Source organism: Sorex fumeus, unplaced genomic scaffold (assembly GCF_029834395.1).
Source record: "Sorex fumeus unplaced genomic scaffold, SorFum_2.1 ptg000019l, whole genome shotgun sequence".
In the NCBI taxonomy this organism is placed as follows: Eukaryota; Metazoa; Chordata; class Mammalia; order Eulipotyphla; family Soricidae; genus Sorex; species Sorex fumeus.
The window spans coordinates 2,299,071-2,371,159 of NW_026606076.1; positions in this window are offsets into that span (position 1 = coordinate 2,299,071).

Consider the following 72,089-nt stretch of genomic DNA (forward strand, 5'->3'; position numbering starts at 1 on the left):
TGGCGAAAACGCAACAGCAGACTATTCTTTTTCGATTGCTGGTTAAAATAACATATGATTTTTGGAATTCTGAAATTTTAACAACTAAATCTGAAGGGATTTCTGCCAAAACCTGCTGGGTTCCGAGATTTGTTCCTGAGTCTCTGGGACTATGGCCATTAAACAGCTTTACCACAAGCCAGAGAGGCGGTTCGTGGGAATGACATAGGCTCATGTTGGGGTGGGGAGGAATTGGGAGTCTCCACCCCATCCTGAGAGGCCCCATGTATCTTCCTGAGTGTGGGCCCAAACCTGACTTTCCAAAGGCCTTTGGAGGATGGAGGCCACCGAGCCACCAAGTCGGAGCAGTTGGGGGTATAGCACCAATTCCTCCTGGGGTGGACCGGGGACAGTAACCTACTGCAGGGTCCAGATGCATTTCTGCTAAAATGCGCTGGGTTTCGAGATTTGTCTCTGAATCTCTGGGATGAGAGCCATTAGGCACCTTGATCATGAGTCACAGAGGTCAATCATAGGTGCCAGACAACTCGGGTTTTCGTTGGGGTGGGGAGAAAAGTGCCGGCTCCACCACCATCCAGTTAGGCCCTGCATATCTCCTCACAAAAGTCCCAAACCTAACCGTCCAGGAGCAATAAGAGATGGCAGCCACTGAGCCGCCAGGCACGAAACCTATTGCCACCTGAAATACCCAGCTTTGGTAACCTACTGTGGGGACCAGACACATTTCTGCTGCAAGCCGCTGGGTTCCGATATTTGTTACTGAGACTCTGGGATCATGGCCAAGTGATAAAGAGCCAGAGTCCGTACATGGGCAGAGACTCGGTGTCTCATTGAGGTGGAGAGGAAAGGGCAGAGTCCACCCCAATCCCATGAGGCCCTGCATGTCTTGTCACTGCAGGCCCAAACCTGTCTCTCCAATGGCCTCTGGAAGATGGTGGCCACCGAGCCACCAAGTGGGATCAGGTGGAGATTCAAACTCTTTCCCCCTTGTGGTGATCTGTCACTGGTAGCTCATTGCGGGAACCGGGAGCATCTCTGCAAAAAGCTTCTGGGTTCCGAGATTTGTCTCTGACTCTCGGGGATCATAGCCTTTAAGCAGTTTGATCAGGAACCAGAGAGACCTGGCCTCCAATTATATAGCTGAGCCGGAAATGGTTTGTTGGTGTGTCACGCACATACCTACCTTTTGGCCATTTACTGTCTTGGAAAACTTTTGCCCAAAGTTTTTGTTGTCTGGCAAAAGGCACAGCATCAATTTCGGAGTATCTGGAAGTCTGACGGTGCCATCAGGCTGCTGATGCACTCGCCTTACAGGCACAGACTGACCTGGTGGTGGTACCATACACGCAGAAAGTAGAAATTCTATTTATGGAAAAATACTCCAATAGTGGGGTTGAACTCACTGTAAAGTGAGTAGGATGCTTGCCTTGCTGGTAAAGGTAAAGGTAAAGGCCCTCTCGTTGTTCGTCAATTTCCTTGAGCGTGCCTTGCTGATCCATGTCAAACCTCCCCATCCCATAGGAACCCAGAAAAACCACAGAATAATTTCTGAGCTGCAGAACCAGAAGTAACCTTGAGCATCAAAGAATACCTTCCAACTCCCCTGAATAAAAAAGCTATTAAAATTAATCCAAAGAGGGGCTGAAGTGATAGCAGAGCGGGTAGGACATTTGACTTGCACATGACCTATCCGGGTTCGAATCCCAGCAACAATATGGTCCCCTGAGCTTTACCAGGAGTAATTCCTGAGTGCATAAGCCGGGAGTAACCCCATATGCAACGCTGGGTGTGACCCAAAAAGCAAAAAAAAAAAAAATTAATCCAAAGAATAAATTTTCAGAGGCAAATACCTCTCACTTGTCCAAACCCCAGCACAGAAACCAATGAAACTGACCGAAGGCAAAAGTGTCCCTTTCCTTTGTGGGCTGCCCATGAATATATCTGGAGTTTCGATAAGTGTTATGGCTAGTCCAAAGGCTCCAAACAGGGTCCTGTAGAGTCTCGAGTAGGGAGGAATGAGATGACCAAGACCCCCAATCTCTTCAGCTCCTCACACCAACACCAAGGCCTGAAATCCATATGCCCACCCTCCAGTGCCATCTTGGAACTGGATGCAATCATGGCTGCACGGGCCCTCAGGATAACGCACCCTCATCCATGACACCTAAGCCACAGAACAGCATCCAATGCACCCCTCAAAAGCTCCACATCCACTAAATCCTGGATATCCAGAACAAGTAAGAAACAAGCGTGAATGCACCATAGAAGCTGGCGTGACCTGGCGCTCAAGTTCCCAAACCAGGATTTTCAGGGGGCTCAAGCATTCCAAATCCTAACACAGGAAAGACTGAAGAATGGAGGCTTTCCTGTTTTTCCATTTTCAATGTATTGAATGCTGCATCTTGCTTGATTTCTGCCATAATTCCTGCTAACCAGCCCCTCTGGGCCAAACCAGAAGCATAGCAAACAATAACAGAGTAGTGAGCCATGACAGCTCTGAGCAGGGGGGGTGTTTCTGTACCAGTTTATTCAGTCACCTTCCTCCTTATTTTCATCACCAGGACCCATAATTTACAAGTTAACACACAAGAAATTCCAAGCACAAGAATACTGGAATAGGTGCAGCCCGGGTGAAAATCAGCAGGCTTCAGCAAAGGACTTCCCATATTCCTTACATATACACGGTTTCTCTCCACTGTGAATTCTCCTATGTACAGTCAATTGTGAGGATGAAGTAAAGGCCTTTCCGCATTCCTTACATATATATGGTTTCTCTCCAGCGTGAATTCTCCTATGTACAGTAAGTTTTGAGGATGTAGCAAAGGCCTTCCCACATTCCTTAGATATATTACGGTTTCTCTCCAGTGTGAATTCTCCTATGTATACTGAGGCCTGAGGATCGAGTAAAGGACTTTCCACATTTCTTACATATACATGGTTTCTGTCTAGTGTGAAAACTTCTATGGGTACTGAGGCCTGAGGATCGAGTAAAGGCCTTTCCACATTACTTACATATATATGATTTCTGTAGAGTGTGAATACTTCTATGGATACTGAGGCCTGAGGACTGAGTAAAGGCCTTTCCACATTCCTTACATATATACGGTTTATCTCCAGTGTGAATTCTGCTATGTACACTAAGTGCTGAGGCTACAGCAAAGGCCTTTCCACATTCCTTACATATATACGGTTTCTCTCCAGTGTGAATTCTCCTATGTACACGAAGTCTTGAGGATTCAGCAAAGGCCTTCCCACATTCCTTACAAATATACGGTTTCTCTCCAGTGTGAATTCTCCTATGTACACTAAAGTTTGAGGATTCAGCAAAGGACTTCCCACATTCCTTACATATATACGGTTTCTCTCCAGTGTGAATTCTCCTATGTACAGTAAGTCTTGAAGCTCTAGCAAAGGCCTTTACACATTCCTTACATATATACGGTTTCTCTCCAGTGTGAATTCTCCTATGTACACGAAGTCTTGAGGATTCAGCAAAGGACTTCCCACATTCCTTACATATATACGGTTTCTCTCCAGTGTGAATTCTCCTATGTACAGTAAGTCTTAAAGCTCTAGCAAAGGCCTTTCCGCATTCCTTACATATATACGGTTTCTCTCCAGTGTGAATTCTCCTATGTATATTGAGGTCTGAGGATTGAGTAAAGGCCTTTCCACATTCCTTACATATATACGGTTTCTTTCCAGTGTGAATTCTCCTATGTGCACTAAGACTTGAGGCTGCAGCACACGTCTTCCCACATTCCTTACATATATACGGTTTCTCTCCAGTGTGAATTCCCCTATGTACAGTAAGTCTTGAAGCTCTAGCAAAGGCCTTTCCACATTCCTTACATATATACGGTTTCTCTCCAGTGTGAATTCTCCTATGCATAATAAGATGTGATGATTGATCGAAGGCCTTCCCACATTCTTCACATGCAAAAGGTTTCACTCCTGAATTTATATTCATATGGTCATGATGGAGTAACCCTTGACTCACACTTTGTTCTCGGAGCTGACTTTTCTGGGGATTCTGTCCACTGTGGTTTTCTAAGGGAACACCACAGTGCTGAGAACATGGGGAGGCTCCCCCACATTCTTTACACTTAGATGGGTTCTGCTCACGGTGACTGTGGTTGAGGGTATGTTGCTGTGAGGGACTCACTATAAACAGTGCTCCTCTCCCTAGTAGGTTCTCCACTGGGGAATTTTCTGTCTGTGAACTGAGAATAACACACTCCAAGGAATTTTTTCCAGTAGAGGGCTTCTTCAGAGTGAGGTAGCTCTCGCCATTCTGATCACCCTCAGAAGACATCCCGCCTGTCTCGGAGTCCTCATGGGGCTGAGGGCAGGATTGCTCACACGAGACATTATCATACAGAGCAGGATCAGAGACATTCCACTCGGGGTGGAAGCTTTCCTGTAGAACAACAGAGGATTCTAATTATTGACTTATTCACTGAGTCTTCCTGTCAAAAAAAACTGAGCCTTTCAGATGTGGTTTCACACATATGCAACACAAAAATGCAATTACTGGCATATGAATTGTCTTACTATTAAATAACTTCATGTTATTCTAAGTTGGACACACAACATTGATGGATAGAGTGTCAGTAAATTCTGTGACTTCCCCCCTTTAAATTAATGAAGGAATACAACTAGAAATAATTCCTTCTATAGAAAACGGACACATCAATTTCAAGAGAAAATGAAATACATCCCCAGTGGGTTTGGTTAAAGCTCAGAGTGGACCTGTGATGCAGGGGTGAAGACTATGCTGCATCGTCACACAGCTGAGACAGACCATGTGGCCTTTGCAAAGCTCTCGCCACAAGTGATGCCTTTCAGGATCATTGAAGTTTTTTTTTTCTTTCTGTTTTGTAGTTTCTATTTATTGGGGGTTGGGTGGGTGGAAGGTCACACCATGCAGTGTCTATGATCAGTTCTGTGGGTCTATGGCGTCTATAAGGCGTGCTGGGTAAGGACCATCCATCCCTGTGCAAAGAAAGTATATTTCTCACTGCACCATCTCTCTAGGGTGCACAAATGAGCTTTCTAAACAACTACCACTGTCAAGCAAATCAAAACGCACAGTATATTTATACATAGTTAATTTCAGCACCTAGTGAAGCTAAGGGTCCTCTACTCCAAGCATCAGGCTTTGGAATTCCTCCCTGCCATTCCCAGTCCTCCACCTTAACCATCACTTATTTGGTCCACTCAGCGGTAGGGCGTTCGCCTTACAAGCGGCCAACAAGGCCGACCCAGGTTCGATTCCTCCGCCCCTCTCGGAGAGCCCGGCAAGCTACCGAGAGTATTCGATATGCCAGACACAGTAACAACCAAGTCTCCAATGGAGACGTTACTGGGCCCGCTCGAGCAAATCGACGATCAACGGGAGGGCCTTTACTTACTTACTTACCTGCTGGCATAATAATATTTACTCTGAATTACTGAATCTTACCAACTCCCTCGTACTTTCTGACCCCATTCCAAAATCTAAGTGCTGTAATGCCAAATCCTGAAGCCGCGGTTTCAGTTCTGAAAGTGAACAAAACATACAATTCAAGCACTTGTCCAAAAATGTAGCAAAATTATGCCATGTAGTTAAGAGTACATTTCTGTGATTCTCAGAGTCCAAAGAGTCCCACACTAAAGAAAAGATTCGATAGTGGAAAACTGTGAGGATCTTGGCAATTCTACACTAGATATTGTTTTTGTTTTTGAGCAGACCTGGAAATGTTCGGAGAACCAGGTTACTGAACACATTATTGAACAGATCACCTTCAGGCACTGCAAGGCACTCCCTGCTGTACTATCATTCAGATCCAAACTAGATCTGTTATGGTCTTACTTATTCGAAAGCCATGGAAGCAAATTACAGGAGCATTCTGTGACTGACATTCCAGGGGAATAAAGAGGAGTGTGAGTGCGGCACAGACCCAAAGATTCAGGAGACGAAGGCCCCGGTCTCAGCAGCGTGTTTCATACATGCTCAGGACACCCATACACTGCACAGGGCCTGAGCCAGGAAGGGTCCTCAGACACTCACCCGCACACATGTCTCTCCTCCTCGACCTCAGGGCTCCTTCTTCCAGCCAGGAGATCACCGCAGGCTTCATCCCTGAGTGACCTGCCCCGACAGAGACAGAGGCATGGATAAGTGACAGGGAAAAGGTGACAGGAAAATACCCATGTTTTCCTGATATAACTGGGAAAAGATCTGAAAGGCATGAACAGAATGTCCATTTCCAAAATGCCACAGATTTCTAGTTAATCGAGAGTTAAGACCCAAGAAAATATCACAAATATTCTAGACCTGGCCTTGTGTATGGCCGACAGGGGGTTGTTTAGCACAATATGTTGTTGGTTTTTGTCCTGTTTGGGATCTGACCTGGCGATGCTCAGGGGTGACTCCTGACTCTGTATTCAGAAATCACTGCTGCTGGTGCTCAGGAATGACATGAGTTGCCAGGGATTTAACCCACGTGCGCCGCTGGCAAGAAAATCACTTTCCTCCCTGTAATGTCTTTCTAGGCCCAGAAGCACATAGAGTTTCCTGAGCCCCTCATGAACTCATCAGGGATTTCAGTAAAACTAAGTGCATAATAAATCTGGAAATGACCAAGGGTGGGAAGAGACCCTTATTTTTTAAGCTAAAAAATGTATCCAGAAAGAGAGCACAGCAAGAGTTTCTCACGGAAATTCCAGTTGCGATACCAGATATCTCCTAGGGTCCCTCATGCCAGCCAGGAGTGATCCCTGAGTACAGAGTCCAGAAGAAAACCCTAAGTCCTGCTGAAGTCTCACAAGAACCATTAGAAGTAAATCCAAGCACTGAAATAGGGCAGCGTCTAATGAGTTGAGAGACGAAATATCAAATCCCCTGTGGTGGAAGAGAGATAGTACAGCACATAGGACAGAAGCGCTGCACACACAAGTGCCTTTGATCCCAGCCAGCCCATATGGTCTTGGAGCAAGGCCAGGTGTGGATCCTGAATACAGAGGCAGGAATAATCCATAGTCCCTAAGGAAAAAAGAAAATGCCAAAACGTTGAGTGGCTGGTCCAAAAGTATGGGGGTGAGTCACCAACATTTTAAGTTTCCAAGAGGTTTCAGTCCACGGTACCCCATGGCCCCTGAGCACTCTTAGGAGTCATCCTTTAGCACAGAGCCAGGAGAACTGTGAACTGTGCCCCAAAACAAAGGCAACAGCAAAACCAATTAAACATACAAAAGTTCATGTAGTATACAAAGTAAATTGATTCACCAATGGATGGATCTATTTCAAGGGACCTGAGCGATAACTGGGCAGAAAGGGATCTTCCCATGGACACAGTCGACACGGGATGATCTGAATCACCCCATAGGATCTGGCGACCCCACAAGAGTAATTCCTGAGGACAAGGCTGAGAGTAAGGCCTGAGTATCCACAGGTGAACCCTAAAACAAAACAAAAAACAAAACAAAACAAAACAAAACGAGGGAGGGAAGAGCTACTGCACGGCTGTCCAATATCCAAGCGCGTCGCAGAGCTACTGTTGGACACACAGCTGCCGCCCAACCCCAGGGACCGCACACGGGTCTCTTCAGACACGGTTGGCTCCACACTGCTCTCACCGACAGCCTGCAGATGCTGGTAGGTCTCCAGCATCACGTCCCTGTAGAGCTTCCGCTGAGAGGCCTCCAGGCATGACCATTCCTTCAGGGTGAAGTTCACAGCCACGTCATTGAAGGTCACTGCGTCCTGAGTCAGCACACGGAGAGGGTGGGAGTCAGAGTATATCTTAGCCTCATTCCCACTACTCTGAGGCCAGGACCCAGGGTCCTATAATGTCGCTGGGCCTCTACCCTCCGAATGAACCAGCCTCCATGCACACGCATGGCTGATGGGCCCCAGAAATCACATAAGGCAGCTGGATCTGCTAATGTGGGAGAACGTTATACAGAAGGTTCTTGGATGTATCTGCCTTTCCTGGTAACCCCAGGGCCAATTCGAGCACCAATGTACCAGTGAGCAATGTAGAGAGGATCACCTGAACACAGACTTGTACGATTCAAAAGACTATCCCTGGGTGTAGGAAAAAACACTGCATGCTCACCACTGCACCCCAACAGCACAGGACCACTAGGATTGAGAACTCGACAGTCCATATAGACAACTACTCAGAGCAGTGCATGGCATGTGTGCCTGTAGGAACTCACTGCTCAGGACCGCCCCAAATCCCGCTAAAAGAAGGTAGAACTTTCTTTACCCAAACATCTCTACTGGCCTCAGACATCCTTGGCTCTTTCTCCTTGGGATCGGTGCATGCCCAGAAATCCACACATAAGATTATGTGAATGTAAGAATCTATGACCGAGTAGGTAGTCTCTCCAAAGTAGGAAGGACAAAACAGGAGAAAAGCAAGTCTGGGGGCCTAAGTCACTGTAGCTGCCAGGGCCCAAACGGGGCCAACACACCCCAGGGTGCTCTGAGGCCCGTCACTTGTGAATCCAGAGCAGAGTTAACAGGACAGCTGATGACAAAAACAATGCAAAAGAAGCCAAAGAAGCAGGTTGGCATAACAGCACAGCTGTTCCGGGGACAGCATGTGGGACTGGCGATCCCCAACATCCCATATGGTCCCAGAAGCACTGCCAGGGGCAATGCCAGAGGGCAGCACAAGGAATGATTGTGAGAATCCTTGCTCTGCCACCCCAAATAAAACAAAAAACCCAAGATGAAACCTTTGGACCTCCAGCATCCCATTGGTCACCTAGACATGTCAGGAATGAGCACTGAGTACTGAGCTTTGAGTACTCCTCATGCACCACTGGGTCGGCTCCAAAGCCAAATAAAACAAAACAAATGTACACAAAAGAAGTTTCCAACAGCAGAATGGGATGGTCCTATCAGAAGTCTCATCTTGGAATTCGTCCAAAAGAAACTCAAAACTGAAGGGCCAGGAAGCCTGGGCATTCCTGGTACTACCTCATGTAATTCTATCTCTCTACGCCTAACTGGGAACGGTTTATCAGAATACGTGTAACCATCTTCTCCTGTCACTGTTGTTCTGAGGATCAGCAGGAAGCTCCAGGTGTTGTCTGCTCAGGGAGAGATGAAGAGTCACAGATGCTTTGCAGCTTGATGTGAGGGAGCTGAAATTCATGATCCGGAGAAAGAACACCGGTATTGTGGTTAGAAGACAATAATGTGAATTGGGTGCTTGACTAGATGAACCGATCAATCCTCTGCATCCCATATGGCCCCCAGCAGCTCCAGGAATAATACCTGAGCTTAGAGACTCGAGTTAGTCATGAGCATCTCCGGGTATGTGCCCTCTCTCCCCCCCAAAATCTAAAGAACCAAAAATAGCCCCCCAAATACAATTTCATTGGCAAACCTGAGCCACCTGCAAGTCCCCTTCCCCCCATCCTCCGCATGAACCAGGCTCTCACGGCAGACTATGAAGATGACCAGCAACAGGTCTCCTTTCATTAGGTGGAGGGGCTGAAGCTCTGCCTTTCAAATCTGGAGATTCTACAGAAGCGAGCTTAGGGCCAATGGTCCAAACATGGGACTGCTGGGAGGTTTGGGACGGCCAAACCCCTGGCTGAGTCCCACATTCACCCACTGTTGCCCCATCCTGATCTGGAGACGATCGTGGCCAAGAGGCCCCCCAAGGATCAAGCACTCACAACTGCGACCTCTGAACCCTCATACAGCCCCCACTGCACCTCTAAAGCTCTGCATTCCCCTACAGCCTCCACTGCACCTCAGAACCCACCGGATGTCAGGGAACAACTGAAAAACCAGCACAAAAATGCCCCCCAATCTGGCTCAGCCCCTCCGCTCACAGTGTGGAAATGGGAAGGTGTGGGGTGCTCATAGGAGGCTGCTTGAATCCTACCACAAAATACGCCTTCAGTGTTCCCCTTTCTGGATGGAGCGCAAATTTACTTGTCCTTTTCCAATTGAGCAAAAACCCCAGTGTCTGTGTCATGGATGGAAAATGAACCATGGCATACTTATGACATCACTTCCATTTCCATAAGGTGCCTTAAAGAGACAGAGTCTAGGCACTGAGAACCTTTTTGCCACGTAGGTGAATCTGTGCTGCAAGGGGGATGGATTTGAATAAAGGAGTGGAGAGGCAAATGCTGGACTGGTTGGTCACACACTGGGGGCCTGGGGTTAAGAAGTCCCCTGATCCTGCATTGTCACCTAACATCGAACCAATGATATCGAAACACAGAATGTTACCCTGAATCTTGTCAAATGATCCCTGAGCTCAGAGACAAGAGTAAACACTGAGCACTGTAGGCTGTGGTGAAAAATATAAAAAGAAAAAAGGCAAATTCTACTGAAGGGGGGGGAAATGATGTACAAAGAAAAATTTGACAGTGAACCATTAAAAGCGTCAAATTTCTGGTCCTTAAAAATTTCCTATTTTGGGGGATGGAGAGATAGTACAGCGGGTAGGGCGTTTCCCTTGCAAGCAGCTAGGCCGCGTTCAATTCCCAGCATCCCATATGGTCTCCTGAGCATTGACAGGAGTAACTCCTGAGTGCAAAGCCAGGAGTAATCCCTGTGCATCGCCAGGTGTGACCTAAAAAAGAAAAAAATCCCCTATTTTTGATCTATCCCTGCTACAGAAACTCACAGTTTCTCCTGAATCCCTATTGTTCTTTCAGCATTGTTTGTGCATATATATGTGTATATATAAGTGTGACTTTGTCTGATTTCTGTTTCGGGGCCACGACTGGCAGATTCAGGGCTTATTCCTAGCTCTACACGCAGGAATCAATCTGGGACAGACCATATGGGATGCCGGGGATAGAACCTGGGTCGACTGCTTGGATGGTTACGTCCTTACTCACTGTACTATGGCTCCGGCCCTAAGGAAATGTGCTCCTAGCACACCCAGTGGGATTCCTGAGCAAATGTCCTGACTCCTGAAAACCAAAACTTTCTTGCTTAAAAATACAAAACCCTCTACCCTGGTTGTATTCTAATTCTAAACAATTTAGGTTTAACATTGATTCATCATTTCTTCTCTGTTACAAGGAGCTTAGGATTACTGAGTAACACCCATCCCAATCACTCCCATTTCCTTAGTATTCATCTTTAACTTCCCTGTGCTCTGCTTCCCCTATATGTCAATCACCCATTTCCAGAACCACAACATGTGAATTGTAAAGTCAGATTCTTCAGAGATCTCTGCATTTTGTATTTGGAAGTGAAATGTTGACTTTCTCTTTCCTTTATATCCTCTGCAGTTTACTTTAGACAAATATCCCTTTTTGCTCCTGGACAAGGACCAGTGCAGTTCCAGGTTGGGAGGATTGTGCTGGAAGGATTGGGATGGCCATGCCCCCAGCCCTCAGCTTTGTATAGACAAAGGAAGGCAATATTATGCTTTTGCAACTTCAGAGTTAATTGACTGCAGATAGTATATACTCTTGGGCATTGTCATGTTTATGAGACTTAAGTCTCAGCTGCCCTTTGTTCTTAGCACCCTAAAAGCAAGAGACTGGATGGACCCAGGATAGCTGTTAGCTACTCTGGCATCAAAAAGGGACAGGTAAGCACCATAACATAGGAGTGACTGATCATTTAAGCAGATAAACATTTGGCAGAGGAAATTCTCATGGGGAGATTCACCCAAGGAGAAACTCTGTCTCCCAGGTTGCTTCTACCTTTTACTCTAGTTGTATAAGTTATCAACACTTGTAGTTGTTTGGATAAACACAGTAAGAGACAAAGATCCCAACACTTAGGTCTCTGGGCTTTGACAGCAAATAAGGCTTTTTTTGCTTTTTTGGTCACACCCAGTGATACAAGGGGTTATTCCTGGCTCTGCCCTCAGGAGTTACTCCCAGCATTGCTCAGGGGACCATATGGGATGCTGGGAAGCGAACCGCCTGCAAGGCAAACACCCTAACCACTGTGCTATCTCCCCAGCCCCCAGAGCAAATAAGGCTTTTAACACTTACTTCTCAGCAAGGCTTTTACTGTAAATCCCAGACTAAGTCTTCAGGCCAGTTCAGCTTGTCCTTCCCCATGGGGATCCTGTCTCTAGCGTTGTAACAGTTTGCTTCAAGACCATGCAAACGTGCTTTCTAGAATGTGCCATTTCGAAGCTGGGGTAGTTTTGCCACTTGTCCCAGGTCCATCCAAGTCCCACGGCAGAACCTCCCTCTTGGGGTGTTAGGAACTACAGCAACTGAAGCCGGAGTCAAGTAATGATCACCAAGCAATTATGCACTGGAGTAGATGATTTCAGATTCAATCAACTCCTAAATATTAGGAGCATAGCATTGATAGTCTTAATCTGTTTAACCAAAGAACATCCTCTATAGTAAAATTATAAATAATCTATAGGGGAAATAGAAAAGCAGGTATAAATACACAGCCTTCAACTGCAAACCAGTACAAATACAAAGTTGAAAATTACCAGAAAGTCATGGTTTATAAGTAATTAAGACTGACCTGGGGAACTGAGACAATGCGAGGTAAAACATAAAGGAAAGGTTAAAGATAAACATTAAATTAGGGATGTTAGCAAGGACATGATAAGCTTCTCTGGGAGGAGGAAAAGGGGCATTTCACAGATGAAGCCTAAAACACTTTGGGTTAATATCCAGCAGATCACCAAGAGCCTGGCCCCTGTTTCCTTCTTCGATTCTCTGTCACCCTTCACTGGTCAGGGTGGGGAGAACAATCATAGTCACCAAAGGCACACAGCGCATGTCCAGACATTATTTGAACTCAACTCTCAGTACTCAGTGTAATACCGAGTTTTGCTTGATTAGGGGGAGATGAAGAGTCGGGGTGCAATTTTCAAGTTGATTTTAGGACACAGAAATTCTTCGTTACGAAAAACAACAATGTGGAGTCAGAAGATAGTAAACTGGGAGGGGCGCTTCCCATGCTGACCCAGATCGATATTCGGCATCTCACATGACCCGGAAAGAACTTAAAAAAGAAAAAAAGAATTCCAGACTGATGCTCCCAAAGTAATTCCACATATGTGCCCGAAATACAACCAAAAATAGCCCCAAAGTAAATTTTCATTTGCAAACCGCAACCACCCCTAGAACCACGCCCAATGGACGGTCTGGAAATCAAGACTACAAATGAATAGTGACCGAGGGTTACAGTGTCATTTGCCATTAGGGAGCTGCCCCTCAAAAATGAACAGTCGTTTTAGTTTTGGAGGCACCACCGGCGATATGGACGAGAAACTTCTGACTCTGCGATCAGGCACCCGTCCTGGTGGAGCCCGAGATTAAACTTGGGTGGGCCAGATGCAAAGCAAACACCCTAACCGCTGTGCTATCTCTCCGGTCCTCTAAGAGAATCTGCAGCTTCTACAGCTGTGAGATCCGGGCCAAAGCGCCCTGGACAAGGCCCAGAGTAGTCCCATGCTGGGGGGGTCAGAACGGCCCAGCCCCGACGCTCAGCAGCCCCTGTGCTCACCCCGCACCCAACCACCACTGTCCCATGGTGGAGCTGAAGGCGACTGTGGCAGTAGGGGATCCCTAGAAACACACACTCACACAGAGACCCCCACGCCCTGGTACAGTCCCCACTGCACTCACCAAAGTTCTGCGTCCCCAGAAAAACCCTGGCGCGCCTCAGGAACCACCTGGATATCGGTTGAAAAAGGAGCTTAAAAGTGTCCTTAGAGCTGGCTTGGCCCCGCCCCTCACAGTGAGGAGACTGGGAGGTGCGGGACAGGGCGCTCACTGGAGGCCGCTAGTGTCCTGCCATGAAAATGGCCTTCACAGACCCCTTCCACGCGGGAGAGCCTCTTCTCCCTTCACCTGCTTAACAAATGAAGGCCTGATCCAGACTCTTGCACACAAACACCTAAATACCCTGCCATGACATCACTTCCACTTCTGCAAGCAGTCTTAAAGGGCCAGACTCCAGCTGCGCAGAGAAAAACTAGGAAAATGCAGGTAAATGTGTGAGGCTCCTTGGCTGCAGCGAAAGCACAGTGGATAGGGTGTTTGCCTAGTACGCAGCTGACCCAGGTTCAATCATCAGGATTCTATGTGGTCCCATTTTGGTGTATAATAGATTGTTAGGATTTTACTGCTTCCAAAGTGTAAGTCTCAAAACATTTACCCTCAATGTTTGTGTAAATCAAATCAAAAACTGAATACAATGAGTGCAGATATGCTACAGGGAGTGAAGTGCTTCCTGGCATGTGGCTGACCTGAACACAAATTATGGACAGCACAGCGGGATGTGATTCCCAGAACATAACACAGAAGGTCCTGAAGAATGGAGGTTTGGCTGTCTATCCAACCTCAAAAGGGCTCACCACAGCATCCTGGTTGATCTCTGCCATGATCCTCTGCAAACCAGCGCCTCTGAGCCAAGTGAGAGTCACAGCAAAGAATGAAACCATGGTGAGTCTTACCCAGCAAAATGCAATGTTTGTACCTATTTACTTCTTATTTAATTCCTTCCACCTTGCTTTATCACTAAGAACCATTACTTACCAGTTAGCATACTGGGAAGTCCACATGCCAGGACACTGTCATAACCATGGTGCAGGGGATAATCAGCAAGTACCTTTCAGTTATGGTACTAGTATCACAGGAAGCTTTCACACATAACAGGATTATCTCCATCCTTACTGTCCTTTTGTATCAATCCCCCACCCACTTGTTGAAACTAAAATTGTTTTACCTCAGGACCCTGTTCTGACGCCGGCCATTGTTATTATGGAAGTGACTGATCCAGCATAACTTTTATATTTACTAAAGCTTGAGGGAACATGAAGGCCTTCCTATATTCCTTACCGACAGGATTTTCTCCAGGATTCTCTTTAAAGTCACAGGTACGAATAATGCTCTTTCCACGTTCTTATATAAATAATTATATTCTTACATATATAAATATGTATATTTATATATAGCTTCTCTCCATTGTGAATTCACCTATGCATAAAGCCCGAGGATCCAGGAAAGTCCTTACCACACTCCTGTCAGATATAATGTTTCACTGCAAAATGACTTTTCACATGTGCAGTAACGGCTGAAGACAAACTGAACACCTTTCAACATTCCTTACAATTATGAGGTTTCTCTCCATTGTGAATTTTCCTGTTCAGAAAGCTATGCCAATTGCATCAAAATTTTCCTGCAGTCCTTTCATATATAAGGCCTCAATCCAGGATAAATTTCTCTCACACAGCAAAGCTTAAGGATTGAGTAAAAATCTTCCCACACCACTACATATGTTTTCTTCGAGTATGAATTTTCCTATGTTTAATAAGGAGTTAGGAGGAAGTGAAGGGTTTGCCAAAGTCTTTACAAACATAAGGTTTGTCTCCAGTATGAAAATTTCAGTGCCTCAAAAGGATTGCAAAATACGCAAATGCCTTCCACACTCCTAACATATATATATATATATATATATATATATATATGTATAGAGAGAGAGAGAGAGATATTTTCACTGCAATGTGTGTTTTCTTATGGACAGAAAAGTTTGAATAGTAAGTGAAGGCCCTCCCACAGTAGTGACACGAACAGTGTTTCATTCCCCTGTATGAACTTTCCCATGCTCAGAAAGACCTGAGAGGAAATGAAAGGCCTTTCCACCTACATCACGAAACAGAAATTATGAAACTAAGACTTCAGGAATAAGCAAAGGCCTTCCTACATTGCTCACAAGTTATCTCTCCAGTGTGAGTTTTTCTGTGTACTAAGGCTTGTGGAATAAGCAAAGACTTTCCACTCCGTATATGCATGTGGTTTCTTTCCAGTTTGACTTTTTCTGTGCATACTAAGATGTGCTGAGCGATAGCACAGTGGTAGGGCGTTTGCCTTGCACGCAGCCAACATGGCCGACCCGAGTTCGATTCCTCCGACCCGAGTTTGATTACTCTGCCCCTCTTGGAGAGCCCGGCAAGCTACAGAGAGACTCTCGACCCCATGGCAGAGCCTGACAAGCTTCCCGTGACATATTCGATATGACAAACACAGTAACAACAAAGTCTCCAATGGAGACATTACTGGGCCCGCTCGAGCAAACTGATGATCAACGGGAGGGCCTTTACTTTTACTTTCTTGCTAAGATGCATGAGTCAGAGAAAGGCTTCGACACATTGCTTACATGCATACAGACTCTCCAGTATGAAATCTCCTGTTTATAAGGTATGAGCATCCATTGAAGGCCTTCCCCCAGTCCTTACACTTAAACAGTTTCCCTCCTTATAGATAATATAAGAGTCTGGTTATGGACAAATTCTGTCATGAATCAAAAATAAATAGACTTGGACGTTCCTGGGATTAGGAGTGATTGATCCGGCCTAAGCACTGTAGTCTAATATGTCGTGGGAAGTCCCCAGGAGAGTCACCAACAAGCCTAAAAGTGTCTATTACTGTGTCCATACAGAATGGTAATCATTAGGAAATAAAACTAAACATGTCAATTAAGTTACTGGTCTAAGGAGAGGAGTAACACACCTTAAGGGTTGCTTTTCCTTCGTGGGCTGCAGGTGATGGGGAAGTCTGGAAAACCATTCTTCATTGCGCTTCCCGAGGGGAGGCTTGGATTGGGGTCGTGGTGAAAGAAGAAAAAGAGCATCTTCAGGGAGACAGGGCGAATGAAGGACACTGAGAAAAGGGATGGTCCTCCTCCACCCAGATCCCCTATCTTCTAGTATGTAGGCATTACACCCACCAGCTGCCCCCGGTGCTGTGTAACCCCATCAATGGCCAAGACCCAGAGACTATAAAACCCTGCTCCTGAAAGAAATACACGCAGTCTCCTGCCTCCGCGTCTGGCTGTCTTACTGGGGCGCTTTGGAGGAGGGTGTGTTGAGTTTCCCTCCCCACCCCGAGTAGAGCCCGGTAGCTGAAGACCTCTGGTTTGAGCCACAGCCCCACAAGTTTGCACGAGCCTCACACATGAAGGAACCGGCAGAGAAACCCAGGTGTGCAGGACTTGGGGCTAAGATCTCCAAGCTACTCGTATTGGGACTGGGCTTCCTCCACCCAGATCTCCCATCTTCCAGTATGTAGGCGTTACACCCACCAACTGTCCCTGGTGCCGTGTAATCCCATCAATGGCGAAGACCCAAAGACTATAACACCGTGCTCTGGGAAGTGCGCGGCCACACGAAATCCTGCCCACACCACAGAGTCTGGCAAATTCCCCATGGTGTATTCATTATGCCAAAAACCAGTAAAAGTGATGGATCTCATTCTCCTGAACCTGGAAGAGCCTCAAATGTGGCACTTCTTAAACTCTCAGGGACAGGACGAAAGAGACATTACTGGGGCCTACTTGAGTCAATCGATGAACAACAGGATGACAATGATACAGCGCGAGAAGAAGAGACACAGAGTTAGAGGACACGGCTGTGACTTAGAGAGAAGGCTGAGAGCTGAGAGCAAGAATGGCTGGGGAGATTGGAGAGGAGTCACAGAGAGCATTGGAGAGCGAGTTAGAGAGAGGGTTGGATAGAGCTGGGAGAGACAAGAGATTGAATAAAGGGCAACTAATCAGCAACCAGTCTGGTCCTCATTCTACTTTCATCGGTCCAAAGCAAAAGCTGTCCAGGGTGGAGAAGTGGCTAGAGAGCACCAAATGTGGACAGTGGGAGAGAGCCGCCAGGAGAGACCAGGAACATCTGTTAACGTGTAAATCAGGTTCAACCCCCCACTTCTCATAGCGTGCCCCAAGCCCCCCTGGATTGACTCCTGAGTGCAGAGTCAGGAGTAAGTCCAGAGCACTTCTGGCTGTGATCCGAACACAAAAACACAAAAAGTGAACTTTGGGGGGCTGGAGTGATAGCACAGCGGGTAGGGTGTTTACCTTGGACACGAACAACACAGGTTTTATTCCCAGCATTGCAAATGGTCCCCCAAGAACCGCCAGGAGTAATTCCTGAATGCATGAGCCAAGAATAACCCGTGTGCATCACTCGGGGTGACCCAAAAAGCAAAAAAAAAAGTGAATTGTGTAGTTAATCAGAAAAAAGAACACAACTTTCTCGACTTAGCACAGAAGCATTTTTATGATGGCTACAGAGACAGCACAGACCACGAGTTGCTTGTCTGGCAGGTAGCTGACCAGGGTTCAATCCCTATCACTTCACAGGGTCTCCAAACCTAGCATTATCAATGAGAACAAAGCCGGGGTAAACTCTAATCTCCTTTGGGTGAATCCAACCAAAAATAAATCCATAAATTTAGGTGCCAGAACTATAGTTTGGTAGAGTACAGGCCTTGTACACGGCTGACCTGTATACCCCGGCACCATACTGAGTACCGTTTGGTACCTTTTGGCAGCAACCACAGGTATGACCATATGAGCTGACAGTGAGTGGGAGGGCACTTGTCATGAACGCAAAGGACTTCACAACCTGAATTGCCAAGGAGTGATCCCGGAGCACTGCTGGGTTTGGCAAAATCCTGCATAGCCAATCCCCTTCCTGCTCAAATAAAGGCAATGAGGAGTTAACTGCCAACAGAAGAGGTATGAAATGTAGTAATATATTCTGAAAGGTCAGTCCTCTGGGTTTGTTGTTTTGTTTTGGGACCACATCCAGAAATGCTCAGAGCTTACAGGCCAGGTTTTCAGACAATGATTTTACTCCTATGGGTACTTGATCTTATAAAAGAAAAAGAGGATGAAAAATTATACTTAGATCCAGACTGATAATACAGTTGTCAGGGCATATGTTTGGTCCCTGGCATCACATATAGTCCCCCAAGCACTCCCAGGAGTGATTCCTGAGTGTCAAGCCAGAAAGAACACCTGAGCATTACCGCCCTCTCCAAAAAACAAAAAAGAAAAAAAAAGAAAAGTAAAATTAAATTTAGCCCAAACGAGATTTTAAAGTCCATAATTTTGCTCAGAGCCTCCAACTCCTTCATTTTCCCCTAACAGCCATCTGTTGAAAGGGCTCAAAAAATTTCACGTGTATGAACCTTCAATGAAGGTATAAAAAGGAGAGAGCACACCAGACTTAAGCAGATGTCAGCCACCTGGAAGCCCACAGGGCCTTCCCTGGTATCCACTGTCCACTAGTCCCCTGAGCACAGAGCAGGGCACAGACCTCAAGTACTACCAGGTGTGGCCCCAAATCTCACCTCCTCTGCTCCCCAAATACTGAAATACACACAAGGAGAGGATCACAGAGGGTTGAGCACCTGATTTACCTTTGAGGGACTTGGCATGGCTCCCACTGCATCTCAGACACACAGACACAAGAGGGGGAGAGTCTCCGACTATCTCCAAGTTTGTAGCAAATGTATTGGGGGGGAGGGAAAGACAGGAGAAACACTCCAACCCCAAAAAGATGCTCAAAGAATGCTCCTGTGTCAAGACAAATTCTGAAGTGGGAGGGTTGGAGTCATACCTAGTGATGCTCAGGGGACAATATCACCTAGTGATGTTGTGGCAGGGATAACTCTAGTCACCGTAAGAAAGACAAACGCCCTCCTAGCTGTACTACTGCACGAGCCCCTGGGAGTGAGACATATAGAACCTATTGCAGCTGGTCCCTGGAACACCCCTTTCTGCAAGTACTCACTTCAAAAGCAGGGAACACCCCTGGTCTTGGAGAGACGGACAGTGGAGAACCTTGGAATCGGGACAGGTGAGGCAGAAATATTTTTTTTCTGAGAAAATATAATCATATAGGCTTAGAAAAGCTAGTAAGTTGATAGGGTGCTTTTCTTTCAAGCAGCTAAGCCAGGGTAAATATGCAACAGGACATAGGCTCACCCACTCCAGCATTTCTAAAAATACATGAACTCAGAACCAAGAGTAACCCCTGAGCACTGAGTGCTGCTGTGGCCAAAAAAGGCAAAATAAATTAAGTAATGAAGACATTTCTGGGGCCGGGACGATGGTACAGCAGGTAGGAAGTTTGCCTTCCATGAGGCCAACCCGGGTTCGATTCCTGAAATTTGATATGGTGCCCCAGCACTGCAAGGAGTGATTCCTGAATGCCAAGCCTGAGTAAACCGTGAGCATCGCTGGATGTGACCCTAAAAAGCCAAGAAAAAAAGAAATTTATGTCTAAAGAGATTGGAGTGAGGTGCTTGTCTTGCACTCGGCCAAACCAAGTTTGAATCCTGGCACCCCATACGGTGCCCTGAGCCCAGTCAGGAGTGATCCCTGAGAGCAAAGGCAGGAGAAGTAACTGAGTTTTGCAGTTGTACTTCCTACAGACTGAATAATTAATTCATTTAAATTAATAAAGGTGTGGTGGCCAATAGTGATCCTCAATTGCATTATTATAGGGTTTAGGGCACACTCTGGAAGTGCCCAAGCCACTTCCTGCTAAGATTGTATATCTGGTTGCAAGACCCACTGTAGCACCACCCTAATGCACCCCTCCAGACCGCAACCTGATTGGCTTAAAGCTCCACACCTTGGGGCCTGAGTGACAGCATAGACAAATGAGCATTTCTTTTGAAGGTGGCCAACCTGGGTTTAATTCTGGGCATCCCTATGGGTCCTAGCACCACTAGGAGTGCTTGCTGGATTTAGAGCCAGGAGTAACCACAATGCCTCGCTGGGTGTGACCCCAAATGCAAAATAAATAAATCAAAAGGAAAGAGAAGCTCCCCACGTCCCTGAACTCCCAAAACCCACTGAATGCACAAGAACCAGTGAAAATCAACGGCTCTGCCAAATGCTTTTGATCCCCAAGCATATGAAGACTGTGCCCAGCCCCAACCCCCATCTAGCCCCGACACCCCCCAAGAACAACAGGACAGAGGGGAGGGTGTTTTTCCTTCATGCTGCTGACCCAGATATGGGGTAACTGAGCAACCACAGGAGTGACCTCTGAACACTTCCAGGTGGGGCTCAACACCCCCACGAGGAAAAAGAATGCGCCCCCAGATCCCTTTGATGAGGGAATCCCATGCTTTAGCTCTACTTCACAATCAGCCTAAGGAATGACAGGGGGCCAGTAACGGGATGTCCTGGGGACACTGCTGGGATGACCCACCACCCCTGTGACTGACCAGGTGCTGGTCGTCACCCCAAAACTAAGATAACGCTGAGCTGCCCTCACCCGCCCCATCAGATCTGGGGGAGACTGAGGCTCCCTCTAGCTCTGATACTTCCTGCTTTGTGAGGGGCCCGAGCCATGGGTCAGTAGGGAGGGCGCTGGCCCCGCATCCCGACACCTCGAAGGGTCCTCGGATCCCCAGGGAGGGAGTCCTGGGCGCCACTGGGTAAGGGTCTAAAACAAATAAAAAATTAAAAAAATATTTTTCTCTTGTTCTTTGGTTATTATCCTTGTTTCTGGAACTTTCGGAACGACCTTAGCGCTTCAAATTTGTTTTTCTCCCTGACCACATGCTTCCTCTGCGCACCACCTTTTTTGGGGGGCTGGGGGGCTTTGCCAAGGGGTTACTCCGGGCTCTGGGCTCACTCCAGGCCGTGATCGGATGCTGTGGGGGGCCGGGATCGAACCCGGGCGGCCGCGTTCCCCCCCTACGCATCTTTCTAAATAAATTCTCCTTAGTATCAACGACCCTGTTTCCCCCAAAATCAATTTATAAGCCTCTTGGCGGGAGCGCTCGGTGCGTCCCGGGTGAGGGGCCCCCACCCCTGGCCACCGCCACGGAGCGACCCCGCCGCCCCCAAGGCGGAGCCCGCGGAGGTTCTGGCGCTCAGAGCGACCACCCGGACGGGCAACGGTGAAACCGACCTCCCGGGACCCCCCTGCCTCCCCTGGGTGCCCCCTCTCCCGCTCCTCACCTTCTGCAACCACGAGACCCGCCGGCACTTCCGCCCTGAACGCCAAGGCCAGCGGATAAAGGTCGCGCATTTTGTGACGTCACCCGCACGTTCGCCCAGAGCCTTAAAGGGCCAGGCTTCAAATATTCCTGACCAGGTACTTGCCAGGCCAGGAAGGTTCATTTTTCTTCGTTTCCGGGGTAGGATCAGGTGGTCCAGACATCTGGGAGTCGCCAGGTTTGGGATAGATGGGAGAGAGATGAGCTGAACAAATAACATGTAGAGCAGAGGGTCTTTGTATTTAAGAAGGAAATAAAATTCACAAAAATTCATTGCAAACAGCCGCAAGACCTTCTCTCTGAGTCCCGACGTTCATTTATTTATTCATTTACAACCCTCAGCCACATGCTAGGACCAGGCCCCCAGGAGTCCTCCTGTCAGGTGCCAATGAAAAATACTGGCTTCAACAGGGTCCCTCACCATTGGGGGCTGATGAGCGGCCGCTCAAAGTGATCTGGCAGTTTGACATACACATGTCTACACAGAAAGCTGCAGGACAGGGTCCGGCACAACCCCTGGTTGAGAAGTTTGGGATGGTCAAGACTTCTGCCATCAGCAGGTGCGGCATCCTCAAGACCCACAGCCCCCCATGTTGACCTCCACCCCGGGCCATGTTGCCCCATCGCAGATCTGGAGGTGAAGATGCCCCAAGGATAATGCACTCACACTCCAGACCCCTTTGCCACGCTAAATCCCCCCAGTGCAACCAGCAATGCTCCATATCCTCCTAAAGCCTCTGGAGCAAGGCAGACCCCAGGAACCCACTGGATATGGATGGGGGGAGTTAAAAAACAACCACAAAAGTGCCCCCAGAGCTGGCTCAATCTCGATGGTCACATTATAGGCACTGGAGGTGCCTATAATGCCACTAATTGGCCTTCAGTGTCCCCCTTCGACTGAAGTATCACTTGTCCTTTAATCGTGTGCCCGGAGGAGGCCTGATCCACTTGACATCACTAGGAATAAAGGTGCACATGGAAGACTCCCATCTGTGACATCATCCTTTTCACCAAGGAGACTTAACGTGCCAAGTTCCAAGTCCAGACAGACCATTCTGGCAGCCCAGGTGAATCAGTGCAAGGGGGATGAGCTCGAATCAAAAAGAGGAGAGGCAAGTGCTGGAGGGGCTGGTCACAGAGTTCAGGGCAGCGAGTTAAGTTGGAGTCTCTTCACTGGTCAAACATAGAGTCAATGCTCCCCAATACATCCATCAGAAAAACTAAAGCAGGTTGATTCAAAGTAAAACAGACAAGTAGGTTGTGAATGGGTTCTGGGACAATGAGTTTCTCTGGGAAGTCATTAATCAAGATGGGTGCAGTGTCTCTGAAGCCATCCCTGAAGGTGCAGAGGAACTGGCCTAGCAGCAACACAGAGAGCTGGAGAGACACTGGACAGAAGTAAAGGCTGGGAAGAACATCAGAGAGCACTGTACAGTGAACACTCTACCCCTTGAAAACATGCTATATAAGATCCTACAAGGAAACCCCAGGACGCTGCTCTAGAAACACGTTTACAACCAAGAGTATGGGGAAAGAGGTTAGTACTGTGGCTTAATGCTTGTGTTAAGCATGGTTTTCCTGAGTTCCATTCCTGGCATCCAAAACAACACAGACTCCTAAGAACTGCCAAGTATGGCATGAATTACATGAAACATATTTCAATAAATAAATCCGTGTCTAGACCTACCCTAAGAACGGAGGCACATAGGAGTTAATGGGCACCAAAGTGTACTAGATCATTTTGTAGACTTCGTCTTTTGGACAGACCAAAAACAGTTTTAATCATTCTGGTGGCTAGTAGGGTTGAGATTTTACCACTTATAAACGCAACGTGCTGTCGTCTTTTCTCGTAATATAATTGAAATGAGAAGAGTAAAATCCAGGAATGTGACGACCCTTTATAGTTAGTCTTCACAGCTGATGTTATTGTCTGCTGAGATGGGAGTTTGGGCATTCTGCCAGGTTCCCACCATTTGTAAAATATTTTGATCAAGGGGCCTTTTCCACCCTTTCATGGAACCATCAGAAAACTTTCTGTTCACCGTGTAAGTTCATTTCAAGTATCTAATCGACCCCTTTACAGAATAATGACAGGGAAATTATCCTAAACTTTTCAGAAATATTTATCCTCAATGTTAAGGGAAATGTAATAAAAATCTGAATACAACAGTACAGTGCAGAGCTGATACAGTGGGAAGGTACTTGATTGCACAAGACTCATCCGGATTCTAAGTCCAGATCCCAATAAGGATATCTATGTCCTCCCTCGCAGGTATGGATGAGCTCAGACCCAAGAGTATGGCTTGAGAAAAATAGGTGTGAATCCTCAAAATATAACAGAGGAAGGCCTGAAGTGTGGAGGTTTGCATCTTTTTCCATTCAAAAGGATTCACTTCAACATCCTGGTTGATCTCTATCATAAACCCCGCCAACCGGGGTCTCTGCCTCAAACCAGAGTCCAAGCAAAACTGAGACACTGGGCTGGAGTGATAGCACAGCGGGTAGGGCGGTCTCATTGCATGCAGTCAACCCGGGTTCAATTTCCAGCATTCCATAGGGTCCCCCAAGAACAGACAGGAGTAGTACCTGAGTCCAGAGCTAGGAGTACCCCTGTGCATCTCTGGGTTTGACCACAAAAACAAAAGAAAACAATAAGAGTGACACTGATCATTGTGATCGATGGGTGGTGTTTGTACCCATTTACTTAGTTCCTATTTAATCAGTTTTCACCTGGATTCCATCAGCAAGACACATTATTTACAGGTGAGAGAGCAATAGCACAGCAAGTAGGGCGTTTTCCTTGCATGCGGCCGACCCAGGTTCAATACCCAGCATCCCATATGGTCCCCCGAGCACAGCCAGGAGTGATTACTGAGTGCAAAGCCAGGAATAACCACTGAGCATCTCCGGGTGTGACCCCCCCAAAAAAGAAGAATAAAAGGACCCATTATTTACAGGTTAACATACACATCAATTCCAAGTGCCTGGACACTGGCATAGGAAGTAGTAATCATTACTATTACTATTATGGTTTGCTATATAAGGTAACTAAGGAGGTTAATTCAGCTTCAACAGAAACTCAGGCCTTAGTAGGTGTATTAAAATACACAGTGGCAAGAACTCCTAAGAGTGTACAGAATGAGAAGATCTTTGTGTTTCCCTGAATTGCAATCATCAGCAATTCCCTTTCCCTCATAGTATTGAATTTACCATTTTAATTTGAACATGAGAACTGTAACATAAAGAATGAACTAGGAGTGTATATTTCAGACTTCAAAAAGCTGAAGCAGAGTGTTTGCCATAGGATCCCCCAAGCACCACACTCCCAGAGTAATTCCTGAGTACATATTCAGGAGAAACCCCTGAACATCACCCAGGTGGGACACAAAAATGAAAAAAAACATGGTCAAAGGGCAAGCCGTGAGGAACCCAGAGATAATGGAGGCCTTGTGTATTCCACAAGGGCTGGGGGAGACTGAATGATGCATTCAAGGTAAATTGAAATTCAGATTTTAGGGACTGCTGGGCATTTGCCTTGCAGGGGATGACCTGGATATGATCCCTTCCCCTCCCAGTCCCACCTGCAGTGATCCTGCCTGAGGAGCCAGAAGTAACTCCTGGGAATTTCCGATTGTGCCTTGTCCCCACCCCTACAAAATAGTACTTGTTTTGTGTATTGAACAGAAAGCGCTATGTTAGGGGGATCAGGTTTATGAATGACAGATGTGAGCGATTTCAGTGATCCCTGTGATCAAGGCTTTCTCTGCCTGTAGATGGTTTTTCTGGGCTCATCTCCAGTACCACATGGTCCCCCGGTACCACTGGGAGTAGTTACAACCTGGGCAGCACTGGAAGCCTTAGAATATGCATCTTTGGGGAGGGAGACACAGTCAACAGTGCTCAGGGCTTATTTATTCCTGCCTTTGAATTCAGGAATTATTCCTCTGTGGCTTGGGTTGAGGTCTCCTAACGTCCTAACGTCCAGCACCTCCTAATGGTTTGGAGGGAATTGCTGTAGGCATTCAGGCAGATAAGGAAGGTTTCCCCTCCCAAGGCAAAGGCAGTAAATTTCCTGGGAATAGCTCCGAAGTTGTGAAGGCAACCTTGCAGAAAACAGGAACTAAGTCCTGATCACACCCTCACCTATGGCCAGCAACAGACCCATAGAAGCTCTTGCAGAAACAAAAGGCCAGGAAAGGAATTTCAAAGAAGATCATCACCCCTCCCAAACTGCCTAGGCAACCTCCTTAGCAACGCGACTTTGACCTAGGTAGGTAAAGGTAAAGATAAAGGTAAAGGCCCTCCCGTTGATCGTCGATTTGCTCGTAACGTCTCCATTGGACATTTTGTTGTTACTGTGTTTGGCATATCGAATACTCTCGGTAGCTTGCTGGGCTCTCCAAGAGGGGCGGAGGAATCGAACTCGGGTCGGCCATGTTGGCCGAGTGTAAGGCGAACGCCCTTCCCGCTGTGCTATCGCTCCAGTAAAAGCCTAGATTGGATTCCCTTCTGTTCGAGGGAGACCGCTCATTGGCTTTCCCAGACATTTGCGGAAGCAGGGCAAGTGGTGGGTCCCCGAATGGGGGAACCAAAGTCGGACTCCATAAGGATGTGGGGACCCCTACCACTGCTTCCAAAACCCTTCCCCAAATTAAACAGTCAGATCAGGAGTTGTGGACCAGGTGTGGTGGGGTGGGGGTTGAGGGATGACCCCAGACCTCAATGGGGGAGCACCCCAATGGTGCTGCTTCATTCTCAAGAGGTCCGTGTGCCAAGAGGAGGTCGTCTCTCATGGATTCAACTCTCGTACAACCGCAAAGGGCTGGAGGGGATGAGATAGTCCAGCATCTTCCGGCCCTGCCTTCGTCCGACTGGGCCTTGGGTCAGAGAATAAATGGGGATCTGTGTCTGGGTGTCCCTGCTGCCTGGGGCTCACCCCAATCACTCTATGTGTGGAGGCACACCCAGTGGGCAGTGCTCCAGAGCCAGCTACCCGAAAACGAATAGGGTGACACAGGAGAGGCTTGCCTTCCCGCAGTACGACGCGTCCAACCAACTCAGTTCTAAACGTCTCCAGACCCCACATCCACATATCACAGCACTCCGCGTTGTTGAGGGTGCCATCTTTCATCCTGAGTTTTGAGGTTCCTACACACATGAGAATTCCCATGGCTTCTGTTCTCCGTGGAGGAGGGTGGCAGAAGCCAAATTCAACTCCAGCATCTACAGATATCTGGGGTGAAGGTAACAGTCATCAGAGGAGCTAGGGTGTGTTAAGAAAAATTTTAATTACACAGGAATAATGAGCTTAAGACTGGGCAATCTCCTTCCCTGGAAAATCTAAATACATCATTTCTTCAAAGGAATGTTTTTTTTTGCTTTTTGGGTAATACCCAGAAATGCTCATGTGTTACCCCAGGCTCTGCAGTCAGAAATTACTCCTGGTGGTACTTGGGAGACCATATGGGATGCTGGAGATTGGAAACAAGTTGGCTGTATGCAACACAAACATCCTACCAGCTATACTGTAGCTCTGGCTCCGAGGGTTTTTTTTGGGGGGGGATGTTTTGGTGTGTGCCCACAGGGTTCTGGGAAATATTGAGTACCTGGGATTGATCCTGGTCGGTTACAAGCAGGGTGAGATTATTTTGTCGTTGTTCTGTTCACTCTGAACAAGAAAAATATGAGCCCTCTTTGCTCTGTCAGTGGCCCAGCTCTTTGGAAAGGTTTCCAGTTATAGTCAACCCCACGTGCCACCATCCCACGTTCTGAGGATGCAACAACCCTCTTCTACAAAGAAAAGGGGTCAGGGATACAGCAAGATACAGCTCAGAACCCACAAAGTTAAGGTGGGGGAATCTACCAACATGGGACTGAGGCTGTTTTGGTTTAATTTGGTTTGTTCATGGTTTGGGGCCCCAACACCAGCAATGCTCAGGGTTACTCCTGGCTCTGCACTCAGGAATCACTTCGACATGATGGTGGGGCTGTATGGAGAGCCAAAGAAAGAATCTTCTTGGGGGTCGAGTGGGTTGCTCCCGCTTTGTCTCTGGACCATGAAGGGTGCAGAGTATTGAACTGATGTGGAAAGTCCAAGGCAAAGTCATTTATTTTCATTTTTGTTCTCTTCACTGAGCTAGAAACCTTCTGAAGCCACTTTGTTATGTATATGACCAAGCGATTGAGAAATATTTCCTGTTATGGGCAACCCACACCCCAGCATCCCACATTCTGAGGGAGCCCAAACCTCTACTACAAGGAAGAAACAGCATGGATACAGCAAGATACAGCTCAGAAACCCCCACGATGGGGTGAGGGAATCCCCCATTAAGGGACTGGGTCTGTTTTGGTTGTATTAGGTTTGTTCATGGTTTGGGGGACACAAATGCAGCAACAGCAGAGGTTCCCCTGATGTTGCATTCAGGAATCCGGCATGATGGTGGGGTTGTATGGAGAGCCAGAGAAAGAACCAGGGCCGGTGACTGCAAGCCAAGATCACTAACCGCTCTTCTCCCGCTGCAGCAACCCAAGTGGCTTGCTTGATCCTTAATGACCATATTCCTAACATTGAAGCAAAGAAATTGGCAGGAAATCTAAAGCATGGGAAAGGTGGGCCGCAGCAGTTCTGGCGATACACCACGAGATGGCGCTGTGGGCGTTTCTGTCCTTCTCTGGGATTGTTTCTTTGTTATTTATTTATTTATTTTTTATTAGTGAATCACCATGAGGTACAGTTGTAGACTTACAAATTTTTGTGCTTGGGTTTCAGTTATAGAATTATCGAGTACCCGTCCCTCCACCACCACTGATCCCAGTTAGTCCCTCTCCTTCCATCCCCCTCATCCCACCCTGCCTCTGTGGCAGGGAATTCCCTTTTGTTCTCTCTCTCCTTTGGGGGGCTCTGGTTTGCAAATGAGGCATTGAGTGGCAATCATGTTCAGTCTATAGTTAACTTTCAGCATGCATCTCCCATCCTGGGAGGATCCTCCCAGCACCCTTTATTTGGTGCTCCCTTCTCTATCTGAGCTGCCTTTTTCCCTAGCGTGTGTGGCTGGCCTCCATGCGATGGAGTAAACCTCCAGGCACTTCTCTCAGCTATTCTTGCGTGTTAGTCTGAAAGAAAGGGACAGACATAGAAAGATCGCTTTCGTCTGGGGAACATAAAGTAACAAAACGTGCTCGTTTCTCTAAGAATTTTCCACCCTTGGGTTTGCTTCAGTGTTCAGTATGGGGTAATAAAGGATCAAGCAAGCCTCTTCCACAGGTGCAGCAGGAGGAAGGAAAGCCTGTGGTGGCTTGTCTTTCACTTGAGTAATATGGGCTCGATTCCAGCCTTCAGATCTTTGTGGGGAGGATATCTGAATCGCCTTGGGGGTCGAGTGGGTTGCCCTAGCTTTGTCTCTAAACGTGGAGGGGTGCAGAGCATTGAACTGAACCTTTAATGAGCAAAGCAAGGTTATTTTCTCACATTGTTCTTTTCGCTCTGTACAAGAAAGGTTCTGAATGCACCTTGTGATGCCTGTGACCGAGCTCTTTGAATGATTCCTGTTATGGACAACCTACGTCCCATCGCCCCACATTATGAGGGTACTCTGTCTTCTACACCGTTGTGGGGAATGGAAGAATATACAGTTCTGACACCCTCAAGTTGGGCTGATGGAATTCGCCATCAAGGAACTGAAGCTCTCTGTTTTACATTTCTTTCTTGATTGTTCCTTTATGGTTGTGGCCACACCCCGATATACTCAGGTTGCAGTCAGTAATCCCTATGGACATGACTGAAGAACCGTAGGGGAAATCTATGAATATACCCGGGTCCTATGTATGCAAGGCAAAAGCCCTATCTACTCTGCTCCCGTTGCAGCGGCCCAAGCTGCGTGCTGGATCCTTAATGACCACATACATAACATTTAAGCAAAGGGCTGAAAATCTTAAACAAGGGAAAATTTAGACCATGGAAGTTATGCTGAAATGCCATGAGATAGAGGTGTGCGCAATTCTGTCCCTCTCCCGGCCCATTTCTCTAAGAATTTTGCAACCTTAGGTTTGCTTCTGTGTTAACTATGTGGTAATTAAAGATCAAGCACGGAGCATCAAAGGGGCAGTGGTCGGAGAGCCTTGAGGGTGCGAGCCTCTCACATGGGTGACCAACATTCGATTCCCGCCTTCAGATCTTGTGCGATACATGGCTGAACCACCTCGGGGTTTGAGTGGGTTGCTCCATCTTTGCCTCTAGACCAAGAGGGGTGCAGAGTATTGAACTTGACGTGGACAGAGCAAGGCAAAGATGTAAGGCTGGAGCCATAGCACAGCAGGTAGGGCGTTTGCCTTACATGCGGCCGACATGGCCACCTGTGTTCAATTTCTCCACCCTCTTGGCAAGCTATCAAAGTATCTTGCCCACACAGCAGAGCCTGGCAAGCTACCCGTGATGTATTCGATATGCCAAACTCAGTAACAAGTCTCACAATGTTACTGGGCCCCCTTCAGGAAATCGATGATCAATGGGAGGACACTGACTGTGACAATCTGAGCTAAAAAACATTAGAAGCCACTTCGTTATGTCTGTGACGAAACCATTTAGAAATATTTCCTGCTATGCGCAACCCACACCTCATCACCCTACATTCTTAGGGTACCCAACCCTCTTCTACAAGGAAGACGCAGCATGGATACAGCAAGATATGCTCAGAAACACCCACGTTGGGGTGAGCTAATCTTTCAATAAGGGACTGAGGCTGTTTTGGTTTCATTTGGTTTGTTCATGGTTTGGGGGCCACATATCCAGAACACGCAGAGGTTCTCCTGACTCTGCACTCAGGAAGCACTCAAGCATGATCGTGGGCTGTATGGAGAGCCAAAGAGTGTGAAAGCTTTCTTTCACTTGGGTAATCTGGGTTCTATTCCAGTCTTCATATCTTGTGTAGTACATAAATTGTACATAACTGGACTCACTATAAACAGCGCTCGTTTCCCACAGTCCAGGGTCTTCTCACCTGGGGCAGTTTGTGTCCATGAACTGAGCAGAACAGTCTCTGAGTAGCTTTTCCCAGGAGAGCGCTTCTTTGCAGTGTGGGCGCTCACTTCCTACTGGTAACCCACAGAAGACATCCCACCTGTCTTGGTATCCTCATGGGGCTGAAGGCATAACTGCTCACCCGAGATGTTCTCACAGTGTGCATGACCAGAAGAATTCCACTTGGGCTGCTGCTCCCCGAAGAAAAGCAGAGAAGGATTCCAATTACTGTGCTGCCTGATAGGCTTCTGGTCAAAAAAATAATAGACCTGGAGGTTGGTTTCTAACATTTACCCGACTTGGTTGCAATTTTGACACATGGATGAATTTTCCAGGCAACGGCCTGATGTTTCAGGAAGATGGACAAACAAAATAGACTGACGACAGGTCACATAGCTGTGTAATTTTTTTCCAACTCAAAGAACAGACACAGTAAGTGGAAATAACTCCCTCTGCAGAAAATTGAAGCACCAGTTTAGAGGGAAAATAAAAGGGGAAAGAGACTGGGTTTGGTACTAGCCTAGTGTGGAGTTTAGTGGGATAGCTTAGTGGAATACACGTGCGAATGCAATGATGCATCCCCACATAGCTGAGACAGACCTTTGAAAATATCTCACATGAAGCAGATTCCTCGCGAGGATCAATGAGTTTTCTGTTATCTTGTTCTATTTACTTAGGTGGGGAGAGGGTCACACCAGCATTGCTCAGGGATTCCTGCTGCTGGGACTCTCGTGGCTGAGAGAGATAACCACGAATAAAACAGCCTGTTTTCGAAAACTGTTGAACTTATTCGCCAACGTGGCTTGGTACATGCCTCAGGCATCCACAAGCGAATGACCGAGCTGCAAAGCAATGCAGAGAATTCATAAAGGATCACCTCAAAGACAGGAGAACAGTGACGCTGGTAGATGTGGCAGAAGCCGGGAAAAGCATTTGTAATGCCCGCCTTGCCTTCACCAACTACAAGACCAAGATTACTGCCGTCCGACATCCTGATGGATCTATCACATCTTCCAGAAGGGCAATGGAGAAGATTATTCATGACTTTTACTCAGATCTCTTTAATAGCTAAGTCCTTTTGCCCACATAACATATTCTGCATGATTGACATATCGTTCCCAATGTTCTCCCTTCTAAAATTCAACACGCCATCTCTTCGGTAAAGAAACAAAGAGCACCTGGTCCAGACAAGATCAGACCTGAACACCTGAAGAACTTACCGTCAATACTCATCAATACACTGGCTCGGCTCTTCACACGCTACCTACTCAATGCAAGTTTCCATCCCAATGGAAAAGCAGCAAGACTGTACTATTATACAAGAAGGGAGACATCCACGACATTGGCAAGTATCACCCAATCTGCTTATTGTCTGTCATCTACAAACTGTTCACTCGAGTCATCCTAAATAGGATTAGCAGAACACTCGATGAAGAACAACGATGCGAACAAGCCGGGTTCAGTACCATCTAACATATCCACACGATTACTAATCTCATTGAGGTTTCTCAGGAGTTCTAGATGCTGTTCTGTCTAACGTTCATTGATTTAAAGAAGGCCTTTGATTCTGTTGGGGCTGGAGCGATGGCACAGCAGTAGTGCGTTTGCCTTGCACACAGCCAACATGGCCGACCCGAGTTCGATTCCTCCGCCCCTCTCGGAGAGCCCGGCAAGCTACCGAGAGTATCTCGCCCGCACAGCAGAGCCTGGCAAGCTCCCCGTGACGTATTTGATATGCCAGACACAGTAACAACAAAGTCTACAATGGAGACGTTACTGGGCCCGCTCGAGCAAATCGATGATCAATGGGAGGGCCTTTACTTTACTTTTACTTTGATTCCGTTGAGATGGAAGAGGTCATAGAAGCCCAAGCCAATCAGGGTGTACAAACTCAATACATCAGGATCCTCCGTGAGCTCTATTAGGGATTCACTACCAGGATCTCACCATTCTACAAAGAAATAATCATCCATGTCAAGAGAGGGGTTCGGCAGGGTGATACCATTTCACGAAAACTCTTCAGTGTCACCCTCGAGAACATCATGCGACAACTGGAATGGGAAGGAATGGGAGTGATGATAGATGTTCGGCAACTACACCACCTCCGCTTTGCTGATGACATCATTCTAATAACACCAAATATCAGCCAAGTGACACAAATGCTGACCTACTTCGACCGTGAGTGTGGAAAGGTTGAACTACAGCTGAATCTATCGAAGACAATGTTTATGAGAAACAGCCTCGTTCCTGACGCTCCATTCGCTCTCAATGGAACCATCATCTCTGATTGCAACAGTTATATATACCGAGTTCGAGAAATCAACATGATGACTCTCCTGGAACCTCAGTTGTGCAGGAGGAAGAGAGCGGCTTGCAGTGCCTTCATGAGCATTGAAGAAATAACTAAGAGGACAAAGAACCTCCATCTATGAGCACATCTCTTCAATTCCACTGTTCTTCCTGCATTAACATATCAAGCAGAGACCTGGGCCCTACAAAAACAGGATGAGAACGCTACTCAGGTCTCTCAAAGAGGAATCCAAAGAGCTATGCTTGGAATATTACGCATAACTCAAATGAGAGATAGAATCCGGAGTTCTGATCTCCGCCAACGGTCAAGAATCTGGGACGCTGTCTCATCTGCAAAGGCATCAAAAATCAGATGGGCTGGACACGTAATGAGGTTTACAGACAACCACTGGCCTAGAGCATTATTGACTGGATTCCACGGGACATCAAAAGATCGTGTGGACGCCCACCTACAAGATGGTCAGACTTCTTCGTCAAGACCCTGAACAGATGCTATTGGGCTACACTAGCACACAGCAGGCATGCATGGAGATGTTACTGGCACCCACTCGAATAAATCGATGAATAAAGGGGGATCAAGTGATATATCTTTTTAGGTTTTAGAATTACTGCTTTTATGCAGCAACACGTTTGGAACTGTAACATACCGTCTTGAGTGAAGTTAGCCAGAAAAAGAAACAAAAACATGATGATGTTCACTCATCTGTGGAATACCGAACAGTGGATGTGGAAATGTACTATAAAGGGGCTGCTTCAATCATCCCTGATTCCAGTGGTTAGAGAGAAGCTGAACAAAGAAGTAAAGAAATTTGGGGCAGAAGAGAACCAGAAGTTTACAGGGATCAGGGATTCATTTATGCCAGTGACATTAGTGAGGGGTGTAGCCATTTACCCAAAACACAGATGCAACAGAACTGAAAACAAGAGATCTAAGCTGTAACCACTGAAACCGAGTCATGTGCTTGTCCAGATGACAGGCGGGGGTAGAGTGGGGACTGGGGTGGGGAGGGAATACGGGAACACGGGTAGAGGGAATCTGATGCAGGGATCTGTGTTCAATTATTGTACGCCTAAACACAACTATCAATAATTTTGAAAATCCTGGCACTTTAATGAAAACTTAAAAAACACTACAATAAAATAAATTTCCAGATTTCGGCACCCAGTGATGTTAAAGACCCTCTAGTCCCAGCATTAGGCTCCGATATTTTTCCTGTCATGCTGAGACCATAGATGTGGTTGCGGGGATGGAGCCGGACCCCACCTTTCAAGTTGCATGCTCGGTCCAATGAGGACTCGAATGGCATAATAGTTAGTTTCAACAAGAGAATCTTACAGAACATGTGTATGCAATACCCCTGTTCCCTAAAGAAATTGCTGTAATGCCAAATACTGAAACTGTGTTTTGAGTTCTGAAATAAAAAAAAATGCACAATGAGAATTAGTCCAATGCTGAATGGAATGCAGTTGAATGACCAAGCAGGTGGAGGACATCTCCATAGTTCTCATAGTCCAAGCAAGCCTACAGAAAGGGAAAATCTGCGGGATAAATCTGTTAGGAGGAGCTCGGCAATCCCCAAAAAAGCCTTTTGGGTTTTGTTTTTAACCAGACCCTCTGGGACAAGCCAGAAGCATAGCAAACAATAACAGAGTAGTGAGCCGTGACAGGTATGAGCAGGGGGGTATTTATGTACCTGATTATTCAGTAAACTTCCTCCTCATTTTCATCACCAGGACCCATTATTTACAAGTTAACACACAAGCAATTCCAAGCGCTAGAATATTGGCATAGGTGCATCCAGGGTGAAAATCAGCAGGTACCTTTCAATGACATAAGAAGCCTGTCCCAAGCAGGCAGGCTTACTTCCCTCTTAACTGCACTTTTTTTTAACACCCTTGCCCATCGTGGCTAAAGGAAAACTTGCTTGACTTACTTGTACTGTTCTATCCTTAGAGACTGTTATTAAATGATCAAGTCATCCAGTATGAACTTTTATATGTTTATTAAGGTGTGAGGGGTACATGAAGCCCTTCCCACATTCCTGACATATATGCAGTTTGTCTCCAGTATGAACTCTCACAAACTGAGTAAGAGAACAGCACCAAATGAAGGACTTCCCAAAAGACTGACACTGATAAGGATTCCCTCCACTGTGAATATTCCTGTACTTAGCAAGGATTCAGAACGGCAGAAGGGCTTCCCACATTCCTCGCATATAAAAGGTTTTTCTCTGGCGTGAATGCTCCTATGTACACTAAATCTGAGGCTTCTCAAAAGGCCTTTCCACATTTCTTACATGTATATGGTTTCTCTCCAGTGTGTATTCTCCTATGTACATTAAGTATTGAGGACATACAGAGGCCATCCCACATTTCTTACATATACAATTTCTCTCCAGTGAATTCTCCTAAGTACTCTAAGGCTTGAGGCTTCAGCAAAGGACGCCCCACATTCCTTACCTATATAAAGTTTCTCTCCACTGTGAATTCTATGTATAGTCAATTGTGAGGATGAAGTAAAGGACTTTCCACACTCCAGACATATCTAAGACTTCACTCCATTATGAATTCTCATGTGTAGAGTAAGGGTAGAGAACCGTGTGAATACCTTCCCATATGTCTGACACTGATGAGGTTTCCCTCTGAGATGAATTTTCATATGTGCAGTAAGTCTTGAGGCTCCAGCAAAGGCCTTTCCACATTCCTTACATATATATGGTTTCTCCCCAGTGTAAATTTTCCTATGTTCACGAAGTCTTGAGGCTCCAGCAAAGACCTTCCCACATTCCTTACATATATACGGTTTCTCTCCAGTGTGAATTCTCCTATGAACACTAAAGTTTGAGGATTCAGCAAAGGACTTCCCACATTCCTTACATATATACGGTTTCTCTCCAGTGTGAATTCTGCTATGTACACTAAGGCTTGAGGCTTCAGCAAAGGACTTCCCACATTCCTTGCATATAAATGGTTTCACTCCAGTGTGGATTTTCCTATGTACACTAAGCTTTGAGGCTACAGCAAAGGCCTTGCCACATTCCTTACATATATACGGTTTCTCTCCAGTGTGAATTCTCCTATGTACACCAAGTCTTGCGGATTCAGCAAAGGCCTTCCCACATTCCTTACATATATACGGTTTCTCTCCAGTGTGAATTCTTCTATGTACAGTAAGTTTTGAGGCTCTAGTAAAGGCCTTCCCACATTCCTTACATATATAAGGTTTCTCTCCAGTGTGATTCCTCTTATGTACACTAAGACTTGAGGCTACGGCAAAGGTCTTCCCATATTCCTTACATACATACGGTTTCTCTCCAGTGTGAATTCTCCTATGTATACTGAGGCCTGAGGATTGAGTAAAGGCCTTTCCACATTCCTTACATATATATGGTTTATCTCTAGTGTGAATACTTCTATGTATACTGAGGCTTGAGGATCGAGTAAAGGCATTACCACACTCCTGACATATATAAGGCTTCTCTCCACTATGAGTTTTCCTATGTCTATTAAGACTAGAGGTGTGAATAAAGGCCTTCCCACATGTCTGACATTCATGAGGTTTCTCTCCTGTATGAATTCTCCTATGCATAATAAGATGTGATGATTGGTCGAAGGCCTTCCCACATGCTTCACATGCAAAAGGTTTCGCTCCTGAATTTATATTCATATGGTCATGATGGAGCAACCCCTGACTCACACTTTGTTCTTGGGGCTGACGTTTCTGGAGATTCTGTCGACTGTGGTTTTCTAAGGGAATACCACAGTGCTGAGAACATGTGGAGTCTCCCGCACATTCCTTACACGTAGATGGGTTCTGCTCACGGTGACTGTCGTTGAGGGTATGTTTCTGTGAGGGACTCACTTTAAACAGTGCTCCTCTCCCTAGCAGCTGCCGCACTGGGGGATTTTATGCCTCTGAACTGAGAATAACACACTCCAAGGACCTTTTTCCAGGAGAGGGCTTCTTCAGAGTGAGGTAGCCCTCGCCATTCTGATCACCCTCAGAAGACATCCCGCCTGTCTCGGCATCCTCATGGGGCTGGGGGCAGGATTGCTCACACGAGACATTATTATACAGTGAAGGATCAGACATTCCACTTGGGGTGGCAGCTTTCCTGTAGAACAACAGAGGATTCTAATTATTGACTTATTCACTGAGACTTCCTGTCCAAAAACTCAGCCCTTCAGATGTGGTTTCACACATATGCACCGCACAAATTCAATTACTGACATATGAATAGTTTTACTATAGAATAACTACATGTTACTGTAAGTTGGAGGCACAAAATTGATGGATGCAGAGTCAGTAAATTCTGTGACATCATACCCTTTAAATCATTGAAGGAATACAACTGTAAACAATTCCTTCTATAGAAAAAGGACGCATCCATTTCAAGAGAAAGTGAAGTACAACCTCATGTGGGTTTTGTTAAAGTTTAGTGTGGAATCTGTGATGCAGGGGTGAAGACAACTCTGCATCATCACACAGCTGAGACAGACCACTTGGCCATTGCAAAGCTCTCACCACAATGGATGACTTTCAGGATTAATGAAGTTTTCTTTTCTTTCTGTTTTGTAGTTTTTATTTATTGGGGGTTGTGTGGATGGAGGGGCACACCATGCAGTATCTAGGATCAGTTCTGTGGGTCTATGGTATCTATAAGGCGTGCAGGGTAAGGACCATCCATTCCTGTGCAAAGCAAGTATATTTCTCTCTACACCATCTCTAGGGCGCAAAAATTAGCTTTCTAAACAACTACCACTGTCAAGCAAATCAAAACTAACAGTATTTTTATACATGCATGATTTCAGCACCTAACAAAGCTAAGGGTCCTCTACTCCAAGCATCAGGCTTTGGAATTCCTCCCTGCCATTCTCAGGCTTCCACCTTAACAATCACATACTTGGTCCGCTCCTGCTGGCATAATAATATTTATTCTCAATTAGCAAATCTTACCAACTCACTCATACTTGCTGACCCCATTCCCAAATCAAAGTGCTGTAATGCCAAATCCTGAAGTCGCGATTTCCGTTCTGAAACTGAACAAAACATGCAATTCAAGCACTTGTCAAAAAAATGTAGCAAAATGATGCCATGTAGTTAAGAGTACATCTCTGTGGTTCTCAAAGTCCAAAGAGTCCCACACTAAACAAAATATTTTAATAGTGGAAAACTGTGAGGATCTTGGCAATTCTACACAAGGTTTTGTTTTTGAGCAGACCTGGTATTGTTCGGGGAACCAGGTTATTTAACAAATTATTGAACAGGTCACCATCAGGCACTGCAAGGCACTCCCTGCTGTACTATCGTTCAGATCCAAACTAGCTCTGTTATGGTTTTACTTATTCGAAAGCCATGGAAGCAAATTACAGGATCATTCTGTGACTGATAGTCCACGGGAATGAAGAGCAGCGTGAGTATGGCACAGACCCAAGGATCCAGGAGACCAAGGACCCGTTCTCAGCAGCTTGTTTCATACATGCTCAGGGCACCCAAACACTGCACAGGGCTTGAGCCAGGAAGAGTCCTCAGACAGTCACCCGCACACACGCCTCTACTCCCCGACCTCAGGGCTCCTTCTTCCAGCCAGGAGATCACCGCAGGCTTCCTCCCAGAGTGCCCTGCCCCAACAGAGACAGAGGCATGGATAAATGACATGGAAAAGGTGACAGATAAATCCCCATGTTTTCCTAATATAACTGCGGAAATATCTGAAAGGCATGAACAGAATGCCCATTTCCCTAATGCCACATATTTCTAGTTATTCGAGAGGTAAGACCCAAGAAAATTCCACAAATACTCTAGACCGGGCCTTGTGGATGGCTGACACGGGGTTGATCAGCACGGTATGTTGTTGGTTTTTGTCTTGTTTGGGGTCTCCCCTGGCAATGCTCCAGGGAGACTCCTGACTCTCTGTCAAGTAATCACCGCTGGTGAGCTCGGGGATGACATGGGATACCGGGGATTTAACCCACGTGCGCCCCTTGCAAGAAAATCACTTTCCTTCCTGTACTGTCCCTCTAGGCCCAGCAGCATATGGAGTTTCCTCAGCCCCTCATGAACTCGTCACGGATTTCAGTAACACTAAGTGCATAATAAATCTGGAAATGGCCAAGGGTGGCAAGAGACCCTTATTTTTTAAGCTGAAAAATGTATCAGAAAGAGAGCACAGCAGGAGTTTCTCACAGACAATCCAGTTGTAATACCCGATATCACCTAGGGTCCCTTATGCCAGCCAGGAGAGATCTCTGAGTGCAGAGTCCAGGAGCAAACCTTAAGTCCTGCTGAAGTCTCACAAGAACCATTAGAAGTAAATCCAAGCACTGAAATAGGGCAGCGTCTAATGATTTCAGACGAGATATCAAATCCCCTGTGGTGGGAAAGATAGTACAGCACATAGGACAGAAGTGCTGCACACACATGTGGGTTTCATCCCAGGCAGCACATAAGATCCTGGAGCAAGGCCAGGTGTGGATCCTGAATACCCAGGCAGGAATAAACCCTAATCCCTAAGGAAAAAAGAAAATGCAAAAACCGTCTGACTTTAGTGACTGGTGCAAAAGTACTGGGGGTGAGGTTTCAGTCCACAGTACCCCATGGCCCCTGAGACTCTTAGGAGTCATCCTTTAGCACAGAGCCAGGGGAACTGTGGACTGTGCCCCCAAACAAAGGCAACATAAAACCAATTAAACACACAAAATTTCGTGTAGTACACAAAGTAAATTGATGCACCAATGGATGGAACTATTTAAAGGGACCTGAGCGATAAGTGGGCAGATAGGGTTCTTCCCATGGACACAGTCGAAACGGGTTGATAGGAATCACCCCATAGGATCTGGCGATCCTACAAGACTAATTCCTGAGGACAAGGCTGAGAGTAAGCGCTGAATATCCACAGGTAAAGCCTAAAATAAATAAATAAATAAATAAATAAATAAATAAATAAAAAACGAGGGAACGAACAGCTACTGCACGGCTGTCCAAAATCCCAGCCCGTCACAGAGCTACTGCTGAACACACAGCTGCCTCCCAACCCCTGGGAGCCCAACCGGGTCTGTTCAGACACATTTGTCTCCACACTGCTCTCACCGACAGCCTGTAGATGCTGGTAGGTCTCCAGCACCACGTCCCTGTAGAGCTTCTTCTGAGAGGCCGCCAGGAATGACCATTCCTCCGGGGTGAAATGCACAGCCACGTCATGGAAGGTCACTGCGTCCTGAGTCAGCACACGGAGAGGGTGGGAGTCAGATTCTATCTTAGCCTCATTGCCACTACTGTGAGGCCAGGAGCCAGGGTCCTATATTGTCGCTGGGCCTCTCCGCTCCGAATGAACCAGCCTCCATGCACATGCATTGTTGACGGGCCCCAGAAATCACATAAGGCAGCTGGATCTGCTAAAGTGGGAGGACGTTATACAGAAGGTTCTTGGATGTATCTAAATTTCCTGGTAACCCCAGGGCCAATTCGTGCACCACTGGTGCAGTGAGCACTGTAGAGAGGATCACTTGAACACAGACTTGTACTTTCCAAAAGACTATCGCTGAGTGTAGCAAAAACAACTGCACCCTCACCGCTGCACCCCCAGAGCTCATGACCAGTAGGATTGAGAACTTGGCAGTCCATATAGACAACTACTCACAGCGGTGCATGGCATGTGCACATGTAGGAACTCACTGCTCAGAACCACCCCAAATCCCGCTCAAAGAAGGTAGAAGTTTCTGGACCCCAACATGTCAACTGGCCTCAGAGATCCTTGGCTCTTTCTCCTTGGGATTGGCGCATGCCCAGAAATCCACACACAAGATTATGTGAACGTAAGACTATATGACCGAGCAGGTAGTCTCTCCAACGCAGGAAGGACAAAACAGGAGAAAAGCAAGTCTCGGGGCCTAAGTCACAGTAGTTGCCAGGGCAAAAACGGGGCCAGCACACCCCAGGGTGCTCTGAGGCCAGTAAGCTTTGAATCCAGAGCCCAGAGTCAAGAGGACAGCTCATGACAAAAACAATGCAAAAGAAACCGAAGCAGCAGATTGGCGTAACAGGACAGCTGTTCCTGGGACAGCACGTAGGACTGGCGATCCCCAACATCCCATATGGTCCCACAAGCACTGCCAGGGGAAATGCCAGAGTGCAGCACAAGGAGTGATAGTGAGAATCCTTGCTCTGCCACCCCAAATAAAACAGAAAACCCAAGATGAAGCCTTTGGACCTCCAGCATCCCATTGGTCACCTAGAACTGTCAGGAATCAGCATTGAGCACTGAGCTTTGAGTACTCCTCATGCACCACTGGGTCAGCCCCAAAGCAAAATAAAACTAAACAAACATACACAAAAGCAGTTTCAAACAGCAGAATGGGATGGTACGATCGAAATCTCATCTTGGAATCCATCTAAAAGAAACTCAAAACAGAAGGCCCAGGAAGCCTGAGCACTCCTTTTACTAACTCATTTCATTCTATCTGTCTACTCCTACCTGGGGACGGTTTACCAGAAGCCGCATCACCATCTTCTCCTGTCACTGTTGTTCTGAGGATCAGCAGGAGGCTCCGTGCAAAGACCTGGAAAGTCAGAACAGTGAGCACCAGAGAGGAGCACCCCCTCCCACTCCTGAGCTCAGACCAGCCACACCCTCCCGCACAGCCTCACAATTCCACCTCAGGGAGACAATGGCAGAAGTTCCTGTCTCTGCTGGGGATGCAAATTTTTCTTGGCATCTGTGCTGCACTTAAGGAGAGGAAGCTGGGTGCAAGCTACAGGGGGGGAAAAACAGCCTTCTCTGATCCCCGGATTCCTCTATGGCTCCCAAAGGAAAGTCCCTATAGGCCCTGCCAGGGGCCGACTCTCAGCCCAGGAGCTCCCAAATAGGCTGGAATCAGTGCTGCCCTGTGGGAACCGTAGCCTGGCATGTGGCTCCACTATGTGACTTAGAGTGGACAAACCTTCGACACTCTCTTGCAGGGTGGACAAGGATATGCCCCTGGGCACTCCGTCCTGGGGACCTAAGTATTATCCACAAATGCAGGTGTCGTCTGCTCAGGGAGAGATGAAGAGTCAGGGGTGCTTTGCAGCTTGATGTTAGGGAGCTGAAATTCATGAACCAGAAAAAGATACAGCGGTATTGTGGTTAGAAGGCAATAATGTGAGTTCGGTGCTTGATTAGATGAACCGATCAATCCTTGACATCCCATGTGGCCCCCAGTAGCTCCAGGGATAATACCTGAGCTTAGAGACTCGAGTAAGTCATGAGCATCTCTGTGTATGTACCCTCTCCCCCCCAAAATCTAAAGAACCAAAAATAGCCCCCCAAATACATTTTCATTGGCAAATCGCAGCCACCAGCAAGTACCCTTCCCGATCCCCAGCCTGAGCCGGGCTCTCACGGCAAACAATGAAAATGACCAGCAACAGGTCTCCTGCCATTAGGTGGAGGGGCTGAAGCTCTGCCCCTCAAATCTGGAGATTCTACAGAAGCGAGCTTAGGGCTGATGGTTCAAACATGGGACTGCTGGGAGGGTTGGGACGGCCAAGCCCCTGGCTGAGTCCCACATTCACCCACTGTTGCCCCATCCTGAGCTGGAGATGATCGTGGCCAAAGAGGCCCCCCAGCATCACGAACTCACAACTGTCACTCCTGAACCCTGGGAGAGCCCCCACTGCACCCCCAAAGCTCTGCCTCCCCCTAAAACATCCAGCACACCTCACGATCCACCTGGATGTTGGCGAACAAGGGAAAAACCAGCGCAAAATTGCCCCCAAGTTGGCTCGGCCCCTCGGCTCAGAGTGTGGAAACGGGAAGGCGTGGGGTGTTCACAGGAGGTTGCTCGAGTCCTGCAACTAAATCCTTCTTCAGAGACCCCCTTCCAGGATGGGGTGCAAATTTACTTGTCCTTTGCCAAGTGAGCAACAGCCCCAGTGTCTGAGTCAGGGATGGAAAATGAACCGTTACATTTATGACATCACTTCAGACATCACTTCCACTTCTATAAGGTACCTTAAAGAGTCAGAGTCTAGGCACTGAGAACCTTTTTGCCACCCAGGTGAATCTGTGCTGCAAGGGGGTGGACTCGAATAAAGGAGTGGAGAGGCAAATGCTGGACTGGTCGGTCACACACTGGGGGCCTGGGGGTAAGGAGAAGTCCCCTGATCCTGCATTGTCACCGAACATCGAACCAATGATATCTAAACGCAGAATATTACCCTGACTCTTGTCAAATGATCCCTGAGCTCAGAGACAAGAGTAAACACTGAGCACTGTAGGGTGTGGTGAAAAATATAACAAGAAAAAAGTTAAATTCTACCAAAGGGGGGGGGAATGATGTACAAAGACAAATTCGAGAGTGAAACACTAAAAGAGTCAAATTTCTGGTCCTTAAAAATTCCCTATTATTGCGGCTGGAGAGACAGCACAGCGGGTAGTGTGTTTGCCTTGCACGCGACCAACCCAGGTTCGATTCCCAGCATCCCATATGGTCCCCTGAGCATTGCCAGTAGTAACTCCTGAGTGCAAAGCCAGGAGTAATCCCTGTGCATTGCCAGCTATGATCCAAAAAAGAAAAAAAAATCCACTATTTTTGATATATCCCTGCTACAAAAACTCACAGTTTCTCCTGAATCCCTATTGTTCTTTCATCATTGTTCATGCATGTATATGTGTATATATAAGTGTGACTTTGTGTGATTTTTGTTTCGGGCCACAACCAGCAGATTTAGGGCTTACTCCTATCTCTACACGCAGGAATCAATCCGGGACAGACCAGATGGGATGCAGGGGATAGAACCTGGGTCGATTGTTTGGATGGTTAAGTCCTTACTCACTGTACTATGGCTCTGGCCCTAAGTAAATGTGCTCCTAGCACACCCAGTGGGATTCCTGAGCCAATGTCCTGACTCCTGGAAAACCAAAACTTTCTTGCTTAAAAAAAAAAAAACCATTTACCTTGGTTGGATTCTAGTTCTAAACAATTTAGGTTTATCATTGGTTCATCATTTCTCCTCTGCTACAACGAGCTGAGGCTTACTGAGTAACACCCATCATAATAACTCCCATTTCCTTAGTATTCATCTTTAACTTCCCTGTGCTCTGCTTCCCCTATGCGTTAATCACCCATTTCCCAGAACCACAACCTGTGAATTGTAAAGTCAGATTCTTCAGAGATCTCTGGATTTTGTATTTGGGAGTGAAATGTTGACTTTCTCTTTCCTTTATATCCTCTGCAGTTTACTTTAGACAAATATCCCTTTTTGCTCCTGGACAAGGACCAGTGCAGTCCCCAGTTGTGAGGATTGTGCTGGGAGGATTGGGATGGCCATGCCCCCAGCCCTCAACTTCGTATAGACAAAGGAAGGCAATATTATGCTTTTGTAACTTCAGAGTTAATTGACTGCAGATAGTATATAGTCTTTGGGATTGTCATGTTCATGAGACTTAAGCCTCAACTGCCCTTTGTTCTTAGCACCCTAAAAGCAAGAGACTGGATGGAACCAGGAGAGCTGTGAGCTACCCTGGCATTGAAAAGGGACAGGGAAGAACTATAACAGAGGAGTGACTCATCATTTACGCAGATATTTGGCAGAGGATATTCTCATTCACCCAAGGAGACACTCTGTCTCCCAGGGACATCTACGTTGCTTTTATCTTTCCCTCTAGTTGTATAAGTTATCAACAATTGTAGTTTGGATAAACACAGTAAGAGAGAAAGATTCCAACACTTAGTTCTCTGGGCTTTGACAGTAAATAAGGCTTTTTTTTGGCTTTTTTGGGTCACACCCGCTGATTCAAAGGGTTACTCCTGGCTCTGTACTCAGGAGTTACTCCTGTTGTTGCTCAGGGGACCATATGGGATGCTGGGAATCGAACCCAGGTTGGCCGCGTGCAAGGCAAACACCCTAACCACTGTGCTATCTCTCCAGCCCCAAGAGCAAATAAGGCTTATAACACTTACTTCTCTGGGCTCTGAGAGCAAACAAGGCTTTTACTGTAAATGCCAGACTAAGTCTTCAGGCCAGTTCAGCTTGTCCTTCCCCATGGGGGTCCTGTCTCTAATGTTGTAACAGTTTGCATCAAGACCATGCATACGTGCTTTCTAGAATGTTCCATTTTGAAGCCAGGGTATTTTTCCCACTTGCCCCGGGTCCATCCAAGTCCCACGGCAGAACCTCCCTTTTGGACTGTTAGGAAGTACAGCAACTGAAGCCCGAGTCAAGTAATGATTACCAAGCAATTATGCCCTGGAGAAGATGACTTGAGAGACAATCAAATTCCAAATATTAGGAGTATAAGCATTTGTGGTCTTTCTATGTTTAAACAAAGAACAGTGCTATAGAGTAAAAACGTAAAAAGCTATAGGGGAAACAGGAAAGCAGGTACAAATACAAAGCACTTCAACTACAAAGCAGTACAAATATAAAGTTGAGAATTACCAGAAAGTTATGGTTTATAAGTAATCAAGACTGACCTGTGGAACTGAGACAACAGGAGGGAAAATACAAAGGAAATGTTAAAGATAAACTTTAACTAAATTAGGGATGTTAGCAAGAACATGAAAAGCTTCTCTGGGAGGAGGAAAAGGGTCAATTCAGAGATGAAGCCTAAAACACTTTGGGTTAATATCCAGCAGATCACCAAGAGCCTGGCCCCTGTTTCCTTCTTCGATTCTCTGTCACCCTTCACTGGCCAGGGTGGGGAGACCAATCATAGTCACCAAAGGCACGCAGTGCATGTCCAGACACTGTTTGAACACAACTCTCAGTACTCAGTGCAATACCGAGGTTTGCCTGATCAGGGAGAGAGGAAGAGTCGGGTGCAATTTTCAAGTTGATTTTAGGATACAGAAATTCTACATTAGAAAAAAACAACAATGTGGAGTCAGAGATAGAAAGCTGGGAGGGGCGCTTCCCATGCTGACCCCGATCGATATTCGGCATCTCACATGACCCAAAAAAAAACTTAAAAAAAAAATTCCAGAGTGCTGCTCCTGAAGTAATCCCTGAGATTCCACATATGTGCCCAAAATACAAGCAAAAATAGCCCCAAAGTAAATTTTCATTTGCAAACCGTAACCACCCCTAGAACCACGCCCAAGGGACGGTCTGGAAAACAAGGCTACTAGTGAATAGGGACCTGGGGCTACAGTGTCATTAGCCATTAGGGAGCTGCCCTCCTGCCCCTCAAAAATGAACAGTTCTTTTATAGTTTTGGAGGCACCACCGGCGATATGGACGAGAAACTTGACTCTGCGATCAGGCACCCATCCTGGTGGACCTCCGAGATTAAACTTGGGTGGGCCAGATGCAAAGCAAACGCCCTAACCGCTGTGCTATCTCTAAGAGAATCTGCAGGTTTTGCAGCAGGAAGGTCCCGGCCAAAGCATCCAAGACAGGGCCCAGCGCAGACCCGTGCTCAGAGGGTCAGGCCGGCCCAGCCCCATTCACTCTGCGGCCACCGCCCCAAGGCGGACCAGAACCACGCACTCACACCCGCGACCCCTGAGCCCCGGCACATCCCCCACTGCACTCACCAAAGTTCCACGTCCCCACCAAACCCTGCAGCGCTGCAGGAACCACCAGGATGTCAGTTGAAAATGGAGCTTAAAAGTGTCCTTAGAGCTGGCTTGGACCCGCCCCTCAGTGAAGAGACCTGGAGGCCCGGGGCGGGGCGCTCACAGGAGGCCACTAGTGTCCTGCCATGAAACCGGCCTTCACAGACCCCTTCCACGTGGAACAGCCTCTTCTCCCTTCACCTGCGTAACAAATGGACAGAAATGTGCATGCAAACACATAAATGCCCTGCTGTTAGGTTACTTCTGCTTGTGCAAGCAGCCTTAAAGGGCCAGACACGAGCTTCGCAGAGAACAACTAGGAAAATGCAAGTAAATCTGTAAGGCTCGTTGGCCGGAGCTAAAGCACAGTGGACAGGGTGTTTGCCTTCTACGCAGCTGACCCAGGTTCAATCATCTGTATTCTATGTGGTCCCATTTTGGTGTATAATAGATTGTTAGGATTTTACTGATTCCAAACTGTGAGTCTCAACACATTTACCCTCAATGTTTGTGTAAATCCAATGGAAAACTGAATACAATGAGTGCAGATATGCTACAGCGAGTGAAGTGCTTCCTTGAACGTGCCTGACCTGGACACAAATTATGGACAGCACAGCGGGATGTGACGACCAGAACAGAACACAGAAGGGCCTGAAGAATGGAGGTTTGGCTGTCTATCCAATGTCAAAAGGGCGCACCACAGCATCCTGGTTGATCTCTCCCATGATCTCTGCAAACCAGGGCCTCTGAGCCAAGTCTGAGTCATAGCAAAGAATGAAACCATGGTGAGTCTTGACAGTACCAAGCAGAATGCAATGTTATTACCTATTTACTTTTTATTTAATTCCTTCCACCTTGCTTTATCACTAAGAACCATTATTCACCAGTTAACATACTGGGAAGTCCACATGCCAGGACATTGTCATAACCATGGTGCAGGGGAAAATCAGCAAGTACCTTTCAGTTGTGGTACTAGTATCACAAGAAGCTTTCATACATAACAGGATTATTTCCTTCCTTACTGTGCTTTTGTATCAATCCCCCACCCACTTGTTGAAACTAAAATTGTTTTACCTCAGGGCCCTGTTCTGATGCCAGCCATTGTTATTATGGAAGTGATTGATCCAGCATTTGCTCGAGGCCCTCCCGTTGATCATCGATTTGCTCAAGCGGGCCCAGTAAGGTCTCCATTGGAGACTTTGGTGTTACTGTGGCTGGCATATTGAATATTCTCAGTAGCATGCCGGGCTCTCCGAGAGGGGCGGAGGAATCGAACTCGGGTCGGCCATGTTGGCTGCGTGCAAGGCAAACTGCCTGACCTGCTGTGCTATCGCTCCAGCATAACTTTTATATTTACTAAAGCTTGAGGGAACATGAAGGACTTCCTATATTCCTTACCTACAGGATTTTCTCCAGGATTCTCTTTAAAGCCGCAGGTGCGAATAATGCTCTTTCCACGTTCTTACAAACACACACACACACACACACACACATATATACTTACATATATATACATATGTATATTTATCTATAGCTTCTCTCCTGTGTGAATTCTCCTATGCATAAGGCCCTAGGATCCAGGACATTCCTTCCCACACTCCTGACAGATGAAAGGTTTCACTACAAAATGACTTTTCACATGCGCAGTAAGGGCTGAAGACAAACTGAAGACCTTTCCACATTCCTTACACTTATGAGGTTTTCCTCCACTGTGAATTTTCAAGGTTCATAAAGCTATGCCAATTGCATCAAAATCTTCCTGCAGTCCTTTCATATATAAGGCCTCAATCCAGGATAAATTTTTCTCACACGGCAAAGCTTGAGGATTGAGTAAAAATCTTCCTACACCCCTACATATGTTTTCTTCGAGTATGAATTCCCCTATGGTTAAAGTTAGGGGGAAATGAAGGCTTTGCCAAAGTCTTTACAAAGATAAGGTTTGTCCCAGTATGAAAATTTCAGTGTCACAAAAGGATTGTTAAAGAAGCAAAGGCCTTGCCACACTCCTTACATATATATATATATGTGTGTGTGTGTGTGTGTTTGTATATATATATATATATATATATATATATATATATATATTCACTGCAATGTGTGTTTTCTTATGGACAAAAAGTTTGAATAGTAGGTAAAGATCCTCCCACAGTAGTGACACGAATAGTGTTTTATTCCTATGTGAAATTTCCTATGCTCAGAAAGACCGGAGAAGAAATGAAAGGCCTTTCCACCTACCTCACATATAAGGGTTTTCTACGAAACAGAAATCATGAAAACTAAGACTTCAGGAAGAAGCAAAGGCCGTCCTACACTGCTCACAAGTATTAGTTATCTCTCCAGTGTAAGTTTTTCTGTGTACTAAGGGTTATGGAATAAGCAAAGACTTTCATTCTGTATATGCATATGGTTTCTTTCCAGTGTGACTTTTTCTGTGCATACTGAGATGTATGAGTCAGAGAAAGGCCACAGTACATTCCTTCCATGCATACGGACTCTGCAGTATGAAATCTCCTGTTTATAAGGTATGAGGATCCATTGAAGGCCTTCCCCCAGTCCTTATACTTAAACGGTTTCTCTCCTGTGTGGATGTTCACATAGTCCCACCGGGGTGATGCTGGACTCAAAAGTTTGTCCTCAGTGCTTAAATTTCTGGGAGTTCTGTCCATTATGGGCTCTATGGGAAAGTGACGGTGCTGAGGACATGGGAAGAGTGATCTTCTGATCACCCTCAGAAGATATCCCACTTATCTTGGCATCCCTGTGGGGACGAGGGCCAAATTGCTCACTTGAGCCTTTATCACAGTGTGCAGAAAGAGACATTCCACCAGGGCTGGCTGATCCCATGTAGAAGAACAGACAAGAATTCCAATCATTGGTCTATGCAATGAGAATTTTCATGTCAAAAGAAATCAAGCTCTGCAGGTACATAGCTGGTACGGTATGGGACAATGAGTTTCTTGGGGAAGTAATAAATCGAGATGGGGATGAAAGCAGTGACTCCGAAGCGAACCCTGGGGATTCAGAGAGGAACTGGCCTAGTAGAAACCCAGAGAGTTGAAGACATGGAACAGGAGCAAAGTTTGGTAAGAACATCAGAGAGCAAGGACCGGCCAACGCTCTACCGCTTGACAACACACGAGCAGTGGACTCTCAGCTACAAAGAAAACTCCAGGAGGCAGTTTCAGAAACATGACTTCAAACTGAGAGTATCAGGCTAGTACAGTGCGTTGCATGCAGTCAATCTGGTACAATGTCCAGAATTCCAAAGGGTCCCCTGAGGACCATCTGACTAATACATGGATGGAATTTTGCTCTATCCAATCATAAATGTTTCCTTTTTTTACCTCTAATGTTAGTAAAGTGAAATGGGTGGGACCCAGGAATGTGAGCAACCGTGTGAGTAATCACAGGTAAACGAAATGGCCTGCTGGGATGTGGAGAGCTTGGGACCTGACCTATAATCCCACTTATAAAAGATTTCATCAAGGCTCCCCTTCCATCCTTTCAAACGACATTCTGTGCACAGTTACCTGCATGTAAACTCTCCAATTGAGATCAGAGCAACTGTAGATATGGGTAGGGTGTTGCTCGCACATGGCCAACCTAGGTTCAATCCCCAGGATCCTGTAGAGTCTCCCGGAGCACCATCAGAAATAATACCTGAGTGCAGAGCCAGGAGAAACCACTGAGGATCACCAGGTATTGTAGCATAATAGTGGTCTGCCCTTGCTCCCTGGCAGGTGAGAACTTATGTTTGTTGATTGCCCATAACCTTTCAATTACCTTTGTCTCCTGATAAGACTTTGACTTGTAAATATTGTCTTTCTCTTCCCCTTAATGTCTTTTGCATGGTTAGCTATTTCAGAGCAACTGCTTTTTATATGGATACAGGAAGACAGTTACAAAGACAAGCCTGAGATTGAGATTTGATGGTCTCCAGATAATATTACCTCCTGGACATCTGCTCTTTTGACTGAAGCCTCAGTTGCCCTTACTTCCTCGATCCCCAAAAGAAGGGTCCGATAAGAGACTAGATGGACCCAGGGCAAGTGGTGAGCTAGCTACCCTGGCATCGAAATGGTCCTGGCCAAAGTACCATAATGCTTATCTATAAGAGCCTGGTCATGGACAAATTCTGTCATGAATCAAAAAGTAATAACTAGACTTGGACGCTGCTGGGATTAGGAGTGATTGATCTGGCCTGAGCACTGTAGTCTAATCTGTGGTGAGAAATACCCAGGAGAGTCACCAACAAGTCTTAAAGTGTCTATTACTGTGTCCATACAGAATGGTAATCATTAGGAAGTAATACGAAATATGTCAATTAAGTTGCTGGTCTAAGGAGAGGAGTAACACACCTTAAGGGCTGCTTTTCCTTCGTGGGCTGCAGGTGATGGGGAAGTCTGGAAAACCATTTTTCATTGTGCTTCCCGTGGGGAGGCGTGGATTGGGGTCGTAGTGAGAGAAGAAAAAGAGCAGCTTCAGGGAGACAGGGGGAATGAAGGAGACTGAGAAAAGAATTGATTCTCTACCACCCTGATCCCCTATCTTCCCGTATGTACGTGTTACACCCACCAACTGTCCCCGTTGCCGTGTAATCCCATCAATGGCCAAGACCCAGAGACTATAAAACCCTGCTCCTGGAAGAGAACAGCCCAGTCTCCTGACTCCGCGTCTGGTTGTCTTACTAGGTGTGTTCAGTTTCCCTTCCCATCCCGAGACCTGGCAGCTGAAGACCTCTGGTTCGAGCCACAGCTATGCTTAAGACCACTCTCCAAAAGTTCGGACGAGCCTCACTCATGAAGGAACCGGCAGAGGAACCCGGGTGTGCAGGACCTGGGGCTTAGATCTCCAAGCTGCTCGTATTGGGACTGGGCCTCCTCCACGCAGATCTCCCATCTTCCAGTATGTTGGCGTTACACCCACCAACTGTCCCCGGTGCCGTGTAATCCCATCAATGGCCAAGACCCAAAGACTATACAACCGTGCTCTGGGAAGTGCGCGGACACACGAAACCTTACTATCTACTTACCCTGGAAAAACTGGCAGGCTACCCGAAGTATCCTGCCCACACCGCAGAGTCTGGCAAACTCCCCATGGTGTATTCAATATGCCAAAAACCAGTAACAATCATAGTTCTCTTTCTCCTGACCCTGAAAGAGCCTCAAATGTGGCACTTCTTAAAATCTCAGGGATAGGACGAAGGAAACATTACTGGGGCCTGCTTGAGTCAATCGATGAACAACAGGATGATAATAATACAGTGAGAAAAGAAGAGACATAGAGTTAGAGGACACGGTTCCGACTTAGAGAGAAGGCTGAGAGCTGAGAGTAAGAGTGGCTGGGGAGATTGGAGAGGAGTCACAGAGAGCACTGGAAAGCGAGTTAGAGAGAGAGTTGGATAGAGCTGGGAGATACAAAAGACTGAATAAACTGCAACCAATGAGCAACCAGCCTGGTCCTCATTCTACTTTCATCGGCCCAAAGCAACAGCTGTCCAGGGTGGAGAAGTGGCTCAAGAGCACCAAATGTGGACAGTGAGAGACCGGGAGAGACCGCCAGGAGAGACCGGGAACATCTGTTAACATGTAAATCCTGTTAAAAGCCCCACTTCTCATAGGGTGCCCCAAGCCCTCCTCGAGTGACTCCTGAATGTAGAGTCAGGAGTAAGCCCAGCGCACTTCTGGCTGTGATCCGAAAACAAAAACACAAAAAAGTGAACTGTGGGGGAGCTGGAGCGATAGCACAGCGGGTAGGGTGTTTACCTTGGACATGACCAACACAGGTTTTATTCCCAGCATCCCAAATGGTCCCCCAACCACCGCCAAGAGTAATTCCTGAATGCATGAGCCATGAATAAATGCTGTGCATCACCAGGGTGACCCAAAAAGAAAAAAAAAAGTGAATTGTGTAGTTAAATAGAAAAAAGAGAACAACTTTCTTGACTTAGCATAAAAGCATTTTTATGATGGCTACAGAGATAGCACAGACCACGAGTTCCTTGTCTGGCACATAGCTGACTAGGGTTCAATCCCTATCACCTCACAGGGTCCCCAAACCTAGTATAATCAATGAGAACAGAGCCGGGGTAAACTCTAATTTCCATTGGGTGTAGCCAACCAAAAATAAATCAATAAATTTAGGTGCCAGAACTATAGTTTGGTAGGGTTCTGGCCTTGTAAACGGCTGACCTGTATACCCCAGCAACACACTGAGTACCGTTTGGTACCTTTTGGCAGCAACCAGAGGGTATGACCATATATATATATACACACACACACAAATATATGCGTGTATGTGTGTGTATATCTATATCTATATCGATATATGTAATTTGTTCACAAGTCAACCTCCACCAACCAGTTTTATAGAATGCAGGTTTGGATTTTGCTATAGGTGGCAGAACTTTGAGCTTACCTGAGTGGTGCTTGGGGAATACTGCGTTGTACAGGAGACTGTACCATGGCAGATTGCTTGCAAGGACCTGTCCTGCATTCCTGGCCTATCTCTGACTGCAAGAATTCAAATTCTATATAAATAATGTGAACCTTGTGAGAAAGATACAGGCAGGGGGCAGGGATGAGGCCCAGCTGGTAGAAAGAGGTCAGGGCAGTGTTGCTGGCACCTGGGGCCTCCTGGTGCAAACCTGAGCCAGAAGTACAGGCTGCAATTTCAAAGGTTTGCAGCGGCCTGGAAGAGCTGACAGTGAGGGGGAGGGCACTTGTCATGAACGCAAAAGACTTAACTTCACAACCTGAATTGCCAAGGAGTGATCACGGAGCACTGCTGGGTTTGGCAAAATCCTGCATAGCCAATCCGCCTTCTACCCAAAAAAGGCAATGAGAAGTTAATTGCCAACAGAAGAGGTGTGAAATCTAGTAATATATTCTGAATGGTCATTCCTCTGGGTTTGTTGTTTTGTTTTGGGACCACATGCAGAAATGCTCAGAGCTTACAGGCCAGGTTTTCAGACTATGATTTTACTACTTTCGTACGTGATTTAATAAAAGAAAAAGAGGATGAAAAATTATACTTGGAGCCAGAGTGATAGTACTGTTGGCAGGGCATATGTTCGGTCCCCGGCATCACATACAGTCCCCCAATCACTCCCAGGCGTGATTCCTGAGTGCCAAGCCAGAAATAACACCTGTGCATTACCACTGTGTCCCAAAAAGAAAAAAGAAAAAAAAAGAAAAGAAAAATTAAATTTAGCCCAAACGAGATTTTAAAGTCCATAATTTTGCCCAGAGCCTAGAACTCCTTTTTCCCTTCACAGCCATCTGTTGAAAGGGCTCAAAAAATTTCACATGCAAGAGCCCTCAATGAAGGTAGAAACAGGAGAGAGCACACCAGACTGAAGGAGATGACAGCCACTTGGAAGCCCAGAGGGCCTTCCCTGGTATCCAGTGTCCACTAGTCCCCTGAGCAGAGAGCAGGGCACAGACCTCAAGTACTACCAGGTGTGGCCCCAAATCTCACCTCCTCTGCTCCCCAAGTAGTGAGATATACCCAAGGAGAGAAGCTTAGAGGGCTGAGCACCTGATTTACCTTTGGGGGACATGGCATGGCTCCCCCTGCTTCTCAGACACACAGATACAAGAGGGGGAGAGTCTCTGACTATCTCAAAGATTGCAGCAAATGGAGCAGGGGAGGGGAGGAGAGGGAAAGACAAGAGAAACACCCCAACCCCAAAAAGGTGCTCAAAGAATGCTCATGTGTCAAGACAAATTCTGGAGTGGGAGGTTTGGGGTCATACCTAGTGATTCTCAGGGTACAGTATCACCTAGTGATGTTGTGGCAGGGATAACTCTGGTCACCGCAAGAAAGACAAACGCCTTCCTGGCTGTACTACTGCACCACCACTAAGAGTGAGACATTTAGAACCTATTGCAGCTGGTTCCTGGAACACCCCTTTCTGCAAGTACTCACTTCAACAGCGGGGCACACCACTGGTCTTGGAGACATGGACAGTGCAGATGCTTGGAATCTGGACAGGTGAGGCAGAAATTCTTTTTTCTGGGGAAATATAATCACATAGGGTTAGCAAAGATAGTAAGTTTATAGGGTGCTTTTCGTTCAAGCAGCTAAGCCGGGGTCAATATGCAACAGGACATAGGCTCACCCACTCCAGCACTGCTAAAAATGATACATGAACTCAGAACCAAGAGTAACCCCTGAGCACTGAGTGCTGCTGTGGCCAAAAACAGTAGAATAAATTAAATAATAAAGACATTTCTGGGACCGGAACGATAGTATAGCAGGTAGGGAGTTTGCCTTCTATGCGGCCAACCCGGGTTCGATTCCCGAAATCCATATTGTCCCCCAGCACTGCCAGGAGTGACTCCTGAATGCAAAGCCTGAGTAAACCCTGAGCATCGCTGGCTGTGACCCTAAAAATCAAAAAAAAAAGAAATTTCTGTGTAAAGAGATTGGAGACACAGTATAGCAGGTGAGGTGCTTGTCTTGCACACGGCCAAGCCAAGTTTGAATTCTGGCATCCCCTACGGTGCCATGAGCCCAGCCAGGAGTGATCCCTGAGTGCAAAGGCAGGAGAAGTAACTGAGTCTTGCAGTTGTACTTCCTACAGACTGAATCATTATTTCATTTAAACGTGTATAGGTGTGTTGGCCAATAGTGATCCTAAATTGCATTATTACAGGGTTTAGGGCACATGCTGGAAGTGCCCAAGCTACTTCCTGCTAAGATGGCACATTTGGTTGCAAGACCCACTGTAGCTCCACCCTGTTGCACACCTCCAGACCGCAACCTGAGTTGGCTTAAAGCTCCACACCATGGGGCCTGAGTAACAGCATAGACAAATGAGCATTTCTTTTTAAGGTGGCCAACCTGGGTTTCATTCTGGGCATCCCTATGGTTCCAAGCACCACTAGGAGTGCTTGCTAGAATTTAGAGCCAGGAGTAAGCATAATGCCTCACTGGGTGTGACCCCAAATGCAAAATAAATAAATAAAAAGGAAAGAGAAGCTCCCCACCTACCTCATCTCCCAGAACCCATTGAATGCACAAGAACCAGTGAAAATCAAAGGCTCTGCCAAATGCTTTTCAGCCTCAAGCATAGGAAGAGTATGCCGTGCCCCTTCCCCCATTCAGCCCCGCCATCTCCCAAGAAAGACAGGACAGAGGGGAGGGTGTTTTTTTCCTTCATGCTGCTGACCCAGATATGGGGTACCCTGAGCAACCCCATGAGTGACCCCTGAACACTGCCAGGTGGGGCTCAACAACACCCACGAGGAAAAAGAATGCGCCCCCAGGTCCCTTTGATGAGGGAATCCCATGCTTTAGCCCTTCTCCACAATCCGCCTAAGGAACAACAGGGGGCCAGTAACGGGATGTCCTGGGGACACTGCTGGGATGATCCACCCACCCCTGTGACTGACCAGTTGCTGGTCATCGCCCCGGAACTAAGATAACGCTGAGCTGCCCTCACTCGCCCCATCAGATCTGGGGGAGACTGAGGCTTCCTCTAGCTCTGGCACTTTCTGCTTTGTGAGGGGCCCGAGTGACGGGTCAGCAGGGAGGGCACTGGCCTTGCATCCTGACACCCAGAAGGGTCCTCGGATCCCCAGGGAGGGAGTCCTGGGCGCCACCGGGAAAAGGTCTAAAACACATGAAAATAATTAAAAATTTTATTTTCACTTTTGCTTGTTCAGTTATTATCCTTGTTTCTGGAACTTTCAGAACGACCTTCGCGCTTCCAATTCGTTTTTCTCCTGGACCACGTGCTTCCTCTACCCACCCACCTTTTAGGGGGGTCTGGGGGGCTTTGCCAAGGGGTTACTCCGGGCTCTGGGCTCACCCCAGGCCGTGATCGGACGCTGTGGGGTGCCGGGCTCGAACCCGGGTGGCCGCGTTCCCCCCTTACACATCTTTATAAATAAATTCTCCTTAGTATCAACGACCCTGTTTCCCCCAAAATCAATTCATAAACCTCTTGGCGGGAGTGCTTGGTGCGTCCCGAGTGAGGGGCCCCCACCCCTGGCCACCACCACGGAACGACCCCGCAGCCCCCAAGGCGGAGCCCCCGGAGGTTCAGGCGCTCAGAGCGACCACCAGGACGGGCAACGGTGAAACCGACCTCCCGGGACCCCCCTGCCTCCCCTGGGTGCCCCCTCACCCGCTCCTCACCTTCCTTAACCACGAGACCCCGCTGGCACTTCCACACAGACCACCAAGGCCGGCAGATAAAGGTTGCGGGTTTTGTGACGTCACCCGCACGTTCGCCCAGAGCCTTAAAGGGCCAGGCTTCGAATATTCCTGACCAGGTACTTGCCTGCTCAGGAAGGTTCATTTTTCCTCGTTTCCGGGATAGGATCAGGTGATCCAGACATCTGGGAGTCGCCAGGTTTGGGATAGATGGGAGAGAGATGAGCTGAACAAATAACATGTCGAGCAGAGAGTCTTTGTATTTAAGAAGCAAATAAAATTCACAAAAATACTTTGCAAACAGCCGCAAGACCATCTCTCTGAGTCCCGACGTTCATTTATTTATTCATTTACAACCCTCAGCCACATGCTAGGACCAGGCCCCCAGGATTCCTCCTGGCAGGTGCCAATGAAAAAGACTGGCTTCAACAGGGTCCCTCACCATTGGGGGCTGATGAGCGGCCGCTCAAAAGTGATCTGGTAGTTTGACATACACATGTCTACACAGAAAGCTGCAGGACAGGATCCGGCACAACCCCTGGTTGAGAAGTTTGGGATGGTCAAGACTTCTGCCATCAGCAGGTGCAGCATCTTCGAGACCCACAGCCCCCCATGTTGATCTCCACCCCGGGCTATGTTGCCCCATCGCAGAGCTGGAGGTAAAGATGCCCCAAGGATAATGCACTCACACTCGAGACCCCTGTGCCATGCTAAATCCCCCCAGTGCAACCAGCAAAGCGTCATATCCTCATAATGCCTCTGGAGCAAGGCAGACCCCAGGAACCCACTGGATATGGATGGGGGGAGTAAAAAAACAACTACAAAAGTGTGCCAAGAGCTGGCACAATCTCGTTGGTCACATTATAGGCACTGGAGGTGAGAGGTCCTCATGTTCTGCCACTAATTGGCCTTCAGTGTCCCCCTTCGACTGAAGTATCACTTGTCCTTTAAACGTGTGCCCGGAGGAGGCCTGATCCACTTGACATCACTAGGAATAAAGGTGCACATGGAAGACTCCCGTCTGTGACATCATCCATTTCACCAAGGAGACTTAATGTGCCAGGTTCCAAGTCCAGACAGATCATTATGGCAGCCCAGGTGAATCAGTGCAAGGGGGATGAGCTCGAATCAAAAAGAGGAGAGGCAAGTGCTGGAGGGGCTGGTCACAGAGTTCAGGGCAGCGACTTAAGGTGGAGTCTCTTAACTGGTCAAACATAGAGTCAATGCTCCCCAATACATCCATCATAAAAACAAAAGCAGGTTGATTCAAAGTAAAACAGACAAGTAGCTTGTGAACGGGTCCTGGGACAATGAGTTTCTCTGGGAAGTCATTAATCAAGATGGGTGCAGTGTCTCTGAAGCTATCCCTGAATGTGCAGAGGAACTGGACTAGCAGCAACCCAGAGAGCTGGAGAGACACTGGACAGAAGCAAAGGCTGGGAAGAACATCAGAGAGCACTGTACAGTGAACAATCTACCCCTTGAAAACATGCTATATAAGATCCTACAAGGAAACCCCATGACGCTGCTCTAGAAACACGTTTACAACCAAGAGTATGGGGAAAGAGGTTAGTACTGTGGCTTAATGCTTGTGTTAAGCATGGTTTTCCTGAGTTACATTCCTGGCATCCAAAACAACACAGACTCCTAAGAACTGCCAAGTATGGCATGAATTACATACAACATATTTCAATAAATAAATCCATATATAGACCTACCCTAAGAACGGAGGCACATAGGAGTTAATGGGCACCAAAGTGTACCAGATCATTTTGTAGACATCGTCTTTTGGACAGACCAAAACAGTTTTAATCATTCTGGTGGCTAGTAGGGTTGAGATTTTACCACTTACAAACGCAACGTGTTGTCGTCTTTTCTCGTAATATAATTGAAATGAGAAGAGTAAAATCCAGGAATGTGATGACCCTTTATAGTTAGTCTTCACAGCTGATGTTATTGCCTGCTGAGATGGGAGTTTGGGCATTCTGCCAGGTTCCCACCATTTGTAAAATATTTTGATCAAGGGGCCTGTTCCATCCTATCATAGAACCATCATAAATCTTTCTTTGCACAGTCAAGTCCATATCAACTATCTCTAATCCACCCTATTAAAGAAGAACGACAGGGTCATTATCCTAAACTTTTCAGAAATATTTATCCTCAATGCGTAGGGAAATCTAATAAAAATCTGAAAACAAGGAGTGCAGAGCTGATACAGTGGGAAGCTGCTCGACTGCACAAGACTGATCTGGATTCAAAGTCCAGATCCCCATAAGGATACCTATGTCCTCCCTCGCAGGTATGGGTGAGCTCAGAGCCAAGAGTACGGCCTTAGCAAAGCAGGTGTGGCTCCTCAAAACATAACATAGGAAGGTTTTAAGTGAGGAGGTTTGCCTCTTTTTCCATTCCAAACGATTCACTGCAACATCCTGGTTGATCTCTATCATAAACCCCGCCAACCGGGGTCTCTGCCTCAAACCAGAGTCCAAGCAAAACTAAGACACTGTGCTGGAGTTATTACACAGCGGGCAGGGCTTTTTCATTGCATGCAGCCAACCCGGGTTCAATTTCCAGCATTCCATAGGGACCACCAAGAACAGCCAGGAGTAGTTCGTGAGTCCAGAGCTAGGAGTATCCCCTGTGCATCTCTTGGTTTGATCAAAAAAAAAAAAAAAGAAAACATGAAGAGTGACACTGATAAGTGTGATCGAGGGGTGGTTATTGTACCCGTTCACTTAGTTCCTATTTAATCAGTTTTCACCTGGATTCCATCATCAAGACCCATTATGTACAGGGGCTAGAGCAATAGCACAGCGGGTAAGGCGTTTGCGTTGCATGTGGCTAACCCAGGTTCGATTCCCAGCATCCCATATGGTCCCCCGAGCACAGCCAGGAGTGATTCCTGAGTGCAAAGCCAGGAATGACCCCTGAGCATCTCCGTGTGTGACGGGAAAAAAAAAGAAAAAAAGGACCCATTATTTACAGGTTAACATACACATCAAGTCCAAGTGCTGGGACACTGGCATAGGAAATAGTAACCATTAGTATTATTATTATGGTTTGCTATATAAGGTAACTCAGGAGGTTAATTCAGGTTCATAAGGAACTCAGGCATTAGTCGGCGTATGAAAATACACAGTGGCACAAACTCTTAAGAGTGTACAGAATGGGAAGAACTTTGTGTTTCCCTGAATTGAAATCATCAGCAATTCCCTTTCCCTCATAGTACTGAAGTCACCAGTTTAATTTGAACTTAAGAACTGTAACATAAATAATGAACTAGGAGTGTATATTTCAGACATCAAAAGGTTGAAGCAGAGTGTTTACCGTGGAATCGCCCAAGTACCACACTGCCAGACTAATTCCTGAGTGCATATTCAGGAGAAACCCCTGAGCATCACCCAGGTGGGACACAAAAATGAAAAAAATGGTCAAAGGGCAAGCCGTGAGGAACCCAGAGATAATGGAGGCCTTGTGTATCCCACCCAAGGCCTGGAAGAGATTGAATAATGCATTCAAGGTAAATTGAAATTCAGATTTTAGGGACTGCTGGGCGTTTGTCCTGCAGGGGATGACGGGATATGATCCCTTTCCCTCCCAGTCCCACCTGGAGTGATCCTGCCTGTGGAGCCAGAAGTTACCCCTGGGCATTTCTGGTTGTGCCTTACCCCCACCCCTACAAAATAGTACTTGTTTTGTGTATTGAACAGAAAGCGCTATGTCAGCGGGATCAGGTTTACAAATCACAGATGTGAGCGATTTCAGTGATCCCTGAGATCAAGGCTTTCTGTGACTGTAGGTGGCTTATCTGGGCTCACCTCCAGTATCACATAGTCCCCTGGTACCACAGGGAGTAATCAGCTAACTGGGCAGCACTGGGAGCCTTAGGATATGCATCTTTGGGGAGGGAGACACAGTCAGCAGTGCTCAGGGCTTATTTATTCCTGCCTTTGCACTCAGGAGTCACTCCTCTGGGGCCAGGGTTGAGGGCTCCTAAAGTCCTAACGTCCAGCACCTCCGAATGGTTTGGAGGGAATTGATGTAGGCATGCAGGCAGATAGGGAAGTTGCCCCCTCCCAAGGCAAAGGCAGTAAATTTCCTGGGAATAGCTCTGAAGTTGTGAAGGCCAATCTTGCAGAAAACAGGAACTAAGGCCTGATCATGCCCTCATCTATGGCCACCAAAAGAACCCAGAGAAGCTCCTGCAGAAACAAAAGGCCAGGAAAGGAATTTCAAAGAAGATCATCACCACTCCCAACCTGCCTAGGCAACCTCCTTAGCAACGGGACTTTGACCTTGTTAAAAGACTAGATTGGATTCCCTTCTGTTCGAGGGAGACCGCTCATTGGCTTTCCCAAACATTTGCCGGAGCAGGGCAAGTGGGGGGTCCCCGAATGTGGGAACCAAAGTCGGACTCCAGAAGGATGTGGAGCCCCCCACCACTGCTTCCGACCCGCTCCCCCAAATTATATAGTCAGATCAGGAGGTGTACACCAGGTGGGGTGGGGTGGGGTGGGGGTTGAGGGATGACCCCAGACCTCAATGGGGGAGCACCCCAATGGTGCTGCTTCATTCTCAAGGGGTCCTTGTGCCAAGAGGAGTCCGCCACTGGTGGATTCAACTGTCTTACACCCGCAAAGGGCTGGAGGGTATGAGAGAGTCCAGCATCTTCCGGCCCTGCCTTCGTCCGACTGGGCCTTGGGTCAGAGAATAAACTGGGAATCTGTGTCCTGGTGGCCCTGCTGCCTGGGGCTCGCCCCACTCACTCTATGTGTGGAGGCACTCCCAGTGGGCAGTGCTCCAGAGCCAGCTACCCGAGAGCGAACAGGGTGACACAGGAGAGACTTTCCTTGCTGCAGTACGATGTGTCCAACCAACTCAGTTCCAAAGGTGTCCATACCCCATGTCCACGTATCACAGCACCCCGCATTGCTGAAGGTGCCATCTCCTATCCTGAGTTTTGAGGTTCTTATACACATGAGAAGTCCCATGTCTTCTGTTCTCCGTGGAGGAGGGTGGCAGAGGCTCGATTCAACTCCAGCAACTCCAGATGTCTAGGGTGAAGGTAACAGTCATCAGAGGAGCTAGGGTGTGTTAAGAAGAATTTTAATTAACACAGAAATATTGAGCCTAAGACTGGGCAATCTCCTTCCCTGGAAAATCTAAATAATCACTTCTTCCAAGGATATTTTTCTGCTTTTTGGGTAATACCCAGCAATGCTCATGCTTTACTCCAGGCTGTACACTCAGAAATTACTCCTGGTGGTACTTGGGGGACCATATGGGATGCAGTAGATTGGACACAAGTTGGCTGTATGTAACACAAACATCCTACCAGCTACACTGTAGCTCTGGCTCCGAGGGGTTTTTTTTGGGGGGGCTGTTTTGGTGTGTGCCCACAGGGTTCTGGGAAACGTTGAATACCTGGGATTGAACCTGGTCGGTTACAAGCAGGGTGAGTTTATTTTGTCGTTGTTCTGTTCACTTTGAACAAGAAAAGTTATGAGCCCTCTTTGCTCTGTCTGTGGCCCAGCTCTTTGGAAAGGTCTCCAGTTATAGTCAACCCCATGTGCCATCACCCCATTTTCTGAGGATGCCCCAACCCTCTTCTATAAAGAAAAGCGGTCAGGGATACAGCAAGATACAGCTCAAAACCCACCAAGTTAGGGTGGGGGAATCTGCCATCACGGGACTGAGGCTGTTTTGGTTTTATTTGGTTTTTCATGGTTTGGAGGCCCAACACGAGCAATGCTCAGGGTTACTCCTGGCTCTGCACTCAGGACTATCACTCTGACATGCTGGTGGGGCTGTATGGAGAGTCAAAGAAAGAATCTTCTTGGGGTTGAGTGGGTTGTTCCTGCTTTGTTTCTGGACCAGGAGGGGTGCAAAGGATTGAACTGACGTTGAAACTCCAAGGCAAAGTCATTTATTTTCATTTTTGTTCTCTTTACTGAGCTAGAAACCTTCTGAAGCCACTTTGCTATGTCTGTGACCAAGCCATTGAGAAATGTTTCCTGTTATGGGCAACCCACACCCCAGCACCCCACATTCTGAGGGAGCCCAAACCTCTACTACAAGGAAGAGGCAGCAAGGATACAGCAAGATACAGCTCAGAAACCCCCATGATGGGGTGAGGGAATCCCCCAGTAAGGGACTGGGGCTGTTTTGGTTGTATTAGGTTTGTTCATGGTTTGGGGGACACAAATCCAGCAACGGCAGAGGTTCTCCTGATGTTGCATTCAGGAATCACTCCGGCATGACGGTGGGGCTGTATGGAGATCCAGAGAAAGTACTGGGGCCTTTGACTGCAAGCCAAGAGCACTAACCGCTCTGCTCCCGCTGCAGCGACCCAAGCGGCTTGCTTGATCCTTAATGACCTAACATTGAAGGAATGAAATGGGCTGGAAATCTAAAGCGTGGCAAAGGTGGGCTGCAGCAGTTCTGGCGATAAACCACGAGATGGCGCTGTGGGCATTTCTGTCCCTCTCTGGGATCGTTTCTTTGTTATTTATTTTTATATGAGTGAATCACCATGAGGTACAGTTGTAGACTTACAAATTTTTGTGCTTGAGTTTCAGCTATACAATTATCGAGTACCCGTCCCTCCACCAGTGCCCATTCTCCACCACCACTGATCCCAGATAGTCCCTCCCATTCCCATCCACCCATTCCACCCTACCTCTGTGGCAGTGCATTCTTTTGTGTTCTCTCTCACTTTTGGGGGGCTGTGGTTTGCAAATGAGGCATTGTCTGTCAACCATGTTCGGTCTATGGTTAACTTTCAGCATGCATCTCTCATCCTGGAAGGATCCTCCCAGCACCCTTTATTTGGGGCTCCCTTCTCTATATGAGCTGCCTTTTCCCCTAGCATGTGCGGCTGGCCTCCATGCGATGGAGTAAACCTCCTGGCACTTGTTTTGGTTATTCTTTGGTGTTAGTCTGAAAGAAAGGGACATACATAGAAAGATGGCTTTCGTCTGGGGAACATAAAGTAACAAAACGTGCTCGTTTCTCTAAGAATTGTCCACCCTTGGGTTTGCTTCAGTGTTCAGTATGGGGTAATAAAGGATCAAGCAAGCCTCTTCCACAGGTGCAGCAGGAGGAAGGAAAGCCTGTGGTGACTTGTCTTTCACCTGAGTAATCTGGGCTCGATTCCAGCCTTCAGATCTTTGTGAGGAGGATATCTGAATCGCCTTGGGGGTCGAGTGGGTTGCCCTAGCTTTGTCTCTAAACCTGGAGGGGTGCAGAGGATTGAACTGAACCTTTAATGAGCAAGGCAAGGTTATTTTCTCACATTAATTGTTCTTTTCTCTCTGTACAAGAAAGGTTCTGAATGCACCTTGTGATGCCTGGGACCGAGCCCTTTGAATGTTTCCTGTTATGGGCAACCTACATCCCATCACCCCACATTATGAGGGTACTCTGTCTTCTACACCGTTGTGGGGAATGGAAGAATATACAGTTCTGACACCCTCTAGTCGGGCTGATGGAATTCGCCATCAAGGAACTGAAGCTCTGTGTTTTACTTTTCTTCCTTGTTTGTTCCTTTATGGTTGTGGCCACACCCGGATATGCTCAGGGCCTTCTCCTGCCTCTGCACTCAGGAATCACTATGGACATGACTGAAGAACCATAGGGGAAATCTATGACTATACCCGGGTCCAATGGATGCAAGGCAAAAGCCCTATCTGCTCTGCTCCCGTTGCAGCAGCCCAAGCTGCATGCTGATTCCTTAATGACCTCATACTTAACATTTCAGCAAAGAGAAGGACTGAAAATCTTAAACGTGGGAAAATTTGGACCGCGGAAGTTATGCTGAAACGCCTTGAGATGGAGCTTTGAGCAATTCCGTCCCTCTCCAGGCCCATTTCTCTAAGAATTTTCCACCCTTATTTTTACTTCTGTGTTAAGTATGGGGTAATTAAAGATCAAGCATGGAGCATCAAAGGGGCAGTGGTCGGAGAGCCTTGAGGGTGCGAGTCTCTCACATGGGTGACCTGCATTCGATTCCTGCCTTCATTTCTTGTGGGATACATGGCAGAACCACCTCAGGGGTTGAGTGGGCTGCTCCGTATTTGCCTCTAGATCAAGAGGGGTGCAGAGGATTGACCCTGACGTGGACAGAGCAAGGCAAAACTGCAAGGCTGAAGCCATAGCACAGCAGGTAGGGTATTTGCCTTGCATTCGGCCGACATGGCCACCTGGGTTCAATTCCTCCACCCTCTTGGCAAGCTAACAAGACTATCTTGCCCACACAGCAGAGCCTGGCAAGCTACCTGTGATGTATTCGATATGCCAAACACAGTAACAAGTCTCACTATGTTACTGGGCCCCCTTGAGCAAATCGATGAACAATGGGAGGAAACTGACTGTGACACTCCGAGCTAAAAAAAATCTGAAGCCACTTTGTTATGTCTGTGACGAAACCATTAATAAATATTTCCTGCTATGGGCAACCCACACCTCATCACCCTACGTTCTGAGGGTACCTAACCCTCTTCTACAAGGAAGACGCAGCATGGATACAGCAAGATACAGCTCAGAAACACCCCCGTTGGGGTGAGCTAATCCTTCAATAAGGGACTGAGGCTCTTTTGGTTTTATTTGGTTTGTTCATGGTTTGGGGGCCACAAATTCAGCAACGTGCAGAGGTTCTCCTAGCTCTGCACTCAGGAATCACTCAAGCATGATCGTGGGCTGTATGGAGAGCCAAAGAGTGTGAGAGCTTTCTTTCACTTGGGTAATCTGGGTTCTGTTCCAGTCTTCATATCTTGTGGAGTACATAACTGGTACATAACTGGACTCACTATAAACAGTGCTCCTTTCCCACAGTCCCGGGGCTTCTCCCCTGGGGCAATCTGTGTCCATGGACTGAGCAGAACGGTCTCTGAGTAGCTTGTCCCAGGGGAGCACTTCTTTGCAGCGTGGGCGCTCACTTCCTACTGGTAACCCACAGAAGACATCCCACCTGTCTTGGCATCCTCATGGGGCTGAAAGCATAACTGCTCACTGGAGATGTTGTCACAGTGTGCATGACCAGAAGAATTCCAACTGGGCTGTTGCTCCCCGAAGAAAAGCAGAGAAGGATTCCAATTACTGTGCTGTGCCTGATAGTCTTCTCGTCAAAAAAATTCTAAGCCTGAAGGTTGGTTTCTAACATTTACCCAAGTCGGTTGCAATTCTGACACGTGGATGGATTTGGTACTATGGATTTGGCATTATGGTACTTTGTCCAGGCCCATTTCGATGCCAGGGTAGCTAGCTCACCACTTGCCCTGGGTCCTTCCAGTCCCTTATCAGGACCCCACCTTTGGGGATTGAGGAAGTAAGGGCAACTGAGGCTTAAGTCAAGAGAGCAGGTGTCCAGGAGGTAATATTATCTGGAGACAATCAACTCCCAAGCCACAGGCTTGTCTTATAACTATCTTCCTGTACCTATACAAAAAGCAATTGCTCTGAAATAGCTAACCATGCAAAGGACATTAAGAAAAAGAGAAAGACAATATTTACAAGTCAAAATATTATCTGGAGACAATCAACTCCCAAGCCACAGGCTTGTCTTATAATTGTCTTCCTGTAACCATACAAATAGCAATTGCTCTGAAATAGCTAACCATGCAAAGGACATTAAGAAAAAGAGAAAGACAATATTTACAAGTCAAAGTCTGATCAGGAGAAAAAGGTAATTGACAGGTTGGGGGCAATCAACAAATAAAACCTCCCAGTGGCCATGGAGGAAGGGCAAACCAATATTATCCTTAATATCTGGCGATGCTCAGGGGGTTCTCATGGCTCCGCACTCAGATATTAATTCTGTCGGTGCTCTGGGAGACTCCACAGGATCCTGGTGGTTGAACCTAGTTTGGCCATGTGCAAGCAACACCCGACACCAATCTACAGTTGCTCTGGTCTCAATTGGAAACAGTTTCGATGAGCTTAACTCTGCACAGAACATCGTTTGAAAGGATGGAAGGGGCCCCATTGTAAAAATTTTTATAAGTGGAAATATGAGTCAACTCCTAAGGTCCCCACATCCCAGCAGGTCATTTCGTTTACCTGATTACTCACGAGGTTGGTCACATTCCTTGATCCCACATATGTCACTTTACTAATATTAAAAGAAAAAAAGAAAACAGTTATGATTGGAAAGAACAAAATTCCATCCATCTATGAGTCAGATGGTGCTCAGGGGACCAATTGGAATTCAGATCATTGTACCAATATTGACTGCATGCAACCCACTGTACTAATCCGATGCTCAGTTTAAAATAATGTTTGTAAAACTCCCTCCTGAGGTTTTCTTGTAGCTGAGAGTCCACTGTTAGCGTGTTGCCAATGGGTAGAGCATTGCCCAGACCGTGCGCTCTGATGTTCTTACCAGCCTTTGCTCCTGTTCCATTTCTCCATCTCTCTGGGTTTCTCCTAGCCCAGTTTCTCTCTTAAGACCAGGGATGACTTTGGAGTCACTGGTTTCACCCCCATCTGGATTTATTACTTCCCCGTGAGTCTCATTGTCCCTTCCCCCACCAGTTACCTACCTGCAGAGTTTGATTTCTTTTTACATGAAAACTCTCATGGTATAGAATAACAATTGGAATCCTTCTTTGCTCTTCTACATGGAAGCAGCCAGCCCTGGTGGAATATTTTTTCCTGCACACTGTGATAAAGGCTCAACTGAGCAATTTTTCCCTCCTTCCCATGGAGATGCTGAGACAGGTGAGATGTCTTCTGAGGGCGATTGGAAGAACACCTTTCCTGTGTCCTCAGCACCATCACGTTCCCTTAGAAGCCCATAATGGACAGAATCCCCAGAAAAGTAAGCACTGAGGATAAACTTTTCAGTCCAGCCTCACCCTGCTGGGACTATGTGAACATATAAACAGGAGAGAAACTGATTAAGTGTAAGGACTGTGGGGAGGCCTTCTGTGGATCCTCATACCTTATTCACAGGAAATTTCATAGTGGAGAGTACGTATGCATCTAAGGAATGTGTCGTGGCCTTTATATGAATCTTACATCTTAGTATGCACAGAAAAAGTCACACTGGAAAGAAACCATATACTTGTACGGAGTGGGAAATCTTCGCTTATTCCACAAGCCTTAGACCAGGGCTTATGCACAGAAAAACTCTCACTGGAGAGATACCTTATACATGTGTGCAACGTAGGAAGTCCTTTGCTTATTCCTGAAGTCTTAGTTTTCACAATTTTCATTTTGGACGAAACCCTTATATATGTAAGGTAAGTGTAAAGGCCTTTCATTCCTACTCAGGTCTTTCTTAGCATAGCAAAGTTCATACAGAAATGAAACATTATTCGTGTCACTACTGAGGGAGGGTCTTCGCTTTCTATTCAAACTTTTTTGTCCACAAGAAAACACAAGCTGCAGTGAATCCATATATATGTAAGGAGTGTGGCAAGGCCTTTGCTTATTTTGCAAGCCTTTTGAGGCACAGAAATTTTCATACTGGAGAAAATTCTTATGTTTGTAAAGACTTTGGCAAAGCCTTCAATTCGCCCTAACTCCTTATTTAATATAGGAAAATACTTACTAGAAAAAAAAGTAGGTATGTGAGAAGTTCTTTACTTATACTTGAGCTTTGCTTTGTGTAGAAAAATTTATCCTGGATTGAGGCCTTATATATGTAAGGCCTGGAGGAAGATTTTCATGCAATTAGCATAGCTTTCTGAACAGAAACATTCACAGTGGAGAGAAACCTCATTACTGTTAGGAATGTAGAAGGGTCTTCAGTTTGTCTTCAGCCCTTACTGTGCGTGTGAAAAGTCATTTTGCAGTGAAACCTTATATCTGTCAGGAGTGTGAGAAGCACTTTCCTGGATCCTCAGGCCTTTTTATGCATAGGAGAATTCACACTGGAGAAAAACTACATATGTATAAGAACGTGGGAAGCCCATTATTCGCACCTGCGGCCTTTAAAGAGAATACTGGAGAAAATCCTGTAGGGACGGAATAGAGGAAGACCATCATGTTCCCTCAAGCTTTAGTAAATATTAAATTTATGCTGGATCAATCACTTCCATAATTACAATGGCCGGAGTCAGAAAATGAATCTTAGGTAAAACAATTTTATTTTCAACAACTGGGTGGGGGATTCATACAGTAAGGAAGGAAATAATCCTGGTATGTGTGAAAGCTTCCTGTGATAATAGTATCATAAGTGAAAGGTACTTGCTGATGATCACCTGGACCATGGTTATGGCAGTGTCCTGGCATTTGGACTTGCCAGTAAGTTAACTGGTAAATAATGTTTCTTAATGATGAAGCAAGGTGGAAGGAATTAAATAAGAATTAAATAGGTACAAAAATGCATTTTGCTGGGTACTGTCAAGACTCACCATGGTTTCATTCTTTGCTGTGACTCTGACTTGGCTCAGAAACCCTGGTTTGCGGGGCATCATGGCAGAAATCAACCATGATGCTGCAGTGAACCCTTTTGACATTGGATATTCAGCCAAACCTCCATTCTTCAGGCCCTTCTGCATTATGTTCTGGGAGCTGCATCCTGCTGTGCTGTCCATAGTTTGTGTCCAGGTCAGCCACATGCAAGGAAGCACTTTACTCGCTGTAGCGTATCAGCACTCATTGTATTCAACTTTCCATTGGATTTACACAAAGACTGAGGGTAAATGTTTTGAGATTTTTCTTTAGGAGCAGTTAAATCCTAACAATCGAATAGTCACCCAAATGGTAAACACCATGTAGATCTGTGCCAAAGGCCAAGCCAGTCTGCAAAGTGACCAGTGTGGTTTTCTGCCTGTTAGTCCCATGCGTGCCTCCATTCTAGGGGTTGGAATATCTCTCTCTATATATATGTGTATATATATATGCTATGTTTTGTGTACTTCATTATGTATTTTCATTTTTGAGCAATCCTGACAGTTCTTAAGGGTTACTCCTGGTGGTTCCCAGGCCACTATTGGGGATGTCAGGGACTGAACTCAGGTTGACCGAGTTCAAGGCAAGTGCCCAACCCACTGTACTACCCCTCAGGCCACTGTTCGTTTGAAATATTGTTTCTGAAACTGCCTCCTGGGGTTTTCCATGTAGGCATGCGTCCACTGCTCTCGTGTTGTTGAGGGGTAGAAGCCTTTCCTCCTGTTCCAGTGTCTCTCTGGCTCTCTGGGTTGTTCTAGATCAGTTCCTTTCTGCATCTCCAGGGCTGGCTTCAGAGTAAGGGTGCAATACAGGATTAGGTGACTTCTATCTCCAGACCCCCACTTTGTGACTGAACACTGAAGCTACCACTTCTCCTCTCCTTTATGTGAGCCCATTCCACTACAGTACACTTTATTTTTTCTATTTGGTCACACCCAGAGGTGTTCAGGGGTTTCTCCTGGCTCTTCAGTATGCCTGGCCCTGCTTGGGAGACCATATAGAATACAGATGATTGAACCTGGGACAGCTGTGTGCAAGGCAAACGCCCGATCCGATGTGCTATCATTCCAGCCAGCCAGCCAGCCAGCCAGCCTTACACATGTACCTGTATTTTCCTAGCTGTTTTCTGCGCTGCTGGTGTCTGGCCCTTTAAGGCTGCTTGCAGAAGCGGAAGTGACGTCACCGCAGGGCATTTAGGTGTTTGCCTGCAAGAACTGCATCAGCCTCCACTTGTTACACAGGTTGGGGGCGAAGTGGCTGTCCCGCGTTGAAGGGGTCTGTGAAGGCCGGTTTGTGGCTGGACACTAGCTACCCCGTGCCTCCCTGTGTCCACACCGAGGGGTGGGGCAAGGCCACCTAGGAGGACGCTTTCTCGCTCCTTTTTCAATCGTTTCCAAGATCCAGGCGGTTCCTGCGGCGCGGCGGGGTTTGGTGGGGGACACAGAGCTTTGGTGAGTGCAGTGGGGGCTGTGCCAGGGCGCAGGGGTCGCGGTGTGAGTGCGTGGTTCTGGGGATCCCCTGCAGCTCCACCCTGGGGCGGTGGCGGGTGGGCGCGGGGCTGAGCAAGGGGGCTGCAGACCGTCGGGGCTGGGCCGTCCTGAATCTCCCAGCACGGTCCTGAGCTGGGCCCTGTCCTGGACGCTTTGGCCCAGACCTCCCTGCTGCAAAACCTGCAGATTCACTTAGAGGACCGGAAAGATAGCACAGCGGTTAGGGTGTTTGCTTTGCGCCTGGCCCACCCAAGATCGATCTCCGAGCTCGACCAGGACGGGTGCCTGAGCGCAGAGTCAGAAGTTTCTCATCCATATCGCCGCTGGTGCCTCCGAAACTATAAAAGGACTGTTCGTTTTTGAGCGGCAGGGGGAAGCTCCCCAATGGCAAATGACACTGTAGCCCTCGGTCACTATTCATTAGTAGCCCTGATGTCCAGGGCCATCCTGTGTGTGTGTGGATCTAGGGGTGTTTGCGGTTTGCAAGGGAAAATTTACTTTTGGGCTATTTTTGGTTGTATTTTGGGCACATCTGTGGAAGCTCGGGGTTTACTTCAGGAGCAGCACTGTGCAATTTTTTTCATCTTTAGGGGTCATGTGTGATACCGAGTATCTGGGTCAGCATGGGAAGCACCCCTCCCAGCTTGCTATCTCTGACTCCACGTTGTTGTTTTTTTCTAATGTAGAATTTCTGTACCCTAAAATCAAGTTGAAAATTGCACCCCGACTCTTCATCTCTCCCTGATCAGGGCAAAATCTGGCTATTACACTGAGTACTGAGAGTTATGTTCAAATAATGTCTGGGCACAAATGAAGTTAACGGCAAAGGAACAAAGGCACGCAGTCCCAGGGCTGAGATCTCCAAGCCTACTTGGATAGGGGCTGAGCATCCTCCACCCAGATCCTCCAAATTCCAGTAGGCGGGGGTCATACCAACGAACTGGCGCCTTGGTGCTGTGTAATCCCATCAATGGCCAAGACTATAAAACCCAGCCTCCGGAGGCGTGCAGCCGCATTTGCGACATCTTATCATCTCATTCCTACTTTGGACAAACTGGCAGGCTACCGAATGTAATCTGCCCACACGGCAGAGTCTGGCAAACTCCCCGTAGTGTACCCAATATGCCAAATACCAGTAACAATGAAGGGTCTCATTCTCCTAACTCTGAAAGAGCCTTGAATATGGCACTTTTTAAAAAAATACTCAGGGCTAGGATGAAGGAGACGTTACTGGGGGCTGCTCGAGGCAATCGACGAATAATGTCTGGTCATGTGCTGCATGCATTTGGTGGCCATGATTGATCTCCCCACCCTGGGCAGTGAAGGGTGAGAAAGGATCGAAGAAGGAAACAGGGGCCAGGCTCTTGGTGATCTGCTGGATATTAACTTACAGTGTT